The sequence below is a fragment of the Hordeum vulgare genome, chromosome 6H (assembly GCF_904849725.1).
Source record: "Hordeum vulgare subsp. vulgare chromosome 6H, MorexV3_pseudomolecules_assembly, whole genome shotgun sequence".
Lineage (NCBI taxonomy): Eukaryota > Viridiplantae > Streptophyta > Magnoliopsida > Poales > Poaceae > Hordeum > Hordeum vulgare.
Window position 1 is genome coordinate 270,385,952 of NC_058523.1, and position 72,089 is coordinate 270,458,040.

General features: G+C 49.7%; 1 protein-coding gene and 1 pseudogene across 3 annotated transcripts; one reads left to right on the plus strand and one right to left on the minus strand.

Annotated features, from left to right (window-relative positions):
- Nucleotides 1–23,006: 23,006 nt before the first annotated feature.
- Nucleotides 23,007–25,625, minus strand: LOC123405393 (annotated as a pseudogene).
- Nucleotides 25,626–40,442: 14,817 nt separating this feature from the next.
- LOC123404800 (calmodulin-binding protein 60 D-like) lies at nt 40,443–52,366 on the plus strand. 3 transcript variants are annotated; one of them, XM_045098748.1, is made up of 9 exons: nt 40,443–40,642; nt 40,732–40,939; nt 41,811–41,886; nt 41,972–42,030; nt 42,159–42,652; nt 42,732–42,892; nt 42,969–43,172; nt 43,894–44,119; nt 51,521–52,366. In XM_045098748.1, exons 2-9 carry the CDS (start codon nt 40,797–40,799, stop codon nt 52,120–52,122), a joined length of 1,965 nt encoding a protein of 654 aa, XP_044954683.1. In that variant the 5' UTR covers nt 40,443–40,642; nt 40,732–40,796; the 3' UTR covers nt 52,123–52,366. The 3 variants fall into 3 exon arrangements, with proteins under 3 accessions (XP_044954683.1, XP_044954682.1, XP_044954684.1); XM_045098747.1 differs by having other exon boundaries at nt 40,443–40,616; XM_045098749.1 differs by having other exon boundaries at nt 40,443–40,616; nt 51,524–52,366.
- Nucleotides 52,367–72,089: the final 19,723 nt, after the last annotated feature.

Here is a 72,089-nt window from a genome sequence, read left to right on the forward strand (position 1 = left end):
TGTTTATATTTTCTTCCCCTATAGATGAGGTTGTGCTGGTCATTGTGTAGTGATCTAGCCCTAGCTTTCTACTACAAAGTTGGACCTAATATGTTTTCCTAGCTCCCTGTACAATTTCATGTCATTTGGAGCCCTGTAGGTATTGTTTGGACTGCTGTCAAAAAGCTTCAGAGCAAAGACAAAAAGTCAGGTGCAGGAATTTTCACCAAGTCCGTGAGATCTGATGGTTTTGGGAAAGTTTGCAGCCTTGTATTTTCCTGTGTATAATTCCTTTTTGTGTGATTCTTGCTTGTGCTGGTAGTATTCTTAGCTAGCTACAGCCACATATATTATTTGTCATAGTTGCTTGGTTGTAGGTGCCTTGCATGTAGCTCACAAAGTGCTATGATGCAGTTTATGGCAGATTGTGTAGTTTTGTCATTTTTATTGTTTGTGAGTGATTAGTTGGTGATGTGGTGTTCTTCCTTGCTCCTATCCATTCATGTTGGGTTGTTATATGTCTTGGCAACCTGGGAATACCAGATTTGTGCCATTTGAGTTTGTGGTGTTAACTTTGACACGTAGGGCTTCATATCTTGTTTCGTTGATTCCCGTTGATCCGTTGCTCCGGTTGTAATGTTCTTTATATGGTTTTGCATCGTTTTCACGAGACGCATCGGATCATGTCATTCTCATGCATGTCAAAATATCTTAGGGTACAGTTCTGTCCAGAAACTTGTATTAGCTTCTTTTGCTTGTGCTAGCGATAGAAATAGTGATGCATGCTCATTTTTCATCTCATGCATCATGTGCTTGTTGCATCTTGAGGTGTTGTTGTTCATTGGATGTTATTCTTATGTTGGGTAGCACCGGGATCGGAGAACGAGTACGTGGATTCGGGAGAGTACGTGCAGGACGAACAAGAACCATTGCAAGGTGAGGATATCACACGCAAGATGATATGACATTGATTCCATGTCTAGACTTGTTATACTAGTTTGCGTTTACATGTCATATTGCTTGCTGTCTACCACTGAAAAATTTGCCTCTTGATATGCCATGAACCCAAACACTGATCCCTTCCTAGCAAACTTGAATGGCTAAGTAGGCTTAGCTCAGCTAATAATGTTAGCGTTGCTAGATGCAGGTGCTTTGACTCATGTGATAACATGAGCTTGATATCATTATCTTAAATTATGTTATTTAATTAAGCACCTATATACTTGGTAAATAACGGAAGGCCTAGCCTTTTGTCGGGTGCTTTGTTCCGTTATTTCCGCCATAGTTACCGGCTACCGGTGTTTGATTCCATATTGATCGCTCCTAACACGTTCGGGGTTATTATGGGGACCCCCTCGATAAATCGCGTAGTGTTAAGACTTGTCCGGCAGGACCCAACATTGGTTTTAATCTGCTAATCACATAATAATCTGCATAGGGAATAGCTACCCCGAGGAATTTAATCAACAACCCGGACTAGTGCTCCTCATGAGTGTTGGTCCCACCTGAGCGATGTCCGGGGCCCCACTGGTCACCCAGAGGTTTAGCCATCCCGGTGTCTAGCTCATCCGTCGTGTCCTGAGACTGAGATACGCGGCTCTTATCAGGGTCATCGACACGACGGGAGGTCCTGCTAGTCTTGCCTTACCTTAGCGATATATCTTGCGTATAGGAATCCCAGTGAAGCTTTGGTTTTCCCCAGAGTTGAGGTTTTCCTCTAAGGAATCCGATGGGATCACGAGATTCGTGATAGAGGATGACTTTGTGGCCTATGTACGTGTGTGATGGACTAGTTGGAGCACCCCTGCAGGGTTTAATCTTTCGGAAACCCGTGCCCGCGGTTATGTGGCAACTTGGAATATTTTGTTAACATCCGGTATTAGATAACTTAAACAAAAGCTAATAAAATTGCCAATTGTGTGTGTAACCTTGATTGTCCCCTCAAAGATCTCTCTTCGATCGGGAACACGGCGAGGTTATGAATGACGTAGGTAGGTGTTCAGGATCACTTAGTGATCAAGTATTCGCGACCGCTATTGTAGACCACCTTCATAAATGCTACGTAAGATAGCCACCAAATCAAGCTTCGGATGCTGCAACCTTAAACACTTCACCTTATCCTACCTAATAACTTGACTAGTTCTGGCACCAAGGTCTTAGATTGCTGAGTCCCCGTGGCTCACGGATTCCTCCACAATACCTACAGGTACAGGTACCCCAGAGACAGATGATCCCGACGGCACGCAGCTGGCGTGGCAGTATGACGAGGAGACAGACCGCCTATACGTGAACTATCCAGAAGATTGAGGCGTGGTCGTGATCGTGGGCCTGCAAGCATGGTAGCATAGCCTTTCTATGTTTTGTAGTCCGTAGCGGAACTACCTTGGTTGTATGTGTGTTGAACTCTGAGATATTTATGAGAAGGCAATTGAACCCCTGATTGTCTGTCTCTATTATTATGTATGTGATGTGTTACCTGTTTGCGAGACGCTTAGATACGCTCCTTTCCAATTCGGGGCCTCGATCCCCAGATCGGAAAGAACCGCATCTTGGTCGTTACACTCTCCAAGGCTGGTCAAGAAGTATTGTACCTAGTCTCCATCATTTGTTGAAATTTATCACGGAGCTCCTTGTTGGTCATACCCTCCCGGTCGATCTTGTCAGCTTGTGATCGTGACATGGTTAGAACCAATAGGAACCACAAGAATATGAACCTACAGACTACTAGGAAGTGGTGGTGGTGGTGGTGGTGGTGAGGATGTGTCACAAATCCGTCAAGCATACCTCAAATTCTTACCAGTTCTTACCCAGCAGTAGGTGGTGATCGGCAACTACTGTAGTCAAAACTCTCAAAGATTGGATAGAGCGATTGTCAGGTGGTGTCAAACACACGGCGTAGATGTATGTGGAGCTGGGAAGGCTTAGAATATGGTAGCAAAAAGGCTCAACAATAATTAGTTCAGAGATGCAAAGTTGAAAAGATGATCAACAATGGTACCGTGTTGGTCTTAGGCTAGAACGTACTAGAGACGTGAACCTAGAACAACAGCAAACTCATGACGCTACACCTAGTCAATGCAAGAGCACTCTTCGAAAAAAATATTCTCATTTTTGGCTCCTTTTTTGAGCTCTTTTTTAGAAACTCACTATAATGGTGAGTGTCTCAAAACTCTTCTCAAGGCGTATAAACAAGATAGGCAAAAAAAATAACTATTCTTTCCTCGAACGATCCGGGACCGCGACAACCAAAAAGTGCGAAAAAAAATCACTATGGTGGCAAGTGTCTCAAAACCTCTACAAAGCCTAAAAACGGGATAAGGAAAAATATTTTCATGCATCGAAATTTCGGCTTAAAACTGTCCGAGGGTCTCCAAACTTTTATTTTCCGAATCCTACTCACGCAAGGAAACACGAATCTGGAAACATGTGTATCTCGAAAACAAGCCTAATATGGGATGTATTAGAATTGGTGGTGAATATGAGGTGGTGATATATGGGAGGGGTGATTAAAATGGTGGGTATGGCAACGGTGATGATTATGATGGGTATGGCAACAATGCTGATGATGGTGGGTATGGCAAGCTGATGATGGTGGGTATGGTAGCGGTGATGATGATGATGGTGGGTATGGTAGCGTTGCTGATGATGGTGGGTATGACAACGGTGCTGATGATGATGGTGGGTATGGAAGGGGTGATGATAATGGTGGGTATGGCGGCGTGGCAACTTATGAACATAACTCGAAACTATAAAGGAGCACATGCTAAGACCAGCAACTGACACGATGATGTAACCGCAAGTTTAACAAAGCAAACACCGAACAAAATATTGCAAATCTCAAATTGGTTTGGATACGAGGATCCCTATTTTTTGTGTCTTTCTCGTGGACTGTAGGTATGAAGAACATATGCGACCTAAACTACGAAAAACTAGTAAAATCTCACCGAGCAACCTGGAAATATGATACCACTTGATAGAGGCGAAGTTGTTTGAGTCTTTCGATGAGATGGTGACTATCATTTTGGATGGAGTAGACTTTGATAATCCGACCATGAATGTGTGAGGACTTCGTGCCTTAGAAATTGTTAAACCAACTCCGAGAGGTTATTGAACACGCCGGACCACGATCAACCTGACCACAAAGGTCTATTTCCTGCATGTAAACCAAGAACAAGCAAGAAATTGATATTGCAATCTGGATATTGTGAATATAAGAGGAAATATTTATTGATGAAGTGGGGTTATGTGACGTCTTGGTCTGGTCGTAGAACACAAATGAAGAACGCAACGTTACAGCTATGGCGAACTCGTAATGTAAACAAAACTCAAGTCTAAAGAACTAACTCAATTAATATTTATCTAAGCAATCCCTAACTTCTATTTACTTGTTCTTTATTATCTTGCAAACTTATCTATTACATCATCTAAGTACTTTTAGTTTCCTTCCACAAAATAGTTGCATACTTGTTCTAGGTAAAGTAAGTGTTACCGTGCATAGAGTTGTATCGTTAGTCGATGGAACTTGAGAGAATATTAATTCTACCTTTACCTCCTCATTGGGTTTGACATTCTTACTTACTGAAAAAGGCTACACAACCCCCCTACACTTGTGGGTTATCAGCACGGGCTGGAACGGAGGTGCCGCAACGCAAGGTGGAGCAGGACGAGGACCGTAGGGCGGGCACGAAGAACAGACGACAGCAACTAGCTAGCTAGCTAGCAGAGAGGCTCGTGGCACTTGCACGACCATAGCTCGTGGCTCGAGCATCGGCGACAGCTTCCGGGGCGATAGCTAGGGTCCGATGATCGTTGGCATTGAGGCGTTACACTCAGGTCATGCATGAAAAGACATCGACGGGAGCTAAAAGTTTTCTTCCGCCAATATTTTTTTCTTTTCAGGTTTGTATATTTTTTCCCCAATCTTTCACATATCTATACCTACTAATAAAAGGAATAGGTATTCTTGGTCTGTCGTAACTTTTTACAGAAAACCCCACATGCAACTCTCCAACTTTTTATAAGACCGACCCACGGTCCCATAATAAGTGAATCTGAGAAAAAATAAATCATTGGGCTTACATGAAATTGCTTCGGCTATTCCCATTGGCCTCCATCACATATACAACTTGGAAACCAAGACGACGCGATAAGGTAACAATCCTCGGGATTTCCTTCTCATAAATCACCTCAAATTTCTCTACACATCGCACCACGTGAACAAAATCTTGTCGAATCAAAATAAATCAAAGAACACAGATGTTTGTCATTGCTCCATGGTGCCGGCAGGGGACACGTTGTTGGGGGCGCCGATCTGAGACTCGACATCGGAATGTTCGAGGAGGTGTCGGTGCACCAAAGATTGGGCCTTTGATGCATCGTACTGGTGCACGGGCGGTTGAGAGCCCCCTCTGCGGTAGGGCCACGATGGTACCCGCAAGAAGATGCCTTGAAGGCCCCCGAAGCCGCAAGCCCAAAGATCAGCAACAAGGCCCCGACAAGCCCCTTTTGCCAGGAGGAAAGCACCAGGACCCAAGCAAGCTCCTTGCCGGGGGAGTTCCCAGCGCACCAGCACACAAGCAAGTCCGATAGGGTCCCGAAGCGCAGCGTGCCAGCGCAACAGCCAGCTGCCCCCTAGCAACTTGATACGTGTCGTTCCAGTCGACGCGCGTCAAGCACAATCTGGGAGCACAGTGCCGATGGGACGCACGCTTGTTCCATCTGTGAGGCACCTGTCGAAGCTTTTAATGCGTCTGCTAAGACGCCAGAACCGCTCTAGCTTACTGTATAACTTGTGGGTGCATTGTGCACCCCGTGAAAACCCGATGTTGCCCCTGTGGGAGTCCCCTTCCACCTATAAAAGTAGGCCCTGGGCATGCATTTGGGGAGGTTAGACAATCGAAGGATTGACGTTGAGCATCCGATAATCTTCATACCATCAACATGACGTAGGAGTAGGGTTTTACGCCGCCGAGCGGCTCTAACCTAGGTAAAAAAACGACCGTTGCCCCGACCCTTAGGACTACCCTTGGTGCACCCTTCTCCCCCGTCAAACCATAAGGAGCCCGCAGGCTCCATAGGTGCTCGTGTTGTTCCACGACATCTTTGGCACGCCAGGTAGGGGGAAGAAGGTGCGCTAATCTGACCTAGCGGTCGGAGCTCCAACTTTCGACATCATCAGCGCCATGCCTCCCAAGAGAAGGGGTGCAACGGCGACCGACCCACCCGCATCCGAGGCGCCTGCAACCGTGCATGCAAACGATGGAGCAGGGATGGCCGGAGGGAGTGGTGGTCCTGAACCTCCCCTACACTCTGACGACCAGACTCGGGCCAGCGGTGCTGTCCACGGGTCCGACGGCGGACCCCTCCCCAATGCCCCTAGAGATGGAGCTGGGCGGCCCATGGGCGGTGCCATAAACTCCAGGGACGGGAGGACCGCCTCTCAGATGCCTTCCCAAGCGCCTTCTCACGAGCCCTCGCCCGCACACATGCCGCGACCATCACGGTCTACGCGTAGAGAGTGACGGCATCGAGGGAAATCTCTGGTGTGTCCCTCTCAGGATGCTCGAGGCCACGCCACACGTCCAGAAGCGGGGGGAAGTGCCACGCATGCATGGGATTATGATGGAGCTCCTTCTAACTCTGTTAGGAGTAAGAGCACCTCGCGCCCCTCGCACATCTCGCCAACGCTCACGCCGGCGGAAGCGCTGGAAAGGGCGCAAATGCTTCTCGACTATCCCCCGGAAGCAAACAAGCGCGAGTAATGGAGGGCCATGATCCAAAGCCTCATTGCTCATGCAAACGGTGATGGACTGCAACAGGGTGGGCCCTCGGGCCAACCGTCCGTCGGGCCAACCCGCACCCACGGCGAGAAAGCCGCGGATGGGACGGACACAATACACTCCCCTCATCAGCAGCAGCGACACCCGCCACCTTTGCGGTTCCATGTCTCGGACGACTCAACAGCATCGTCTGATCCGCGAACCCGTCGCGACCGACAACGAGTCCTCGAGGAAAGGCGGAAGGAAGATGCCCGTACGTGGATCGAGCGCAGTAGGAAAACACGCTACTAGTCACACAAGCACACTGGGACCGCTGGCGACGCGCCCGCGCTCGGGTACCCTGGCGACCTGCCTTACGAGGTGGGCTACCCGGCGTTTACTCGAGAGCTGCGGCGTGTCTAGTGGCCCAGCTCCCGCACATTCAAATCAGAGATCCCAGAGAAGTAGGATGGCAAAACCCATCCGTCCGAATTCCTGAGCATATACACCATCACGGTGCAGGCTGCCGGGGGTCGAGATGAGAAGATACTTGCCAACTACTTTCCGTTGGTGCTCAAGCACAACGTCAGATCGTGGTTGATGCACGTGCCCAAGAACTCCATTTCCTCTTGGGCAGAATGGTGCAAGGATTTCATCGACACCTTCACGGGTGGCCATCAAGCTCCAGGCTAGGAAAGCGACCTCCACCTCATCCCCTAGAAAGGAGGCGAAACCCTACGCAAGTATATTCAGAGGTTCAGCCGAATCCAACACAACATCCCGGACGTCCACCCTATCGCTGTCATCAGCGCGTTCCACCAGAATTTGCAGAACCGCAAGATGCGTGAGGAGACGGCGATGAACAAAATCCGGGATGTCGCCGAGCTCTAGGCTCTGGCCAAAAAATGCGCAAGGGCCGAGGAAGGGCGGAGGCTCCCCGGCGAGGAGGCATGCGCAGAAACTAACTCCGAGGAGGAAGGCGCCGCCACGCTGTCCAAATGGAGCCAACGCAGGAAGCGCAAGGGCAAAGCCGTATTTGCTATAGAGGGGTCCGACACCCCTGACACCGCCTAGAAGGACAAAGCTGACACACCCGGCAAGGATGCAGCTGGATGCGCACCTTGCCAGGCCTTGGCGGTGGCCGACAAGCCAGAAGGCTCCGGGAAGCAATACTCCAAGATCCACCGCACCAAGGGCCACGACCTCCAGGACTGCCGGCAAGTAGAGCAACTTGTCGAGAGGCAAAAGGCTGAGTATGAGAAGCGTGACAAGGAGAAGGTCCAGGGGAGCGCTGAGGGGTCCGGCAAGCATAGGGGCGTCTGTGGCGGCAGAGCCAAACCAAGAAAGGAGAAACCTGCACGTGGTCAAAACAAAGGAGAAGGCAACACTTATACAAGATCTAGAGGAGACATTCAACAACTTGCGCAAAGTCAATCTGAAGCTCAACCCCAAGAAATGCGTATTCGGTGTCCCTTCCGGCAAGCTCCTCGGGTTCTTTGTGTCCCAGCGGGGGATAGAAGCGAAGCTAGACAAGATCAAGGCTATAGAACAGATTGAGGCGCCCAAGCGCGTCAAGGACGTAAGTCGTCTTGTCGGCTGCATAGCTTCCCTGGGGAGGTTCATCTCCAGGTCTACTAAGTGCGCCCTGCCCTTCTTCAAAATTTTGAAGAAGGCGGGTCCTATGAAGTGGACTCTGGAGGCCGAGGCAGTGCTGCAAGACCTGAAGAAGTACCTATCCTCTGCGCCAACACTTGTCGCACCTAAACCCCAGGAACCGTTTCTGCTATATCTGGCGGCAACCAACGAGGTGCTTAGTGCTGCGCTGGCGGTGCAAAGAGAAGACAGTAAAGATGCAACGACTGAGGCAGCGCGACCTAGAGCAGGGCCATCAAATAGAAAAAAAGCCCAGACGAGGCAGAAGTCGGCAAAGACGGGTCTGCCCCGGCAAGCGATGAAGTGCAAAAGAAGAAAATGGTGCAGCGCCCCGTGTATTTTGTCAGCTCCCTCTTGCAGGGAGCCAATTCGAGATATTCTGTGGTACAAAAACTGCTATTCGGCCTCCTATTGGCCTCCAGAAAGCTGCACCACTACTTCCAAGCGCACGAGATCACTCTGGTCACCCGCTTCCCGTTGCAACAGATCCTACGGAACCCCAAGGCCACCGGCAGAGCTGTGGAATGGGCCATGGAGTTGTCCAGCTTCGACCTCAAGTTTGAAAGCACCACAACAATCCAGAGCAGATCCCTAGCAGAATTCATCGCGGAATGGACTCCGATGCCGGACGAAGAAACTCAAGAGACGACTCTCCCCGGCAAGGAAACAAGTCAAGAATGGGTCATGTACTTTGATGGAGCTTTCTCACTACAAGGTGTCGGGGCCAGCGAGCTGCTTGTCGCACCCACCGGAGAACACCTCAAATATGTGATCCACATGCACTTTCCCTGGGACAAGTCGACAAACAACACTGTCAAGTACGAAGGCCTGCTTGTCGGTCTTACGATCGCGACGGACCTCGGAATAAGGAAGCTCGTCGTCACAAGCGACTCGAAGCTCATTGTCCAACACATGAACAAAGATTATCAGAGTCCGTTGATGGAGGCCTATGTAGTTGAAGTGAGGAAGATGGAAGAGCGCTTTGACGGTCTGCAAACAGAGCACGTCCCACGTGCTGAGAATACCATTGCCGATGACCTATCGAAACGTGCGACACTGAAGTTACTTGTGGAACCGGGAACTTTTGTGCTCTATTTGACTCGACCATTTGTGGCCCCATCGACGAAGCCAGATAAAAGAAGAAAGCTGAGCTCCGGCCAGTACTTTCCTGCCGAGCTGCTGGAAGCAGCCAACAAGGATCTCGCTGACACGGAGGTTGCTGGGGGCAGCACTAATCTTGCCGAGGGACAAGGCACTCCGGCAGGACCTCAGGTCCTCGCCGTTGAGGCCGATGCTCCCGCAGCAGAAGACATGCCTTTAATCTTCTCCGTTGAGCCACAGGCCTCGGCAGGGGCACAACACATCGTCTAGTTCCTTCAGACAGGAGATCTTCCCGAAGAACAGGAGGAGGCCGAAAAAGTAGCCCGCCAGTCTAACCTGTACCAGTTTGTGGACAACATCCTATACAGAAGGTGATCCAACAGAGTGAAATTGAAGTGCATCCCCCGGGAAGATGGACTAAAGCTGTTGGCAGAAATACATGGAGAGATATGCGGCACTCACATAGGATCAAGGGCTCTTGTCGGCAAAGCATTCTGTCAAGGTTTCTTTTGGTCCACGGCCCTCCAGGACGCAAAGACGCTGGTAACCAAATGTAAAGCATGCCAGTTCCATTCAAAGAAAGCGCGTAAACCAGCTCAAGCTCTCCAAACAATCCCTCTCTCCTGGCCCTTTTCGGTCTGGGGGCTCGACATCCTCGGCCCCTTTCCTCGTGCTGCCGGGGGCTTTGAGTACTTGTATGTTGCAATCGAGAAGTTCACAAAGTGGGCAGAAGTAGAGCCGGTGAGAAAGGTGACGACAAAGTTAGCAGCCAAATTCTTCAAAGGGTTGGTTTGCTGCTTCGATGTTCCGAACAGGATCATCACCGACAAAGGCACCGAGTTCACGAGTCGCACATTCATGCAATATGTCCAAGACCTTGGCAGCAGAATCTATTTTGCATCCATCGCCCACCCAAGGAGCAGCGACTAACAGGAAAGAGCAAACGCTGAAATACTGCGAGGCCTCAAGATGAGGACTTTTGACAAACCGCGCAAGTGCGGAAAGCGCTCGATCGATGAGTTGAGACAGTTCTTTGGTCGATCAGAACGACACAAAATAGAGCCACCAGCCAAACACCTTTCTCCCTGGTTTACGGGGCAGAAGCAGTTATCCCCATGGAACTCATTTACGGATCACCTCGAGTGCTCACCTACGACAAGCTTGAGCAAGAGCAGTTGCGCCAAGACGACGCAAGCGCTCCTCGAGGAGGATCGTCTTCAGGCTGCTGTGAGAGCTGCTCGCTACCAGCAGGCCTTGCACCACTACCATAGCCGCAAGGTCTAGGCCCGAAGCCTTGAGGAAGGTGACCTTGTTCTTCGGCACGTTCAATCGGCCAAGAATTCAAACAAGTTGACACCAAAGTGGGGAGGCCCTTATTGGGTGGTACGAGTCACCAGGCCAGGCGCAGTCCGACTGGAGACCGAGGATGGCACTCCAGTGAGCAACTCCTGGAACATACAACATCTTCGCAAATTCTACCCATGAGAAGCGGTTGTCGGGCACCCCCAGCAACCACCTTTTGTACTAGTTTTGCCGGCAAGGCATGTCAACCTTTGTATAAAGCCAGGCGCAGAACCTGTGCGTAGTTTGAATAAACTTTAGCACAGTTCTTGTTAATTTCCATGCCTGTTATTATGCATGTTTGTCGAAGTATTGTGTTGCGCCTGTTCTAAAATTGAGATTAACGAATCGACAAGATTCATATCCTCTGTATCTCTTCTTTCTTAATAAAAAGACAGGAGGTTCCCTCGCATGCAAGTTTGCTGGGGGGTGAGGGTATGGACACCAGCAAGTCGCCGCAAGCAATGATACAAATCTGGCTGTAACAGTTCGGAGGAGAAAGGGTTACCGCGGCAAAAAGCTAAGTTGCAAATACTTTGAGTAAATTTCAAACTGTTACAAGTCGCTTTCTTTAGATGTTCTTAACTTTTATATGGAAAACCTGCACGCGAGAAACCTTGCTAAGTTGCAAATACTTTGAGTAAATTTCAAACTGTTACAAGTCGCTTTCTTTAGATGTTCTTAACTTTTATATGGAAAACCTGCACGCGAGAAACCTTGCCGCCATCGGTTGCGCCCTCGCTCTTATTTCGAGTCTTCTCAACAACGCTAGTGGCTGCGCTAGCCGCGCCAAGGCACCCTACTGGAAACCACCCCCCACGCGAGCTGATGAGGCCCCGATCCTTGGAGCGCTTGCGACAGGGCTATATGAGCCAGTCGGGCCCCAGCGTAGCATAGTGTGTGCCATATAGAAGTGAATTAGATAAAGGAAGTGACGAACATTCGTCTAAAACATAGCGAGCATATTACATAATTACTTTCCAAGATCCTAACTAGAAATAACATCGTTTCTTGCATAAAAGGTACGACAACATAAGAAGGAGGGAGAGGCTAGTCCCTCCGCTGGCCCTCGGCCCTCTTGACCCGGCTCACCCTATCAATAATGCACATGACCAACGCCTCCAGTGCTGCAAGATCGACATCCTCTGGCAAGCGTTCGAACAAGTTGGAGAAGTTGGCACCAGGGTTCTTGTAAGCTACCTTGGTGAGCACCTTGAGAAGAACGGCCCGGCATAGTTTATGGGACTCATGGGCCAAGCGGGCGGCTTCACAAGCTTGGAGCTGCTCCAGGGCCTCGACCAAACTATCAAAGAATAGCGTGATCCTCGCGCTCTAAGACGTCCTGGCATTGGAAGAAAACTAGAAGCCGGACAGTCCAATGGTAGACAGCTGCACCATGAGGCTCCCAGCGAGATCGGCAAGATGCTCGATCCAGATCCACGCGTCCACAGAGTAATCACCATGAGCAGTGGCGGCATCCTCGAGCTTGGTCCTCTCGTTGGCGAGCTCCTTACTCAAGGCCCTCTCGCGGTCCTTGCCATCCTCGGGATCCTTCTCCAGGGTGGCCAGTCTTAGCCTCAGGTCGGCAAGATAAGTGTTGGCGTCGGCAAACTGGGTAGCCTTGTCGGAGACGGCATTCTGCATCTCCGCTAGGTCGAGGAGGGCCTTCTCCTTCTCCAATCCGAGCGAAGACATCTCCTTCCCGGAGCCCGCAAGGGCCGACTCCAGTTGGGCCACCTTGTCGGCGATCTCTCTCTTGGCGAACTCGAGTTGTGCCGCCTTGGCGGCAAGCTCACTTTTGTCGGCCTCCGCGGCAGCGGCGGCGTCGACAGCAGCTTGCAGCTTGCCGGTATGATCTGCAACCTGAGCCACGAGGACCTCTTGATGCTTGCGCTCCAGCTCTTGAGTACGACGAGTGACGAGCCCCTCGACTTCTTCGTCCTTGCGGCGAAGCTTGTCGGAGAGTGCTTTCTCGCGCGCAACTAGGTCGTCCTCCTGAGCATCGAGCGCGACGCGAAGTTGTCGTAGACGACCTTCCTCTTCGGTGGCCTGCTTCGAGGCTTCCTCCTGTGCCTACTCCACATCAAATCGCTTCAGGAAGAGATCGTTCTGCTCTTCACGCAGGCGTGACCGGTCATCCTCTAGCTCCCTGTAATGCCCAAGATGCAATCCTATCCTTATTTTGGCGCGAGGGCCTTGACACTGATAGAAGCGCATCTCGTCATTTCGCAAGAATGGATATTGTTACAAGTACATGTACTGAAAAGATGAGATATATAGAATTGGCTTACACTCGCCACAAGCCACATCAGAGTCACATCAGTACAATACATAAATATCACGAAGAAGAGCAGGGTCCAACTACGCACGAAAACAAACGAGAAAAGAAAACGACGTCCATCCTTGCTATCCCAGGCTGCCGGCCTGGAACCCATCCTAGATCGATGAAGAAGAAGAAGAAGCAACTCCAAATGAACAATCAACGCGCTCGCGTCAAGTAACCCTTTACCTGTACCTGCAACTGGTATTGTAGTAATCTGTGAGCCACAGGGGACTCAGCAATCTCATTTCCAAAGGTATCAAGACTAGCAAAGCTTAATGGGTGAGGTAAGGTTAAGTGGTGAGGCTGCAGCAAGCGACTAAGCAATATATTAGGTGGCTAACTTACGAGTACAAGAATAAGAGGGGGATGATCTACGCATAGCAGACGTGAAGTATTGATGATCAAATGAATGATCCTAAACACGTACTTACGTCAAACATAACCCCATCGTGTCCTCCATCGGACAAGGAACTCGCGAAAGAGACAGTCACGATTATGCACTCAGTTGGCATATTTTAATTAAATTAACTTCAAGTTATCTAGAACCAGTGTTAAACAAAGTTTCCACGTTGCCACATAACCGCGGGCACGACTTTCCGAAAGATTTAGCCCTGCAGGGGTGCTCCAACTAGTCCATCACAAATTACCACAAGCCGCATAGAAATCCTCGATCACGAAACTCGCGATCTCGTCGGATTCCTTAGTGGAAAACCTCAACTCTGAGATTACCCAAAGCATCACCAGAATCCCGATGCAGAAGACATTCGTCAAAGGTAAAACTAATCCAGCAAGGCTGCCCGATGTGTTGACAATCCCGATAGGAGCCGTGTATCTCGTTCTCAGGACACAATCGGATGAGCGCGACGTACAGTGGCCTGATAGAAATCACCCGAGTTGCCCCGAGTTGGCCCCGCACACGACTCGGTTTTGGACCAGCACCATCAGCATTGGCCCTCCCTGTATTATGTAGAATTACTCCTCGGGTCCATGACGCCCTATGCTTTCAGTATTAACAGTATTATTATGTTGGGCAAATGTAGTACCAATGTTGGGCCTTGCCAGACCAGTTTTAATCTAAAACGAATTATCAAGGGGGTCCCCATAACAACCCCGATCGTGTTAGGAGCGCTCAATTATGGAACATAACACCGGTAGCCGAAACTAAGGGGGGCAAAGGTGGAACAAAACACCAGGCTTGAAAAGCCAAGACTTCCACATTTTACCAAGTATATAGGTGCATTAAATTAATTAGCAATAATATGGTGATATAACAAGGTACCCATGTTGTCACATGGAAGCAACTGCACCTGCTACTAGCAACGCTAACACATGGTTAAGCAAGCGATAACATAGCCAATCAGTGGTTTGCTAGGTTGTGAACAGGTTGAAGGTTTTCATGGCAATGTTGAGAGGCTGATATTTAACAGGTGGTAGGCAGCGAGACATAACGATAGAAACAGTAAAACTAGCATGACAATGATAGTAATGGTATCTCGGGAAATGGTCATCTTGCCTGAGAGCCCGCTTGGAAGAAGAATGACTCTGTGAAGCAGACGAACCGACGTAGTCGAACGGGTCCTCACATTCCGACACGCTTGTGGAGCTGTATCGAGACGAAGGAAACCAGAAACAAGAATCAACACACGATATTCACCACGGCACATGCACGACAGGATGCAATCCACATATGATGCATGAACAGTTGAATATATGCAAGACATGGCATGGCAATTCACAACAATCAAACACTACACATTAAGTGGAGTTCAATATGCAACGAGTTGCATATTGACGAAACTCCACATACGAATTATTTAGTTCTATACCGATTAGGTACACGGCAATATTAAATGTGGTTAAACATGGCAAGAGGTTAAGCGTAATAAAACTACCTATCTAGGCATTTTTAATGAGGTCGGAAATGACATATAGCATCTCCGAGATGACCTCATATGTTAATTTATAAATCTGTCCAGATCTGAACTAACATGTTTTAATATTTTTTAAGCAGCAAAATAAATAGGTTCACGTGATTCTACGTGTTGTTCTAATCAATTTACACAAAAAGAACATCTCCAACGGAGCTACGGTTCAAAAGATACGAACACCGCAAGATATGATGGCATGAATGCAATATGTGTGCAACGACAGTCACACGCCTTTCAAAACATACAACTAGCAAGATAATATGAAACTACACGAGATTCTAAGCAAGTTTCATATATGACACGATCAAAACGGAGCAACGGTTCAACAACTACGAGCTAAACAAGAAGTAGACATCATCAGCCAAAATCAGCCACATAACATTTTCTACACCCCAAAACAACAAGCTACACAAATCTAAAATGCTCAAACAAGGCATGACACAGTAGAGGTCTAGATGCACTACAACATACAGCTAATAACACCTAGCATGGAAGCATGGAACACTAGGAAAAGAACTCACAAGATGGCATCTCACAAACAATTTCAGACTTAGTGAAAATATCAGTTTATGACAGTGCAGTTTTCAATCTGAAGGCATATTGACAACAACAAAACTATATGCTACAGGGCACCAAATGGCATGAAAATTCACAGCATGCTAGAGAATCTTAAGTACTACAACTAACTCCATTGCACCAACCCCAAAATATCTATAGATCACTAGATAAACTCATGGCAAGACAACAACAAAATATAACAGATTTCAGACTTCGAAATATTTCAGCATCTCCAATTCAGCACTACTTTCTAGCATGTTGGCAACAAGCAAACAACACCTAAACATGGATTTCTATTGCAACCAAAATTACCAGAGGCTAGCATACACATCCAAGGGCATATCTCTAGTTGACAACTCCTTCCTATCATGCACAGATTAAATCCCACAAAATAAACAAAAGGGCAACATGGCAAAATATCACGCGCACTAACTTGCTCAAAATCTAAAACTAAATGCACAATTAAATTCTATGGATTTTTCTACCCCGAAAACATATATAATATGTGGGGTTACGAAATAAAAATATCCCGACACATATATGCGAGAATATGTCCTAAACATGATATAACAAACTAGCGATGGAACCTACATGCAAAAATGAAAACAACTACTCTAAAATCATGGCAAAAGGTCCCTAAAACATGAGCATTTCATCTACGGGGTTTGAGCAATATGGACACGCACGAAAATAAATACGGGACAATCCCCTATTAGGACAACACGCAAAACTAGCCATTCGGCGGGTCAAACCACTTCAAACATGCATGAAAGTTGCAAAATAATAATCTACGTGGAAAACTACACAAGTTACCTATTTAAATCGTCGCGATCCGACGCACGGTTTGGAATCTACGCTCGTTTGAAAATCCAGCATTTCTGAAATTAATATATCGACGGATAAAAGAAAATAAAAATACTGAGGCCGAATCTGGCTACTGGGCCGAAACGGGGTGAGCGCATCTTAGCTATTTCTCGCCCGGGGCGAGCAATAGCGGGCTTGGGTGGGAGCTGCTCACCATGGGCCAGCCCGGTTCGGCGGGGGGAGGCAGGTCGGCTGCCTTGGCACTAGAAGGCCGGGCGAAGGGGCGAAGCTGGGCCTGCAGAAGGCCGGGGGGTGCTGGCGCCCAGCCCGGTCGATGGCGCCGGCCCACGAGGGTGCGAGCGGGCGAGGCAGGTCATCTCCGACCTCTCCTCGAGGCTGATGCGGCTAGGAAGTTGTGCGGTGAAGCGGTCGAGGCGACGGGCAGATCTGGACAGCGTGGACCTACTCCGGCCGGATCCGGGGCGGCGGTGAGCAGCGCCATGTGACGGTCGTGGATCCTCCTGCAGGAGAGAGATGGAGAGGAGGGATTAGAGAGGGAGAGGAGAAGAGAAGGAAGGAGAGGGTCCAGCGCGGGGTCTGGCCTGGAGGTCACCGACGGTGGGGCACCGGCAGTGGGGCGGCGACCGACGAGGAGCGATGGGAACAGGGAGCACGGGGAGGCGGTCGGGAGCAGGGAGGTGCGGGGCACTCGGGCTGCTGCCTGCCTCGGGAGAGCACGCGGGCGCTACTCCCTTCGGGACCGGGCGGGCCTGGCTCAGGCCGACGGGCCCTGGCGGCGGCGCTGGTGGGAGGAGAGAGAGCGCTAGTGCGGCTAGGGTTTGGCGGCGCGGATTCCGAGGCAGAGGTGGGAGGAGGGTTTAGATTAGGCACGGAGGCATATATTTATAGGCAAGCGGGGCTAGGGTTAGCATAATTTCACCCCGGTTTCAACCGTACGATCGGAATCGAACGGTTTCGCACGCGGGGACGGGCTAAGTGGTCGTGTAGAGTAGGCTAGCCGGAGAAGAGAGGGAAAACGGCACCCGGCAACGTGATTTTAAAACACCAAAAAACGTCCGACGATAGACCGAAGATGGTGCCACTACGGACGACCAATCGGGTACCAGACGGACTCCGATTGCGATGAAATTTGGCATGCGGCCTATCTATAACTAAATAAGACCGCACGCCAAGTTCCAACCCAATCAGAGAAATTTTTATACACACTTTTAAAAATAAGGTTTTGACGAAGCCGCGGGCGCGTGCGTGTGTGGTCGGGCTCAGAACGGGCACTGACGAACACGGAGAGAACCGGCAACTAATAACGGACGCAATTTTTGAAAACTGGCGGCACCGGGATGACGATGTAATGCGGATGATGCACATGATGCGATGATGATGCGACAAATAAATAAGTCACACGACGAAAATGGAATAAAGGGGGAATCTTCTGGAACGTCGGTCTCGGGCTGTCACACTCCCGCTCGGCCTTGGAGAACCAGGCCTGCGTTTGCTCGAAACGATCCTGGAAATTCACTTTTGTCGCATCAACGACCGCGCCCCGGGCATCTAGCTTGTGCCTTCAAGCCAGGTAAAGCTCCTAGAGCTGGCAAAAGTTGTCGCCCATGGACTGGAGGAGCTGCTCTTCCTTGGACGCACTGGTCCTGGCCCCCGGGTCGCCGACGATCTTCAGCCCAGCGGCAGCAGAAACCTCACCGTCGAGGGCCTCCCCGTCGACAAACTCCATGGAGTAGACCATCCTAGGCATGCTTACAAACTGATCCGGGCCAGCGTTGAGGTACCTGGGTGGAGAAGGAGGTTCGGACGTCGAAGGGTGGTCCCCCGCGCTTCCTTCCATGCAGCTAGAAATTCCATGGCCGATGTAGCGTCTCGCGCTCCCGCGACAGGAATGTCGTTGGTACGGCCACTCGTTCCCTCGTCAGCCTTCTCCCCAACATCCTCAGCGGTCTCTTCTTGGGTAACCGTGGTGGCTTCACTGGCGGCAGCCTCACCCGCTTCAGTAGCTGTATCCCTGGCGATCTCCTCGATAACGAAGTCAACGTCCATAACCTTCGTCAAAGGCAGATCTGAAAAAAAACGGAAAAATAATGACGGGGCGAGGATAAAGCGAAAGTTCAAGAAGACAAGAGAGAGAGAGAGAGAGAGAGAACAACCACATGCGTTCTCAAGCAAGCAACTTAACTGGGCGAGGTCGCCGGGAGCTGGTCGCTCCCTCCCCAGCAATGTCAATTGCAGGAGCACGGCCGCCAGCCTTTGCGCCTGCCGGGTCTTCCTCCGCGGAGACAACCTCGTCAGTAGTAACGCTTGTCGGGGACCCATCCCTCGAAAATGAGGGAGATGGTGGTGGCGCGTCTGGAGCAACCTCCGGAGTTTGGCCTCGCTGCCGCTCCTCTCCAGCAAGACCGGCGATGTTAGTGGAGAATACTGCTACCCCAACGCTCACCAGTGGAAAATGGGTAGAGAACCCACGCTCGAGGCTGCACAGAGGGCTTCGCTGGCGTCTAGGCTCCGGGCTGGCCGAGAGCTCCCCCGGCACTCCTGAAGTGTCGGTCGGGGGCTCGACACCCATCGAAGCCCTTGCCTTCTTCGAAGACCTCGCACCAGAGGTTCCGGATCCCTGCAACAGCAAAAGCGGGACCAAATAAGCAAACCAAAGCAATAAGGAGAGAACTAAATGATATGGGGGTACGCCTTCCTCTTCCTCTTCCTCCGAGTCGAAGACGGAGAGATCAAATTGGACCCTTTTCTTCTTAGGAGTTGGGGGCTTCCTCGGAGCCTCCTCATCAACCGATTCCTCGCCAGGGGGGTCCCGCGTGGCAGTGTAGCTGTGCTCCCCGGCAGCTTCGTCTAGCCCGGCGAGTGTTTCCTCCAACAACATCGTATCTTTGCTGGACTCACCCACGAAGCCCATGTTGTCGGCCGCCTTGGCAAGGGCCGCCTCTTGGATCCTGGAAGAAATATACACCACCTCCTCGCCAACAGTGGCATGAAATATGTTGTCTTCCTCGCGGATGGCCACCTCCATCAGGTTATCGAAGAATTGCAGCACCTGCTCCGCACTTGGTTCATCCAACGATGGGTTGAGGCCGCATGCGTTGCACTCAGGCATCATGGCATTGATCGAGCTGACGGAGGAGTTGTTGCACAAGGGGACAACATTCCCCATCATCTTGAACTTCCCCTCGGGCTTGAACAGCTTCTAGCAGATGGTCGCGTGCTACATCACTGTCAGGTTGCCGTTTATTTCGGGGCGCAATCTTATGATACCCGCCGCGTTTTTATACTCCTAGGTTGGCGTCCCTCTCTTCTGCAAGGGAGCAATGCACCGATGCAGGAAGTCCGCGGCTACCATCTCAACTATGAGCCCGACAGCCCGGAGGCGCAAGATCCTGGTGGCAGCAACGGAAAGCTTCTCGTCCGCCGGGTCGAAGTCACTCCACCCCTTGCCACGCGATGTCGTGGGGTCCTCGGCTTGCAGAAAGCGTGGGGCTTATCTTTCATAACCCAGCACCACTTCCCGCGCCACTCTTCCCACTTCTCGTAGTATACCCCATCTATGTACGCCTCCCTGGTCCTGGGGATCCGGGCGAGGAAACCGGAGAGGGCATCCCCTTTTTGGATGCGAGGGTTGAAGTAATGGCAGAAGAGGGCGACGGGGACGACCCCGATGATTTTTTTCGCACACATGCGCAAACACGGCCATGTAGGTAACCGCATTTGGCGTAAAATCCAAGAGCCGGAGGCCGTAAGAGCGCATGATCTCCATGAAGAAATCAGAGTAAGGGGGACAAAGGTTGCAATAAAAATAATCCGCGAAGAAGGGATATCCGTTCGGCTCGCCGCTGACGAAACCCGGTCTCACGCGGGTCTTGGGTGCGCCTTAGTCTCCCTTGCCCACATAAGCAAGTATCGGGCCTTCAATGCCTCCGCTTACAGCCCTGGGGGGAATACGACCATCTTATGTCGCATCTTCACCATCTCCCCCTCCGTGTCGGCCTCCTTCCCCTTGCTTGCCTTGGGTGCCATGACAGAAGGGGCAGAAGGGGGTGCTAGAACTGGGGGGTGGAATAGGAGGTAGCGGGAGGCTGAGAGGAGCTCTACTTCACACTTGAAAGGAGGAAGGCAATGGCAGCGCTGGGATTTGAGCGAAAACGGGGGATAATGGGAGGCGACCTGGGCGGTTTCCTCTTTATGAGGGCAGGACGCCAGGCCGCCCCTTCGCCACCCCGAGGTAGCCCATGCACGCGCCCGAGCAATTCAACCACTCCGCCCACGACCCCCTCATTGTGCAGTTGATGTGTGTCGTGGGGAGACAAGGGCACTCTTAAACTCAACTACCCGAGCACCATTTTTGGGCCTAGCCCAACGACGTCTCGCATCCGGTATGGTCCAGGCCCGGGGGCTCCTGTCGGCGCACCAAAGATTGGGCCTTTGATGCCCCGTAATGGTGCACAGCGATTGAGAGCCCCGTCCGTGGTAGGGCCGTGATGGTACCCGCAAGAAGATGCCTTGAAGGCCCTTGAAGCCTCAAGAACGAAGATCAGCAACAAGGCCCCGGCAAGCCCCTTTTGCCGGGAGAAAAGCAGAAGGACCCCGGCAAGCTCCTTGTCGAGGGAGCTCCCAGTGCACCAGCACACAAGCAAGCCCGACACGGTCCCGAAGTGTAGCATGCCAGCGCAACAGCCAGTTGCCCGACACGGCCACGAAGCATAGCATGCTAGCGCAACAGCCAGCTACCCCCTAGCAACTTGATACGTGTCGTTCCAGTCAACGCGTGTCAAGCACAATCTGGGAGCACAGTGTCGATGGGACACGCGTTTGTCCCATCTCTGAGGCACATGTCGAAGCTTTTAATGCGTCTGCTAAGACGCCAGAACCTCTACTGTATAACTTGGGTGCACTATGCACCCCGTGAACACCCAATGTTTCCCCTGTGGGAGTCCCCTTCCACCTGTAAAAGGAGGCCATGGGCATGCATTTGGGGAGGTTAGACAATCGGAGGATTGACGCGGAGCAGCCGATAATCGACATACCATCAACACGATGGAGTAGGGTTTTATGCCCCCGAGCGGCCCGAACCTGGGTAAAAAACGACCGTTGCCCCGATCCATAGGACTGCCCTTGGTGGCCCTTATCCCCCATCGAACCATAAGGAGCCCGCAGGCTCCATAGGTGCTCGTGTTGTTCCACTACAGAAGGACACAGAGGGGCTCTTGCTTCTGGGCCTTGCGTGGCACGAGGGTGGCGTTGGACACCTGAAGCCTCCACGAGGCCATCAACTCAAAGCTTGACGTCGATGAGTTCAAGGAGGAGGACGCTCTTGTTGCCAGGCCAACGCTAGACCTGTGGTGTTTTTTCCGCACGAGGACACGCACGACATGTAGCCATCAGAAGAAGAGCTAGCATCAGGAGCACGCACGGTCGGTAGCCATCAGTCCACGGCCGAAAGAAGAAGCAGAACCCAAAGTTTTTGCGCGTGCTATCGCCTACCAGGCACCAGCATGGTGTCCTCGAGCTTGGGCATGAACTGCTCCTCGTAGGCTGCTTGATGTCGTTCATGTTCACGTACGACCCCTGCCCCATGGCCTCCTAACGGTGGTGGTGTTAACCCTCCCTCGGGACCGCTTTCATAACCCATCCTCCATGTCGATGTCCAACACTAGCGAGAAAGGCAACTTGGTGTCGGGGCGGTCAATCAAACTTCTTAGAGTAAAAGGCGCTGGCGGTCTGAGAACTTGTCGTGCGGGTGCACTTAAGTCGCACTACTTGCAAACCGGAAAAAACCCGTCACAGAACTTGCGTTGCGGTGCATTTAAGTCACAAAGACGAGTTGAATCGGTCGGATGCCCGGTTTTCTCTGTTTTGTGGTCATGCGCGCCTCAGGACTGCATCATTTTCTTGCACAAAGCTCCCTGGATCCTCAGTTAATGTTGCATAGCCCCCTCTCCTCTGTTCTTTGTCTGTCCATTTTCTTTGCCGATGGAAAAGGAGCATGCTTGCACAGATCTGGAGCTGGGACGAAGCCCGCTTTCAGGTGAAAAAGGGGGAGGATGCTTGCACAGATCTGGAGCCAAAAAGACTCATCACATCAAGAACAACAAGGCAACACATCAGCTGGGATTTCACGTGAAAAAAGACGCACAGATCTAGAGCCATAAAGATGGTTTCGTCATTTCATAAAGCTCCCCCCCCCTCGATTCTTACACTGCAATGTTACACACTCTACTACTAATACTGCTGCTAATACTAGATCTAGGATACTGATACTACTGGAGTAACACGACAGCCGGTACTACTACTAAGCGAGAAGGAACGAAGCCAAGGCTGGCACGAAGAAGAGCAGTTGCAGCTGCATCATCATATCGTTCATTCATTATTTGGACGAACTAATCAGCCAGAAAAACTAGCAGGAAAAAACAAGGGGGGGGCATGCCGCATGCATGCGTGCTTGCTAGCCAAGCAGCAAGCAAGCAAGCAAATCACACTCTGGATCTCTAGTCATCTCTCTCTCTCTTCCTCTTCCTCTTCGCTTGTTGCTGCTGCTGCTGGCTAGCGTTGGATCGGCCTGAATCAGCCGTAGATGACGCTGGAGGAGAGCGCCATGAGGAGGATGGCCGCCTTCTCCTCCTCACCGAGGCGCCGCCTGCGCCGCATCCACTGCCGCTACTTCAGCACCACCTCCTTGCCGAACCCGACCACGCGGAGCTCCACCTCGCGACCCCTCTTGGTCGTTGCCGTCTTCTTCTTGGGCTGTTGCTGCTGCTGATCCGGCTCCGCGCTCTCGCCGCCGGCCTCCGAGCACGCCGCCGCTGCTGCAGCGGATGCTGCCGCAGCAGGCTACCTCTTCTTGGGTGGCTCGTCGAGGCCCAGCACCTCCCTCCGCTTCTTCCTGTACCAGATCCCGCACGCGTTGCACAGCGACTGGATCGAGGGGAACGAGAAAAAATAGATCAGCCGCCGACGAGCTCGACGCGTCAGTAGCGCCGCCTGTCTCCTCTCCCATCGGCAAACAAAATGGACAGACAGAGAACAGAGGAGAGGGGGCTATGCAACATTAGCTGAGGATCCAGGGGGCTTTGTGCAAGAAAATGATGCAGTCCACAGGCGCGCATGACCACAAAACAGAGAAAACCGGGCATCCGACCGGTTCAACTCGTCTTTGTGACTTAAATGCACCGCCAACGCAAGTTCTGTGACGAGTTTTTCCGGTTTGCAAGTAGTGCGACTTAAGTGCACCCGCAGGACAAGTTCTTAGATCGCCAGCGCCTTTTACTCAACTTCTTACATGGTTGATGGTGAGCGACAAGGTGGAGAGGAATACTAACTTGTCCTTCATCATCGTCGACTGCACTGACCGCATCAATTTCATCAAATGAGGAGATCATCTCGGTGAATCGCGTACTTTTTAATCAAGTTTCAGATATACCAAGGGGTACAATTTTATACCTCTATCCTCTGAATGCCACTTCTGGATGTAGGTTTGTTTGTGGGATTTCTCTAATGCCAATGTTCACTAGAGTGTAAGCACAAACAGAACACAGTAATAGAAAATATGAAAGTTCTTAACTAATCATTAACTGGATAAAGTAAACAAAATGTGACAGTTACCAATAGGCTTGTTTGAACAGCAAATATAGTTAACACATGAAAAAAATGGAAGGCCATAAATTTGGCTTCTTACACGATGGTTGGGTGGTGTACACGTTAGGTTCGTGAGGATGGTTTGCAGCAAGCTAGAGTGGAACATGGACATGTCCTTCACATTCCATAATGGCAACATCATGAATCGCATACCATTGAGTTCCAGATGTATATTAGAGGTACAATTTTCAAGTTTTGCATTGTGGCCTTGTGGGTACCGTTGCTGGATGTTGACTTGGCTGTGAGATTTATCAAATGATATAAGTTTAATATTTACTAGAAATAAATAATGTAGGTTGTTACCAAAGTGTAGGCGCCAAGCAAAATTCAGTAATTAGAATTCTGTAAGATCTTAACCATTGCTGATTTATTTAAATAACTATTTGAAAGATAATAGGGGGAAATAGAGTCATACTTTTTAGTCTATAACGCTTGCTAATCATTATACTTTAATATAGTTTTTTGTATCCTACCACAGTTGAAGCAATTAAATATGAGATCCGCAATTATATAACCATCTCCGTCTAACCAACCATATGCAAAACATAATACGTCTTTCGCAAAAGTAAACAACATTATACGTAGTCCGGGAGGTACATTTAGTTATCGCTAGACATAATAATATGATACTTCACTACTCGCATTTGGCTACTGTCAAATTTCGGGGTCCGCATAACCCTGAAGATTCGGACTCAGGGGTGTGCACGAAGATCTATCATGGCCTAACCTCGCCTAGCACGCTTCGCGATGAGAACGGCCAAGAACTCACTCGATGGTGAGGGAAACACAGAACACAACAGTTTACCCAGGTTCGGGCCACTTTGAAGTGAAGAACCCTACTCCTTCTTTGGTGGATTGCCTCTCGTCGGGGTTGGTGGATGAACTAGTACAGTGTTCGCCAGCCTCCTGAGGCTAGTAGGCCTTAGTGGTGTGAAGGTGGGTGAATGAGGATGAATTTGGATTTGGCCCTACGAAGCAACCTACCCTCCCTTTATAATGGCGGCCCCAGTCCTCTTCCCTTGTTGTTTCGGCCGGAAGGGATCCCACAACGACCAATTTCGAAGGGGGATAGGGGAACATGCTTCACCTATCCAAAAGTGGTCTTCGCCTGCAAAGTAGCTGTCAACGCTGTAGGGGGTGGTTCACGGATGACGTCCGTCCTGCCGACGGGCGGCCATGGTCTTGTAGCACCAAAATGGAAACCTTTAGAAGATACCTTGGGAACCTGCGTTCGTCCTTGCCCCCTTTGCACCAAAAGGGAAATTGCCCCATCCTGTTGTCCGCTGCTCACCTGTCCTTCTTCTACGTCATCCTTGACTCCCGAGGTTGGGCCTCGCCTTGGAATATCCGCTGCTCCGGAGGGGTTCTGAGGAGGCCCCCCGTGGGTCTTGATGTTGTTCCTCCTCGTGAGGCTTGGCCCCTCACGAGGGCCTTGCCCTGAATGATGTCGAGGCCATTGGTTTGCTTGATGAAGTGGGCCAGTCCTGGGCCGTAGGCACGCAGGTCTCGGTACCCCATTCCCAGAATGCCGACAGTATCCCTGGGCCCAAGGCGCGTTTGGGTTGGCTTCTTGGCGAAGCCTTGAGGGTGGCCTGAAGTGTCGCCGGGCCTATTTGCATGCGGGCTAGGCAGCACACGTGTTCAGCAGCCATGTGGTGACGCTCTCGCTCCTCAAGGCGTCTGTGGTATGCCAGGACACGATGGCACAATCTCCAAGAACCACGCAGGCCATCATTGTTCTCACTAAATGGCAGTGGTGCAACCTGACCACACCTAACGGCCCTCACGGACGTGACCGCTGAGTGGACAGGTGAAGCGACGTGAGCGGCAACGCTCCCCTTGGCCCACCTCGCGATCCTCGTGGGCGCGCGACGCTCGCGCTCCCATGACGGTTGGTGGCAGTGGTTCGTCTATAAATCTGCCCCACCCCTGGCAAGGGGGAGGCACTGCAACCCTGAGCTCCCTCTCTGCTTCCTCTGCTTCACCACGAAAAAACCTCTTCTTCCTTTTGTTCCTCGTCCTTATGGCATCTCCCAGAGCTGATCTCAGCCGGGGGAAGCGCGGGGCACCTTCCACGCCTTCGTCCGTCCTCGAGGGCAGTGACGAAGGGCCTTCCGAGTCGCCACTGGTCCGCCACTGTTGGGCCCTGAGCGAGAGTAAGTCCCTCGTCTGCATCTCCTTTCCTTTTTTTCCTCATCTGCTGCTTGTTGGTTGATCTTTCCTTTACTCCAGAGCGCCCTCGGCTAAGAATCTCAAGCTAGGCGAGCTTCAGGAGGAGACAGAGGTGTTGTGGGCTCAGCTCGCGTGTGCTGAGGCCTCCCTCGAGGCCGTCCGCCAAGGCGAAGCAGAGGCCAAGGTCGAGCTGACATCGCTGCAGAAGCAGGTCTAGGAGGCGACCGACACCATCTTGGCCACCAAGGACGAGGCGTCGTTTGCCCGGATGATGGCGTCCCAGCGCGCCAAGCAGTTCGCGGGCATCGCCGGCCGGGCGGCTAACGCGACGCGCCAGTTTGCGAGGGAGGCCTCGGTGCTGCCCACTGTGAGGAGCGACGGGGGCTACCTCGCCTTCTTCGAGAAGGTGGTGGAGGCGCTCGAGGCCAGCTTCTCCCGGATGGAGGAGGACCACGCGTCCGACGTGCGCGAGCTTCTGGACTTGCCTTGACGCTTGTCTTCTCCAACCTACGTCGCCTCGTACCGGAGCTCAATCTCCAACGTGTCGTCGAGCCGGTGCCCGCTGAGCCCCGACGCCTTCTCCGGGACGAAGTGCGCCCGGACGTGGCCGCCCTGGTGGAGCGGTATGTCCGGGAGCCTGTCTCGAGCGAGGAGGAGGCCTCCGACGCCGAGCCCACGGGCGCAAAGGGCGGCGTCGGCGGCCCCCTAGGCATCCCCTAGCTTCTGTTTCCATCCCGTGTAACGTCAGGCCAAGAACTCTGCCATGTTGGGCGTTAAACTTTTGCTCATTACCTTCGTCGTTCTCCATTTACCTTTCGCTCGTGGGTCGATTGCTCGCTTGCTGGTAGTCGTTGCAGCTCGGCTTCTTTGTGTAAGGCTCGTTGCTACCCCAGCCATCGCTCGGGGGTAACGGCGGCCAGGGTCCTCAGGAGGTCCCATCCTCCTGAGGTACCGCCCGTGTCGCCGCACACTGGGTCGATGGCCTCCTTCCTCGCTGCAGCTGAATCCTTAGGGTTTGCATCCCTTCGTTAGTACGCATATTTTTAATTCATCGTTAGTGTGACGTGAAACTAGATGGTCCCGGTCTCGGCCTGCGGGGTACTTAGCTCGTGGGTTTGCGGCGGTCTCTTGCGTAGCCCCTCCTGAATAGCTCCTATTTTGTAGATGGCACATGGTGAAGACCCTTTCGGCACTCTATGTCTGCACGTCCTGGCCCCGCACATTTCCCTGCCTCCGTAAGGCGCAACCCGTTACCAAGGTTGTTCCTCACGGGGCAAAGCCCCGGCGCCCGAGGTGCCGACGTGGTCGACACCTGGGTGCCCGAGTGGCATTGCGACTAATAAGGCCCCTGAGGCATGCTGCTTAGGAGCCCCCCTTGATACTCAAGCTGCTCTACGTCGAAAGGCCCCGGTCCCGCACATTTCCCCACTGCCGTTAGGTTCACACTTCACACGGCGGGACCGTGCTACTCCTGATGCCGACCGGAGCTCCGGGATGGTACCAGCAGTGGCGAGTGGCGTTATGACTGGTAAGGCTCCTGAGGCAGTGCCCAGGAGCCCCCCTTTTGGTGCCCGAGCGATTCCGCACTCCGTTCCTTTGGTCATCGCCCCCACGGGGCCCTGAGGCCTCTCGAGACTCCTTGTGGTGGTATCAAGTTTCGGTCCGGACCCCCGAGCGGGGGTTGACCACTGAAAAATGTTTGCCCCTGGGGCGGCAAGTCCTTGATTTCATGCTCCTTGACTCCTAGGGGCGGTGCGGAGCATTCATCTCCAAAAATGTCATCCGAAAAAGGACGCTTTGAAGCCGGCAAAACGAAAAAGTGCAAGAGAAAGTCCCCCATTTTGGTTTTTCAAACGTCGGGTACTGAGAGTTAAAAACCAACTTTTGAAATCGGCAAGTTTAAGTTGAGCGGAAGATAGTTCAAGACCCAAAAAGAAGCAAGCAAAACGTCGCGTCCGACACCTAAGCTGGCACAGTCATTGGTGGACTGAGTTGGTTCCTGTGCCAGCTGGGGGCATAGTCATTGGTGGACTGGATTGGGTGCCCCCATCCCCGGCGCTGAGCATAGGGCTTCCACTAGGCGTGGGGTGGACCCCTTCCGCGTCCTGGGGGGCTGGGCGTATACAGCCTCGGCTCGTTATTACGTGAGAGTGCCACGGTGGGGGTGTATATGGGAGGTCGCAAGTGTTGGAAATATGCCCTAGAGGCAATAATAAAGTGGTTATTATTATATTTCCTAGTTCATGATATTTGTCTATTGTTCATGCTATAATTGTATTAACCGGAAACTGTAATACATCTGTGAATATATAGATCACAATGTGTCCCTAGTGAGCCTCTAGTTGGCTAGCTCGTTGATCAACAGATGATCATGGTTTCCTGATCATGGACATTGGATGTCATTGATAACGGGATCACATCATTGGGGAATGATGTGATGGACAAGACGCAGTCCTAAGCATAGCACTAGATCGTGTTGTTCGTGTGCTAAAGCTTTTCTAATGTCAAGTATCATTTCCTAGACCATGAGATTGTGCAACTCCCGGATACCATATGAGTGCTTTGGGTGTATCAAACGTCACAATGTAACTGGGTGATTATAAAGGTGCACTACGGGTATCTCCGAAAGTGTCTGTTGGGTTGTACGAATCGAGACTGGGATTTGTCACTCCGTGTGACGGAGAGGTATCTGTGGGCCCACTCGGTAATTCATCATCATATTGAGGTCAGTGTGACTAAGGAGTTTGCCACAGGATGATGTGCTATGGAACGAGTAAAGAGACTTGCTGGTAACGAGATTGAACAAGGTATGGGGATACCGACGATCGAATCTCGGGCAAGTATCATATCGGTAGACAAAGGGAATTGCATACAGGATTGATTGAATCCTTGACATCGTGGTTCATCCGATTAGATCATCATGGAACATTTGGGAACCAACATGCATATCCAAACCCCGTTGTTGGTTATTGACCGGAGAGGTGTATCGGTCATGTCTGCATGTCTCCCGAACCCGTAGGGTCTACACACTTAAGGTTCGATGACGCTAGGGTTATAGGGAAATAGTGTACATGGTTAGCGAAGGTAGTTCGGAGTCCCGGATGAGATCCCGGGCGTCACGAGGAGTTTCGGAATGGTCCGTAAGTAAAGATTGATATATAGGAAGTGAGGATTTGGTCACCGGAATTGTTTTGGGCGACACCCGTAATGTACCGGGACCACTGGAAGGGTTCCGGGGGTCCACCGGCAAGGGCCACCAGCCCCAAAGTGCTCCATGGGCTAAGAGTGGGAGGGAACCAGCCCATATGTGGGCTGGTGCGCCTCCACAAGAGGCCCAAGGTGCAGCAAGGGTGGAGAGGGGCAAACCCTAGGGGTGGGAGGCCAACTTGGGCCTCAAAGGCCCACCCTAGGGCACTCCACCCCTTGGCCACCGCCCTCCTTGGCCCCTAGGGCTCCGCACCCTATAGGGTGGGAAACCCTAAAGGGTGGGCACCTTCTCCCTCTCCTCCTATATGTAGTGGAGGGTTTTGTCCTTTTGAGACACACAATTGATCTCTCCACGGCGCAGCCATACTCCTCCTCCGTAGTGCTTAGCGAATCCCTGCCGGAGTAACACGTAGCTCCACCGTCACCACGCCGTCATGCTGCCGGAGCTCTCCCTCAACCTCTCATCCATCTTTGCTGGATCAAGGCGTTGGAGGCGTCACCGAGCTGCACGTGTGTTGAACGAGGAGGCGCCGACGTTCGGCGCATAGATAGGAATCCACCGCGATCTGAATCGCTGCGAGTACGACTCCATCAACCGCGTTCTAGCAACGCTTCCGCTTAGTGATCTTCAAAGGTATGAAGATGCTCTACAACCTATCTCGTTGCTGGTTTCTCCATAGATAGATCCTTCCCTGGCGTAAGAATTTTTTTGAAACTACTACGATCCCCAACAGCGTGGACGCTTTGACCTCGCGAGTGTCCCTACCCCCAAGGCATTAGGCGCCTGATTTCGTAAGTCATTGGTGGACTGTGTTGATTATCGTCGTCTTCTCCCCAGCGCGGAGCATAGGGCTACCACTAGGCGTGGGGTGGACCCCTTTCGCGTCCTCGGGGGCCCCTGGGCGTATACAGCCTCGGCTCGTTATTACGTGAGAGTGTCATGGGATGAAGTAGGTTCTGGAAGGATTGAAGGATGATGCAGAGTTGTCATGATTGGTGCAGGTCCTGAGCGCTCGTTCTCCTGAGACCGGTTGAGGGCTTTTCTATTGCTCTAGTCTGTAGGATCCAGTCCCGCACATTTCCCTGCCACCGTGAGACGCCTCACGGGGCAAGGCCCTGACCCGGGGGACAAGTGGCTTTGCGACCGGTAAGGCTCCTCAGGCGCGATGCTCAGAAGCCCCCTTAAACGTTCGAACGGCTCTGCGTCGCTAAGATCCAATCCCGCACATTTCCCAACCGTCGTTGCGTGGGACCGAGTGAACGGATATAGCTACGGGGTCAAGCCCTGCCACCCCTGATAACGACTGAATTTCCATGGACGATATCAAGGGGGGCAGGTGGCCTTATGACCGGCAAGGTCCTTGAGGCACGATGCTCAGGAGCCCCCTTTTGACGCTCAAGCGGCCCCCATCTCTTCCTGTTGGTTGTGGCCCTCGGGAGCCGCGAGGCCTCCTCAGGTCCCGTGACGGGATGTCGTGCACCGGCCGGAGCCCCCGAACGAGGGGGGGGGGTAGATCGCCCAAAGATGCAAGCAAGGCAAGATGTCAGGTCACCAAATGGAGGCATCAAAAGTTATGGAAGCTTGCGCAAATGATATGACGGGCAGAGACATGCCCTGAATATTTGAAGTTCCTGCGGTTAGAAGATGCTTCCTAATGTAGTAAACCCAAAAATTACCTCGAATGGCTTCTTCGTGCCTGAGGGCCGCCTCGCGAGGCGTGGGCCTCGGTGCCCACGCCTGCATCGTGGTTGCCGCGCGTGGACCATGCCACTTGTGTTTCGTTGCTGCATGTAACTCGTCCTCTTGAGGCCTGGGGTTCCCCCCTTCGTAGTTCCTCCGCGGGGGAGGCGGCTGGCTCCACGCCCCGCGGCTTGGGGGTGCCTTCCTGCCCGTGCCTCTTGGGCCCGGCTCAAGGAGGGGCCCCAAAGCGTTCCTCACTCCTGAGAAGATAGGCACCCGGGGGGGGGGGGCGCTTGAGGCTCTTCCTCGTCGGGAGGGTCAGGTGATGCCGCATACTCCGACACGTACGACTCCATGTAGGCATTCGATCGTCCTCCGAAGCCGTTCATCAGTGCGACGGTGGCGGTCCCTCTCGGCGGTGGAGGGGGATCCCCCCGGCCGTGCTGCTCAAAGATCTTCCTGCGATAAGCCTCCGCGCGAAGTCGCTTGTTGCTGTTGCTGCCGTTGGTTGGTCCCGGCACTGCCCGGTGCTGACTCCCCCCTTGGTGCCCCTGACACATCTCCGTTTTCGTAGTTCGCCCACGCCGACGCCTCTGCCTTCTTTTGGTTGCGCCGGAGGGAGCGCTCCTGTCTGTCCGCCCCGGAGTGTCGGGGGACGACCTGGACTTGGTGATGCGCACCGGTGTGTGCATCGATCGTTTTGCCGTTCTCTTCGGACCCATGGTGGTTGTCAGCGTGATGCACCTCAGGGCTGGCCGTTGGAACCTGGAGGAGGAGGAGGGTTGCACGAGGCGCGTCTCTCTCGGCCCCGCCCAGCATAGGAGTGGCCCTATTGCTTGCAGTCCCGGGGGCCGGCATGAGGTGCGAGCCCCCGGCGCCCGACGCTTGAGGCCTTGAAGAAGAGCGGGGTTGGATGGCCTTTTGGGCGATGTCGATCAGCTCCATGCTGTGGTCCGCCCAGGTGTCGAAGCCCCCTTGCGTCGGTCGTTGGCGGAGCATCTCGCTCGCCATCTCCAACGCATCATGCGCGCCGAGGTCCCCCAAGTTGATGTGGCGCGTCGTGGGTGCTGGGGGCGCCGCCCAGCCACCCGTGCCCCTGGGTGGCACGGGTGGTTGCGATGGTGGAGTCGACGTTGACGATCTGGTACGAGCCGCCTGGTACCACAACACCGGTATGCGTTCTTCCGGCCGCCGTGATGTGCCGGTTGGAGGCCAGCTCGATGAGGCTCGAAGAAGCTGGTTGGGCGCAGGCCATCGGAGCAGCGGGCCTAGGGAAGATGAAGCTCGGAGAAGACCTTAACACGCCCCCTGCCTGGTGCGCCAAATGCCAGATTTCGGGCTCCGCAAAACCCTAAAGATTCGAACTCAGGGGCGTGTACGAAGATATCTCACGGCCTAACGTCGCCTAGCACGCTACTTGATGGGAACGGCGAAGAACTCACTCGATGGTGAGGGGAACACAGAACACGACAGTTTACCCAGGTTCGGGCCGCTCCGAAGCATAAAACCCTACTCCTACTTTGGTGGATTGCCTCTCGTCGGGGCTGGTGGATGAACTACTAAAGTGTTCCTCGGCCTCCTGAGGCTAGGAGGCCTTAGTGGTGTGAAGGTGGGTGAATGAGGATGAATTCGGATCCGGCCCTACGAAGCAACCTACCCTCCCTTTATAGTGGCGGCCCCGGTCCTCTTCCCTTATCGTTTCGGCGGGAAGGGATTCCACAACGGCCGATTTTGAAGGGGGACAGGGGAACATGCTTCTCCTGTCCAAATGTGGTCTTCGCCTGCAAAGTAGCTGCCATCGCTGTAGGGGCTGGTTCAGGGACGACGTTCGTCCTGACGGCGGGCGGCATGTCTTGTAGCATCAGAATGGAAACCTTTAGAAGATGTCTTGGGAACCTGCGTTCGTCCTTGCCCCCTTTGCACCAAAGGGGAAACTGCCCCGTCCTCGTGTCCGCTCCTCGCGTGTCCTTCTTCTGCGTCATCCTTGACTCTTCAGGCTGGGCCTCGCCTTGGAATATCTGCTGCTCCGGAGGGGTCCTGAGGAGGACCCCTGCGGGTCTTGATGTCATTCCTCCTTGTGAGGCTTGGCCCCTCATGAGGGCCTTGCCCTGAATGATGTCGGGCCTGTTGGTTTGCTTGATGAAGTGGGGCAGTCCTGGGCCGTAGGCAAGCAGGTCTGGATACCCCCATTCCCAGAACGCCGACACCTACAACTGAGATGTTATCATAGTTTTTTGCCATCTTTTGAGAGTATAAAATTATGTAAAAGTGCATCAACTCTCATTGCTCTTGTTTGTCGTTATTGTAAAACTATCTAATTAAATTGATTTTCACTGGCAATAGTCTCCAATGTTGTCTAGGAATAATATAATATATTGATATAAGTTGGGACAATATCCATGTTTATTTATATTAAAATAAATTCAGGATTGTAATACCATTCTACTTTATACGCAAGAGCTTCGTAGCTCATCATACTTGATCCTGTTTTCTCTTACCTATAGGTCTCGCTTTCACATATTTCTCAATTCTGATATGTTTTACAGGGTGAAGGATACTGCATATTATGCTGAAGCCACCGTTATTCAGTAAGTATTAGTTCAAACATGCATTTATGCATACATTATGTTCATTGTTTCAAGGAAAGTTACCGCCTTCCTTTCTCAAGGATCAGTGCCGTTTTCTAATACTCTTTTTTGGTAATGCTTATCGAGTGTGCATGCGTAGAAGTCGGTTGGAGATCTATAAACACGAGCTATGATGTACATCCATATTCATCTTGCAGCTTTCGTAGTCCGTATAAAAGCTTGGGATTTTTTTTTTAATTTCGATGTTTCACGGAGGCAACATAAAATTTGTGTGACACATGCTTTTATAGTTTAATAAAGGAGGCAACATATTATTTTGCAACATACAAACATATTTCCTAATAAACAAAACGTCCTAAATATGCAGGATCTCGCAACAAAATTTAGCGAACGACTATTTTATAAGAGCATGGTTAATAGTATATAGCCAACTGCTAACTATAAGCCATCTTATAGCCCATCTTATAGCTAGCTTGTACAACTAGTAAGTTTGCACATGCAATGCACGTCTCGATCAATGTTCCTTCCAAACATATGCCTGCTACAAACCACATCCATATAAGTAAACCACGACAAATGTGAATTCGAAGATCCAACCAAAAACACTCACATGGCTTGAAGATAAAGCTAGGCACCATATTCGGATCGCTATCATCATGTAAGTTGACCAACAATAATACATTCGTAGTAAAATACAAAAAATAAAAGACACTTCACAAACATGTCTCATATTACAATATAATTATTGTACTTATTGTTAATGTAAGCAAATAACAACAAAAAAACAGCCAAGATTATGCTCAAATATGACACGGTACCATGTTTGCAACTTAGCTTTGCTAGCTAATAATCTGAAACAATGGATACCAATTGACATAAGATGTCTCTTGTACAAGCAATCCAAGTACGTATTCAGCCATCTTGCCACCAACCACCAAAAAGGGTACTAATCCCTGTAAAATAGGTAAACCGTTTTGTCAGTACATATATTCAACTCACATAGACAGTGCACGATAGATGATTAAATGAGCCAACCATTTCCACACAAAATAGTGTAAGCATGCAAGTAAAGATCTTACCACTTTAAATATGAGTGAAAACGATAACTCGGGTATTAAAGGGTTGTACCCAATATCCAGGTATTAGAGAATTAATGTGAGTTCTTATCTACAAAAGACATCACCGATAGTGAAACCAAAAAATACTTTGGCTTACGAGGTAGCATAGTAGTATGGAACATGTATGTATATCCGTTTTTTGATGCAAACTCAAAATATATACAAACCGTTTACGATTTTTAGAAAAGCAATTATATCATCAACAAGCTATATGAGGTAGTAGATCATCATAATGCCATACCACTCTTCTCTTGACAATCAAACTCCACTCTAAATTATAAACATATAAACCATCTAAAGTGGCCAAGAGTGCACTCATTTTCTTTCACCAAACAACCAAATTCTGGAAACCCAAAAGACATTACCATTGGTAAAGAAGCTAAAGCATAACATCACGGTTTATTCTGGAATAGCACGCCCATGATCAAAAGATTCACATGGTGATGAAACTTCTTATGTATGCCTATGTTTCTCTTAATATTAGGTGACCACCTATTTTTTTCATCCATACCAAGGCAGGAAACATGCATGCACACCTAAAAATGATTGTGTAAACCAATTTAATTTGTTTATACCGTTGAGTCAAATCAAAAGTAATTATGAGGCTGTTTGGATCGAAGCCATGGGACGCCCTACCAAACTTTTGACGTTGACCGAGCCTCCGCTACGCGTTTGGATGGGCGCGAAAGAATCGGTGCGCCCTGCCATCTTCAACTCTCCTAGTTCTATTCGACGCCAACATTTTGGCCAGCCATCTGCGGCGAAATCGACCACCAATAAATTGGCGTGCCAAATATTGGCAAGGCCAGCACATGCCAAATCCAAACAACACCTATATCTATGAATTTCGACAACTAATGTATTTTGTTTGCATGGCACTATGAAGGATAATATGAAATACATTTATTTAACATCAAAGTGGTAAATCAATTGTTATCACTATAAACATGAAAATGCTAGAGTCAACTTCAAGACCCATGCATATGGCTCCTATATCGTAGCACCATAAATCAAAACTAACACTTGCTAGTTACTCTCATAACACAAGAAGTCCTACGACTATAAAAAATCTTGTAGTTCATTCTTTCATAGTAAACGCTGACCGTTGTAGTTCATTCTTTCATAGTAAACGCTGACCGGATTATAGTTGCCAACACTAATGCATCATAGTGCCACACAGTCCTGTAAAATAGCAAGAATGTCACTATTTTTTAACATATGTAGCAGAAATACGTACAAGGAAAATAATCTAAATCCTAGGCATTTGATTTTCAGTGAAACTTGTAGCAATCACACATGGAATATTCCTACCAAAACATAATAAGTATTACAGATATAACAATTGGCCAACATGTAGAACAAAATAGTACATCATAAAACTGAAGTGAGCACACCTGAATACAGAAAGTGAGGTGTCACTCGACTTCCTTACTATCACCTTGCCATTGCAAGCATGCACAACCACCATGTTGTGGAGCAAACTGAACAAAATTCAAAACTCTCCCATATATGCATCATGACCCTGAGCGTTTGAATCTCTTATTGGTGTTGTAATGACCAATAAGAGATTGGGATTTGAGACACCTAGGCGGACAAACCAGAAGTTATACATGAGATAATATAAGGAATAAACCCTGAGAGGAGGCTAGGCCGTCCAGCGCGGTGGAGGTGAGGTCCGACGAGTCAGGCGCGGCGAGATGAGGCATTGTACGCGAGTCAGGCGCGGCGAGATGAGGCATTGTACGCACATGGCGAGGCGATGAGGAATCTAGGCCAAAACTAACGGCGTGTCGGGCGATGCAGTGGGCGACAATGTGTTAGTGCCCGGAAGAAGGCACATCTCCTCCTCAGCCCTCGCACGTCCCCGACGCCCGCTCGTATGCGTGGCAACGACGGCCGCCTCACGCGTCTCGATGGCAGCGTCTTCGATGGCAGTGGCGGGCGGCCTCCATGCTCTTGGGGACTTTCTCTCTTTTTGTGATGGATGTGATGGAGGCTTCGCACGGGATGGATTTGGTGAGATGGGCACTAATTAAGGGAGAGGTTAACCGATGACAGTTTGGATGACATCCCTTGCGTGATTGCAGGAGTTTCCAATGCAAGACGTGGGATGTTTTCCTGCACAGGTGGAGTACGGTCAGTCAACCAAAATTGCTAAATGCACATAGAAAACGGATTAGGGTAAGGCTAACCGTTGGATTGAGTTTAGTAAGCCTAATGGTGAGGTGGTAATTAGTATGTGTATATTCTATGGGGTGCGTTTAGAAAAGATTAAGTTTGCTCTTTTATAAATAGTATAGATAGTTAGCTATAAAAAAGTATTTTTTTTATCATATATGTCCCACATTTTATTCTCAAAAAGCACTTAGCAACACGTGCTAGGGCTAGCTCTTCACGAAGAACCCGTTTCCATTCTCTGTCATCCAAGTCAACAAAAATATAGTATATTAATTCTTAGGCTAGCCATAGTGGGGTATCATAGCTAGTAACATAGTCTTGGGACTAGCAAGCATGGTGATGTGACAAGTAATTAAAGAAGAGATAGAGGATTAGAGTAACATAGGTAGATACTGTAACATGTTAAATGCTATGCTACTACTCCCTCCGTTCCAAAATATAAGACCTTTTAGGAATTTCACTAGAAGACTACATACGGAGCAAAATGAGTGAATCTATACTCTAAAATATGTCTACATACATCCGTATGTAGTTAATACTCCGTAGTACAATCTCTAAAAGGTCTTATATTTAGGAACGGAGGGAGTATGTGTCATGCATGTCAATAAATGAGATCACCTATGATACTAGTTTATGATACTATGCACTATGAAGATAATATCATATAATAGTAACATATACTCCCTCCGTTCCTAAATATAAGACCTTTTAGACATTTCATTATGAACTACATACGGAGCAAAATGAGTGAATCTATACTCTAAAATGTGTCTATATACATCCGTATGTAGTTCATAGTGAAATATCTAAAATGTCTTATATTTAGGAACGGAGGGAGTACATGATACTACTATATGTTATGAGCAGCCTTACAGCATGTTAAGTGTACCTTATTGTAATTGATTTAAGATTGGAGACCGCTAGGCAGCAGACTACAGGTACTTGCATTTTCGCAGACTAGTAGAAAACCGTCCGATTAAGTGCATCAGGGTCGTCCGATTTGAATCAGGCCTCCATAAGACCGTCCGATTAAGTGCATCAGGGTCGTCCGATTTGAATCAGGCCTCCATAAGATCTGGTTTGCTAATTGATTGATTGATTGCTTCATTACTACCTCTTCCGGAACGTGCAGCTCACACATGCACCGTTTGTGGGTTTCCAAACGAGACTAGTTTGTTTTCCGTTGCTTCCTTTTAATTTTTTAATTTTTTTGCGGGTGTATTGCTTCCTTTTATGACATACCGCGTCAAACATTTGCTTCCTGTGATTTTATAATTCGGTTTTACAATAATAAATTTTATTTTCATCTAATAGATTTTTTTTCTATTTTCTATACTCTGATGTTTCTTACAAGAGGAAAACTTCTAGTACTACTATAGTTTGCTTCCACTACATATTAAACTTGATTCGATCTAACTAAAGTTTTATATCCAATTCAAAAAATTATTCTGCTTTTAGTGAAACACAAAAGGTTCCAAATTACCACTATTTTTGGTCGTGAACCATATTGTGCTTCCAGTTTTACTCGTCGTTTCTTCAACGATACCAAAGTTTGCTTCAATTTAATCGAAAAAATGCTTCCATTATAATCAGGATGTTTTTAACCAAAGTTGCTTCCAAATATATGATTCGAATATTGAGAAACTTTCTCTAATCATGTATGTTTCTATATACTTTTTCTCTTTTTTTGAGAAACGTCCCCGTCATATGATAAACATGTTTCCAACACAATAATCCATGCTTCAATTCATCGTCTCATTTTCTCCAACCACTGTCATGATCCATTTTCTGCTATGAAACACACATGGTTGTATTTCAAAGCATAATTTTATTACGATTGAAGCATGAAAATGCAGTACCAAAAATATTGATGCATTTTAGATGCTAGTGAGCCATCAAAAGCATAGGTTAATAACTATTGAAGCACGGATAAAAAAGTACCGAAGCACTACCATGGCTGCTTAAAAATGAAGCAAACATTTAGATACTTGGAAACATATTGTACCCAAGTTGAAAACATGCCACATAAGACAGAGAAGCATATATATCGTATTCAATCAAATGGAACACATGTATAGGCAGTATGAAACTTAATACAAAGGCCCGGAGAAGCATTACATCTGTAACAATGAAGCACGACCTTCGACGAACTAGTCACATCGACTAAGCGGGTGCCAACTTAAACAATGGAATCTCCGAGGAGGAGCGCAACGAGTCTAGCAGGAGTAGCATGGGCAGAGTATTGATTAGGAGCACCATGGATGCAGCGGCGCTGGAGGAGAAGCCAACATGCCAGTGAGATGAAGCACACAGGTATGAAGCTACAGAGTAAAATAGATGATGCATTATTAGTTTTAGGTGGAACCATGAAATTTTGGAAAAAGGAAACAATTGAAACAATTGTTTTTCCAGTGACTACGGATGCATATTTTTCGAAGCTCTTTATACAGGAAGCTATGAAGTGATGGTGAACCAACTCAGGGTACGAGGCGTCAGCGACCCGCATGGTGAAGGCGAGCCAGGGGCGGCCATGGCGCAGTGGCTGAGGCTGGTGGGGCGGCCAAGGCGCAGCTTCCGTCCACTGACAGGGCGGCTTGACGATGCAAATGGCCAGGCCGGGCCGGCTGCTTCCTCCCGCTTGTGGCGAGTCCCAGCTTGAGGTGAGGCCTATCATGGCGTGGGCGGCTAGACGCTCAGTGATGGAGCGAGGTGAGGCGACGTGAGCAGTACGGCAATGGAGCGGCCAAGCGAAGCGAGCGCGCGGGAGCGACCCGGCCGGCGCAGCGAAGGAACGGCTAGAGGAGCAGGGGTGCGGAGGCGTCCCGACCGGCGTGGTGAGGGGTCGGGACGGCTTGGACGCGATGTCGGCGAGTCGAGGCACGGTAGAGGCAGTGTGCGGCGGCGACGCAGCCGGCGTGGGAGGAGCGGCTGCTGCGGGAGGAGAAACTGGCTGGTGTCGAGTCCATGGTGAACAACACGACGACTTGGAGGGGAGGCCGGCTTGGGGCGAGACCGAGGAGGCGCGAGACGCGATCGCGGCGACAGGCACGGGTGGAAGGGGATTTGGGCGAGGCGAGCTTGGGCATGTCCGTGCTGTTGGCGACGAATGGATCAAGGCATTTGGGGCGAGAGATCAGAGAGAGGTTAATTTGCAGGACATTAATTCCAAGATGACGGGATTTTTTTTTCCCTTACATACCAAAAACACGTTATGAGCATCGGATTGAATCGATGGTTGTCGACTAATGTAGCGCTCTTCTCCTATCAGACTATAGGAAGGGTTTTCCTTTAAGATTTGCTTGGGGCGGAAAAAGACGAGCTCGTCCATTGCTATTTGGCCGGATGGCCTAGCTTACGGATCTGCTACCGGCCCGAAGCTGGCACCGGTCGGCCGGCGTTTAGCGTCCCCTAGTAAAAGTCGTAAAGAAAGTCGGGCAGTAGAGAGCGAGCACAAACAAACACACGAGCAGGCGCCGCGCGGCGCTCACTCACCCCCACACTACTAATAGTGCAGATCTCTTGCCCGGCCCTCTCGATCCACCTGAGTTTCCCGCCGGCCGCACCGGTACGGTATCGCGCTGCTTCGATTGGGTTCTGGTCGCTGCTTTTATTTTTTGATTTTTGTTTTCTTCACGGAATTACTATTTTTTGACCTGGATTCGTGGTGGCGGTCGGTGCAGATCTGACGGCGGCGGCGACGGCGACGGCGGCGGAGGAGGCTGCTAGGGTTAGGAGTTTTGGCGTGATGCAGCGGCCTGGGCGGGGCCTGCAGCGGTCGGGCTCGAAGCGTGTGCTCGACCCCACCAACGGCACTGGCGGCAGCGGCGGCGGCGGCGACGACGACGACGACCATGCAGCCAAACGGCCTCGCGTACCCGCCCTTGCAAGGTGCGTGTTTCTTTCTGCCTAGTACCAAATTTCCAGGGTTTGTCGGACAAGTTCAGGTTTGGGGTTTAGGCTGTCGGCTGCTTTAATTAGGAAGAAATTTAGGTCCTCCACTTACCTTCATTCTAATTCTATTACTAATGTTGCTGTTAAGCTTCCTACTGGCTGGAATAGGGGTGCTACAGCTTAACTAATTCCTGTTTTAGTTGAATCAGTTAGGTAAGAGTAGGATTGGAACCTGGACCCAAGATGATTCTGTGAGCATAACACATTTCTTAATTCTTAAAATTGTAAGCTAAAGGAAGTGAGTCCAGATGATAATTTTAGTCCAAAATGCACTGTGTCGCATACCTGTTTTTGTGCTTGGTACTCAGTTGGTACTTCAATGAGTGCTGCTCAGCTCTGTGTCAGAGCACCAGCTGACAGCACAAATCTGCGCATCCTGCTCAGTTCTGTCTGACTCCTTTTCTATGATATATGATGACACATTTTCATACCGCATTGATGCACCAGAAAGTTCCATATGTTTAATCACCAGCAACGGGTATACCTTATTGTAGAACTCTTGATAGGTTATAGAAATAAAAAATCTTTACAGTGCCAAGGTAGTTTAGTATGTTGCTTTGAATTATTTGGTTTAGATAGGGTCGATTACATGCAGTGTCGCCACTGCTTTTATAACATTAATAATGCATTGAATACAATGATGATCTGACTGTCAAATGATGCTAATAGTTTTTAAGAATACCTGTTTGAAAGAATTAGTCAATACGCTACAGTTGTGTCTGTACACTTCAAATTGAATGCAACGATGATTCTACTTGTCTGTAACATTCTGAAATTTTGATTACTAAACAAAGGACACATATTGTAGTGTCATTGTGGAAGCTCTAAAAGTTGACAGTCTGCAGAAGCTTTGTTCATCGCTGGAGCCTATTCTTCGAAGAGTTGTGAGTAGAAGCACTTATTGTATGGTTTATTGACTTATTTGATGGAGCATGTTGATCATTCTGTTTTTCCATGTTTTGCGAATAGGTAAGCGAAGAGGTAGAGCGTGCTTTGGCCAAGTTGGGTTCTGCTAGAATTGAAGGAAGGTACAAGATCATAAACTTGTTTAACGTGGTGACACTCATGGGATGGCTTTATCTGGGATTTTCAGATTTTCTGCAGATGTGGTTTGGCCACACTCGTGAGATACGATACTAATGCATAGTGAAAACAGGTCCTCTCCCAAAAGAATAGAAGGCCCTGATGGGACAAATCTTCAGCTTCAATTTAGAAGCAGGTTGTCTCTCCCACTCTTTACTGGTGGAAAAGTAGAAGGCGAGCAGGGAGCAGCTATACATGTTGTGCTGCTGGATACCAACACTGGTTGTGTTGTCACTTCGGGACCTGAATCATGTGCAAAGCTGGATGTTCTTGTGCTTGAGGGTGACTTCAATAATGAGGAAGATGAGGGTTGGACAGAAGAGGAGTTCGAAGGCCATATTGTCAAGGAGCGCGAAGGGAAAAGACCTCTCTTGACTGGTGACCTCCAAGTGACTCTTAAAGAAGGTGTTGGAACCATAGGGGAGCTTATCTTCACTGACAACTCAAGCTGGATAAGAAGCAGGAAATTCAGACTTGGGCTGAGGGTTGCCTCTGGTTTTTGTGAAGGTATTCGTGTTAGGGAGACGAAGACAGAAGCTTTTACTGTTAAGGATCATAGAGGGGAATGTATGTATCCATACATTGTTGATCTGCTCGTACTGTTAAAAGTTTCAAGCATTGAGTAGGCTGATATTGTATTTTGCAGTGTACAAAAAACACTACCCTCCTGCTTTGAAGGATGATGTTTGGAGATTAGAAAAGGTTGGCAAGGATGGTGCATTCCACAAGAAGTTAAATGGAAGCGGAATCTATACAGTTGAAGATTTTCTTCGTCTTCTTGTTAGGGATCAACAGAGGTTACGAAGTGTAAGTTCTATTATGCCTGTTATCAGACTGTAATTTATGGAGTTCTGTTTATGTTCTAACACTCTTGACTCTGTAGATTCTTGGCAGTGGCATGTCAAATAAGATGTGGGAAAGCCTTGTTGAGCATGCAAAGACTTGTGTCTTAGGTGGGAAGCATTATATATATTATGTGAATGATTCAAGAAATATCGGTGCAATATTCAATAACATATATGAGTTCACTGGCTTGATTGCTGATGATCAGTTCATTTCAGCTGAAAATCTCACGGACAACCAGAAGGTTTGCATATTTATTTATGTGTTTCCGAATAATAAGTCCAGTTACATGTCTGAGCCTGTTAAATATTTATAAATTCATTGGTGTTGTAAGGCTGAGATTTTGTATAGTGGAGTGAGTTGTTACATGAGACTGCAAACTTGTGTTCTGCCGTACGATACCAGTTTATCACTCAGATTGGCCTACGTTCAACATGTTCACCGCACATCCAGGCCCTTCCAGCAGTACACATAAACACACAGATTTCTCTAGCTAAATTTCAGTACCACACATTCAGTGGATACCGATAGACCAGTAGTATGCGTTGTATAATTTGGAGAGGTTATGTCAATTTAGAGTTCTTCAAACTCCCATCACTAGTAATTCATATTTGCATGATTATTTTGGTATCCTGGTGCAGCCAAATTATAACCATTCTCATCTCAACAGAAAAAATAAAATAAACTTCAACTTCAAAAGAGTTCTTAGCTCTAAACATTTTGCGTTGTCCATGTTAAGTTGTCAACTATAATTAAATCAAAGTAACTGCTGCTATTTGGGTGCTGTATGAGTTGAAGTTATTTGTGCTATGTGCATATGAGCTGTAGCAGTTTTGATTCTTTAATCTGCATTTTCTACCATCTTAGCTAAATTTCTTTTCCTCATGAAATATTTTTTCACTCAAGTCATTATATTTAAGCACAGATATTGTACTGAAACACAAATATGTTCAACTCAAATCCAGGTCTATGCTGACACGTTGGTAAAGAAAGCATATGAGGATTGGATGCATGCTGTAGAATATGATGGTAAGGCACTTCTTGGCTTCAAGCAGAAAAAGAGATCTGTCATGACCAGAAGTGATACCGTATCAGCTTCAACAAGTAACGCTTCGAATGGTTTCGCCAATACACAAAAACAGTTACTGTCAGGAAAAGCCGGCCAAACTTCAACAGGCACTCCGAGTGAAGGTAATAAGACATCGAACAAACAACCCTGATGTATCCTGTGAATATTAATTGCCCACCACTGTTATTTCTATAGGATTATTCATTGTTTTAAATGATTTCTGTCTTCAGTTGTTCATTGTCATCATAGTCTTCTCAGGTAGTAGTATAAGTCATAATGTGATGTAGCACATAGTAATTAGTAAAGCACAACAGGCGCCTTTTCAAGTAGGTACATTCAGATCACTAAAATTGTGACATTGGTAACTCTAGAGAAAATGGTGTTAATGCCACATTTGCATCGTGGCTGCAAACTGCTGTAACTACCTTGTCAACACTTCAATTTTGACTCATGCAGGGTGTTTCAAATGCTACTTGGTAAGGAGGCCATAAGATGGGTCCCACACCATGTGCTATAGCAAATTAAAGAGTCAAATACACTGATGGTACATGAAGTTGCATTAGATGGTCACTTTGATGCCACAGCTTAAAAAAATACACTGATTGAGTGCCAAAACATGAGTAAACGTGACAATAGGTACTTAATCCATCCGTAGTCGTCAACTCTGCCTATGTGGCTCGAGTGTATACCTGAGCATACTTCGGGCCGGGCCGAAAAAAGCCCGGTGATGATAACCCAAGCTCGATCGTCGGGCCTAAATATTGGGCCCAAGCCCGTCCTGAGCCTGAAAAAGCTTGATTGGGCCCGACCGGCCTGGCCTGACCGCTGCTTAAAATCTGCATTCCTCAAGCTTGAGCCCGGCCTGGCCCGACCGCCGGGCTCAAATTCCAGGCCTGAGCCTGGCCCGATGGCAAGTTTAGGCCCAACCCGGGATTTTTTGGGCCGGGTCGGGCCGTCCAGGCCGGGCTGCCCATGGCCAGCTATACTCGAGTGTTCCCATTTGTCAGCATACGAGAGAAATAAATCTCCATCTCTCTCACTATGACATATGGGAAAGAAATAGGAGCGTGAAATGGGAAGCGTCGGGGGATCAAACACGGGGACCTCAGGTGCCACGTGCACGAGCCAGCCAATACACGAGACGACGCTCCATGTTAGTAGGGAGATACATTGAATTTTATACTTGGTATTGGCCTTGGCGTACTATTGACCTTGAGAGATGACACTAGCACACCCACGAAGATGGAGACGTTAGATATCAGCTGGCCATGCATGTTGAGCACACCGCTCTGGCTCGAAAATGACCACGACACCTGGCTGCGCCATTTGCCAACGAGACAAGGAAGGCGGGGAGTGGTGGGCAAGCCACGAAGGTGGGGCCAACAACAGTGTGCATGGCCGGTGTGGGGCAACACGCGCCTTGTGCAGTATCAGGTGGGAAATCAATGCTAGTTTTGTGTGACTCATTGGGCGAGGCTCTGGCGTCAGCGCGTGGGCTGGAACAACAACGCCGACCCACCGGTGAGCATGTGTGTGGGCTAGAACGTCTTCGACAACACCCCCGGGCGAGGTCTTCTCAAGGCACCACCATCGACGTGCCGAACACAAACTCAAGGCACTCTAGGATCATCGGTGCCAGCGACAAACTACAGCTGTGCACAAAGCAAAGCAGCGGATAGTGCGGCTCCGAGCATGACCTGTGGCGGTCCAGGATGATTTGGTCGATGGTGGCCACGTTTGTGTACCTAGTGGCCCCTGCCTACCGCCTAGAAAGGTGGATGCTAAGAAGCGGATGGTAGCTGGGAGTGCCACGGACAAGCGGATGGTAGTTGGGAGTGCCACGGACGCGTCGGAGACCAGCATGGCCAGCAGGGGCCATGCACGTGGAACATTGGAAGCGTCAACCTGTTTCGTTGCTCTGGAAAAACCAGTACATGGCGCGGATATGTAGTCTTGGCGGAAAATGAACCTTATTGTCAAGTTTAGGCACTTGGTCGGTGTCGGTGCACTAAAGAAGGGGTCTTTAGCGCCCCTGACTTGTTCACGGGCAGTAGTACCCTCGGCAAGCCTTGCCAGGGACACCGAGGGGCAGGGGAAAACCCCACAAGAACCTCTCAAGCAGGCGGTATGACGCTAACCCCGGCAAGCCCCTTCTGTCGGGGGAGGCTGGCATAGAACCAGCAGAACCCAGGCCAGGGGCAAGCAGAGCCCCCGGCAAGACGATCTCGGCAAGGGCACTTTCCCAAAGTGCCCGCGAGAAGATACCTTGAAGGCCCCCGAAGCCTCAAGACCGAATACCAGAAGCAAGGCCCCGACAAGCCCCTTTGCCGGGAAGAAGGCAGCAAGATCCCGGTAAGCTCCTTGCCGGGGGAGCTACCAATACCTCAGTGCACGTCCAGCGCAACAGCCAGCTGCCCCTAGCCACTTGATACGTGTCGTTCCAGTCGACGCGTGTCAAGCATAATCTGGGAAGCACAGTGCCGATGGGACGCACGCTTGTCCCATCTCTGAGGCACCTGACGAAGCCATTAATGCGTCTGCTAAGACGCCAGAACCGCTGTAGCTTACTATGCAACTTGTGGGTGCACTGTGCACCTCGTGAAAACCCGATGCTGCCCCTGTGGGAGTCCCCTTCCACCTATAAAAGGAGGCCCTGGGCATGCATTTGGGAGGTTAGCCAGTTGGACGATTGACGCTAAGCAGTCGATAACCTTCATACCATTAACACGAAGCAAGAGTAGGGTTTTACGCCCCCGAGCGGCCCGAACCTGGGGAAAAAAAGATTGTTGCCCTGATCCTTAGGTCTGCCCTTCGTGCATCCTTCTCCCCCGCCGAACCGTAAGGAGCCCGTAGGCTCCATGCGCGCTCGTGTTGTTCCACGACATTTTTTGCGTGCCAGGTAGGGGGCAAGGAGGTGCGCTGATCTGGTTTTGAGGATCTAGGCATCGACTACGCCACCATATCCACCGCGGCGCCCTTTGAGGAGAGGGTGGCCGTGGTGACTCGACGATTCGCGGCTGCGTCCGCAGCAGCCTGAGCCATCGACGGCTCGGGCGAAGGCAAGAGAGGGGCAGGGCCACTTGACCTCCTCCAGGGTGTCGTGCTGCTGTCGAGCGCATGGGCCGGGAGCTCTGGTAGGATCCTCGGCACCTTCTCCGACAAGCGCATCCCTCCGGGGCGATGCGTCGTTGTCGAGGACGTGCCAGGGGCTCCGGCTAGACCCCAGGCGCTCGTTCCAGCGAGCACGCCCCTGGGAGTGTGGGCTACCGTCGGGGGCGTAACAGAGAGCACCCTCGACGAGGTGATAGCTCTTTGCCGGGGCCTATCGCTCGCAAGGAGGTCCAGCGCCACCTTGACCGCCTGCAGGCCGGCAACATCCTTGCCGGCGACCCATAAAGCTTGGATGCCGGGGGCTCCCGGCAATCTTCCCTTTGCGCAAGTCTTGTCAGCAGGGCATATGAACCTTCGCGCAGAGAGGAGCACAATATTGTGCACGACATAAATACAAAGTTAAGCGTTTCTCAGTTTGTACCGATCTTCTTATATGTTGGTATTCATAGATGTGCGTTATGCTTACCTCCGGCAAGGATTGACCAATTCCTGAGACTTGCCGCGAGGGGAACTTGGCGTAGTCGGGCGCTCCCTTGTTTTGCTTCGAGCCCCGCTCAGCAACCTAAGCGGCGACGTCCGTAATGCCGAGGAAACCTTGCCGGCGGCGGCACCTCCAGCAGGTCGCTAAGGATCCGCTCCTCTAAGCACCCTCGGCAGGGCTAGCCGCGCCGACAAAGGTCCCGACGAAGCATTTACTTTCCCTGGGAGTTTTCGACCTTTTTCGGTACCATGAACCTGCACGCGGAAAGGGGCCTTGTCGCGATACCTTGCCGGAAGCTACGCCCCCGACAAGCTGCCCAGGACCCGCTCCTTCGAGCGCTTGCGGCGGGGCTGTACGCACCGGCAAGGTCGGTAGCGCCAAGGTGGCTTGCCGGCCGCATCACCTTCTGACAGATTACAGAGGACCCGCCCTCTAAGCGTTCTCGGCAGGGATCGTTCACGCCGGCAAGTGCCTAGATTAGCGTATGGATTTGCTTTTATCGTACAGGGAGAAACGAACAGGGAAAATAGCTTATATTCTCATTCATGATAATGTGATATATTACATAAGTTGTGGTTGCCATACTAACTTAAGATGATTTCTGTCTTATGCCACGAGGAGGCACCTACAAGAAGGAAAAAGCGGCAAGGCCCGCGGCAAGAACCCAGGCTGGCTCCTCCTGGACCAGCATTGCGCAGAGGAGAACGAGACAAGGGATGACGAAGCGGAGGACCAGGCGCTGCCTGGAAAACAAGGCAGCGTTGGATCTTTCGGCGAGTCAGTCCCAACCGGATAGGAGGAGAGGCGCGGGCTGACGTTGATGGTGTAGTCGACGGCTAGTCCGAGGTCAGATCCTCGTACTCAGGCTTGACCTGCCGAGGCTCTGACCCGTCGTCGCTGTCGCAGCCATCGTTGTCCTCCTCGTTGTTCTCGCGCGAGGAAAGCTCTCTTCGCAGCAGCTGAGGCGGATACCTGAGCTCCCGTATACCTTGACGGAGAGCAGGTTAGCCGCCACCATCTTGAAGCGGAGAGTATGCCCGTCCCAGAGATTGTGGGCGTGGACGAAGCTCTTCCACCCACGACCGAGGAGCAGGAGGCGAGGCTCCGGATACTCCACGACCACCTGCACGGCGCCATTGCCGTAGCCGTGCGCTTGCAGCCACAACATCGGGAGCTTCTCTTCCTCCATCACCCTTGCAAATGCGCCAGGGAGTCGGAGGCGGGTCCTGATGCGACCTCGCAGCTTGACAAGGAACTCCAATGGCGTCCCCTCAGCATGAGTCCCCGCTGGAACAGAGTTCTGTGGGGGAGAAGGCGCGGGAGCAGCGCCCTGTCTCCCCCGTCCACGACCACCGCGGCGGCCGCGGCCCCTCGCCCCTCCGCCGCCTCGGGCGCTCAGGCCACCCTCCGCATCTGCGGCTGAAGCGGTGGCATGATCCGAGCGAGTCCCCCTGGTTGTTGAGGCAGAGAGCGGGGGCCGCCTCTTCCCCTTGCCATCATCGAGGGCCAGAACTACGCAAGCCAGAGATGGAGATGGAAGTTGGACGGAGATGCTCTCGGAAGAAGGATGAGGGTCACCTCCTGCAATCCCCCAGATTTATAGGGCGGGATGGGGGGGGGGGGGGGGCTGGCCCTTCCCCACTTCCAAGAGCCACCGCCCACTCCCACCAATCCGCTCGCCCACGATCACGGGCGAGCAGGCGGCCGCCCCACTCCTCCAATCAGGGGTGCGACGTTCGTCAGAGGCTTTAAAGCTTTAAGGCTTTAAGGCCAGGGCGCGGCGTGACTAGCCATAGCTGTGCATGCAGCATGCGTGGCGAAACGGCCAATCGTGGTAGGCCCACCCCCCGCGCGGGTTGTTCGGCCACCCCGCGCATGACTCCCACTATGCGCATTCAAGGATACGCAACGGTAAACTTGGCAAGTGAAGCTGAAGCCCTAACCAGGCCTCGAGTCTCGGCCACGCGTGCCCGTGCACTGTTTGGGCCTAGCCCAACAACGCCTCGCGCGCGTGTATGGCCCAGTCCCGGGGGCTCCTGTCGGTGCACTAAAGAAGGGGTCTTTAGCGCCCCTGACTTGTGCACGGGCAGTAGTAGCCCTCGGCAAGCCTTGCCAGGGACACCGAGGGGCAGGGGAAAACCCCACAAGAACCTCTCGGGCAGGCGGTACAGCGCTAACCCCGGCAAGCCCCTTCTGCCGGGGGAGGCTGGCAAAGAACCAGCGGAACCCAGGCCAGGGGCAAGCAGAGCCCCCGACAAGACAATCTCGGCAAGGGCACTTTCCCAAAGTTCCCGCGGGAAGATACCTTGAAGGCCCCCGAAGCCTCAAGACTGAAAACCAGAAGCAAGGCCCCGGCGAGCCCCTTTGCCGGGAAGAAGGCAGCAAGATCCCGGCAAGCTCCTTGCCGGGGGAGCTACCAATACCTCAGTGCACATCAAGCCCGACAGGGTCCCGAAGCACTGCGTGCCAGCGCAACAGCCAGCTGCCCCCTAGCCATTTGATACGTGTCGTTCCAGTCGACGCGTGTCAAGCATAATCTGGGGAGCACAGTGCCGATGGGACGCATGCTTGTCCCATCTCCGAGGCACCTGGCGAAGCCATTAATGCGTCTGCGAAGACGCCAGAACCGCTGTAGCTTACTATGCAACTTGTGGGTGCACTGTGCACCTCGTGAAAACCCGATGCTGCCCCTGTGGGAGTCCCCTTCCACCTATAAAAGGAGGCCCTGGGCATGCATTTGGGAGGTTAGCCATTTGGACGATTGACGCTAAGCAGCCGATAACCTTCATACCATCAACACGAAGCAGGAGTATGGTTTTACGCCCCCGAGCGGCCCGAACCTGGGTAAAAAAAGATCATTGCCCCGATCCTTAGGTCTGCCCTTTGTGCATCCTTCTCCCCCGCCGAACGGTAAGGAGCCCATAGGCTCCATAGGTGCTCGTGTTGTTCCACGACAGTCGGCGTATCCTTCAAGTTGTAGCACCAAAGTGACCATCCAGTGCAACTTCATGTACCACCAGTTTATTTGACTCCAAACTAAACCCTCACCATGCTTACGGATAACTAGCCCTTAAGATGGAGCCACTTGCGAGTTTTGCAAATTTCCTTCTTCAACTGTCAATTTTTTTTACCTTCGTCCGTTCCTTCATATGAGCCAGCAAATAAGTTCCCTAAATCCTCTCTATTCAGCGTCGCCCCCAACTCCAGCATCAAATTCACCATTAAGAGCGGCACTTCTTTTTGACGTGGAATCTTAGTGCATCATGTGCCATTCGCTATCCGTGATCTGCAAAGCCTTGAAACTGGCATCCACCAGATCTGTCCTTGCGGCCATGGATATTTCTTACTCTCGGCTCTTCTCTCCAGCTCTGCCCAGGACCGACTGGACGTACAGCTTGGCCTGGGCATCGTGCGCTAGGCTCCTTCACCTTGGTGTTGGTCGTGGTCGTCTGCCTGCACACAGGACTCGTTGGCTGTGGCTTGCGCTCAAGTGCTACTCATCATCTTCTTGCCATGCTTGCTTTGGTTCTGGCCTTCACTGTGTCCTATCTTCTCGCTTCAGCGGTCAGATGTTGATGGTGGCTGTCTTCCCAGCGGCAGCACATCCATGACCTTGCGGCAAGAGAAAAAAAACTACTGTGCCAATCTTCGCACTGCAGACGGTGAAGAGAGAAATAACTATTTTCTCTTGCTATGCTTGTGCACGTGTTACACAGTTAGGGGGCTTCCTCAACATATTTCTTCCTAAAGTCGACATTCACAATGTGTAAAAACGCCTAAAGTTGACTTTCATTTCCACATCGTCGATGCCCTTATATGCATAAAGAAACTGACTGCTGCTTCTGTTTATAGATGTGCGTGCCACATGACATCTGTAATTTCTATGCAGTGTTGATATACTGAGATTGCTGAATCTGTGTTCTCTGTCCAGCAGCTGGAGCAAGAAGCGCATATAATGGAAACCAGACAGCAAGATACACTGTGAGTCCTCAGAATAACGCTGCAAACATTACCATGCAATATGATAGGAGTGCACTGTCACCTGAAAGCCAGTTCAGTGGGTCCTCCCTTCAGACTCAAACTTCTGGAGGCTCCAATATTTTGGCATTGGAACCTCCACAGCAGCAGCAACAGGGTTTCGAATTCTCAGCAGTTGGTCAGTCCATGCAGCCTGCAAACCTGAACCATTTTGATCAATGGTCACATCCGCAAGAGAACCGTGGGGTTGATGACTACTTGATGGAGGAGATCAGGTTGAGGAGCCATGAGATACTCGAGAATGACGAAATGCAACAGATGCTACGGATTTTGAACATGGGTGGAGCATCTACCAACATGACCGATGATGGCTTCACTTTTCCACCCTACATGGAGTCACCTTCCCCGAACTTCAACTTTGAGGATGACCGCACTCGTCCACCTGGGAAAGCAGTTGTGGGTTGGCTTAAAATCAAGGCAGCTATGAGGTGGGGCATCTTCGTCAGGAAGAAAGCGGCCGAGAGAAGAGCTCAGCTCGTTGAGCTAGATGACTAGCAACATATCTTAAGTTCTTAACTGCTGGCCGTATAATTGTTCAAGGATCCGTGACGCACGGGCTCAGCAATGCACCATGGAAGGACTCGCAAAGTTTAGCTGTTTGTGTATAGTTGTTTCACCATTGTCTATGCATTTGTTTGTTTAGCGTGCTGTTGATAAGACCATTTTACCTACTGTATACATTTACTTGTTGCAGATCCTAGAAAGGGCATTAAAGTGTTTCTATTGGTTTCCACGTAAACAAAGTTTTTTTTAACATAGTATAGAAGCAAGCGCTTATACACACGAACATACATTCATTTCTATAAACGTACATTCTACTCTATAAGCATCTTCAAGGGATTCTACTCTATAAGCATCTTCAAGAGATTGAGTCAGTATATCATATCGAGATTTTACAAAGCCATTGTAGATGCCTTAGTCAACGGGGAAGTCTCTTTTAGTTGAATATGCATTGTTGGAAATTTTAAAATAAATACGAGCATCAAGATTTGAATTAGTCGACCGAAAGTCTCTTTTAATTGAATATGCATTGTTGAAAATTTTAAAATAAATGATTTGAATTAGTCAACGGAAAGTCTCTTTTAATTGAATATGCATTGTTGAAAATTTTAAAATAAATACGAGCATCAAGATTTGAATCTTCGTGTGTTGGAATGCCACCGTGCTCCCAAGTCCTAAACATTCAATCGCAAATTTGTTTGCAGCTAGCCATCTTTGTTACCCTGCACTGTGTTATAGATGCCACATTTACATGTAAACTAGTGGTGGGGATTAGGCGGTCCCACACACACCTATCTTGTTTATAATTCTTAATAATATTTATTTATAGTTGTTTGAATAATAAATGAATATGCTATCTTTGTTGTAGATAAAAACATTTGTTCTAAACTAATGCAACTATTTATTTAAATAAACAAATATGCTATCTTTATTGTAGATAAAAACACTTATTCTGAACTAATGCAATTATACGAGTAACCATTAAAACATACTATGCCCTTAAATATTTCATGCCAACTTTTTTATATAGCATAGAAACTTCATAGGAGAACATTTTAACTAATTTTTTTAGGGTCCATAGGCATACATACATTAATAAACATAATAAAAGAAACATTTATGTAGGTGAGGTCATCTTGACGCTCTATATAATTCCATTGCGCACCTCCTGACGCGTTCATCTACGGTGCAAGATTTGCTACCAGCCATTGAGCTAGCTCGTTTAGTCTGCATTATGACATTCACTCATTTGCTCACGAACGTGATAGTAATGCTCTTCGTATGTATCAGCAAGCCAGATGGATAAGCCCATAAATACTAAGGTTATACGAGTTGATGTCTATAAAAGTGCTTGTAGTATTTGTTAGAAAAACAAGCATGTATGTAAACACAAAGGCAGCAGAGAAATTATGAGCTCAGATCCATTACACCGGTTGTAGATGTAAGGAGGGCCATCACTGGCGGAGCTACGTTAAGGTCGAGGGGGCCCGCTGGCCCCCCAACCTTGGACCAAACTCTGAAGATTTTTTTTAAGGGAGGGCTTAGATATTTTTTAGCAATTTACACCCCAAAATACTCATGTTTTTCATTAGCCCCCCCAACAATTTGTACCAAGCTCCGCCACTGAGGGCCACCCATTACAATTTATCCAAAAATAGTGTACCACGTTTTGTATTTATAGTACAGGAAAGAAGAAGTACTGATAACTCTTATTGCTATCATAACATTAAATTGATCAGCCGCTGCTCAAGAGCTTTGCATGGAAGATGAGTTATAGCGGCGAGACGGTCTTAGCCCTCGGTTCATACCGAAGTGTCAACAAGTGGGCTTCATCAGTACTGCATGCTTGCTTCCTTTAAGACAGTTCAGAAAATTTATGAAAAACAAATCAATGTATTTATCTTAATATAATAAATTTACTTTAATCTAATTTATTTCATATGTCCGATCATTTGAAGGTAAACCCACTAAATTTCTCTAGGTAGAAATCTCACTCCCCTTTGACGTGTGTGGTCTCATGGAGAAGATGACAAGAGGAGGACGTTGATGTGCGTGGGCAGTTTCCTTCATAGCCAAGGAAAGAGTCGCTTGAAAACATCGTTTCATTTTTTCTCTCGCTATCCAAATCAATGCACTGTTCCTAGGCTGCTGACCCAACCAACGCTGTGCCCTTCACTATTTTTTGGAACAAAGCACAACAGCTGACTGTAATAAATATGCCTCAGAGTCTTGTGAGGCATATGCAGACTGCCACATTGTTTGTTATTAATTAAGCGATGTCAGGCGGGCAGCCGAGGTGGCTCGCTAAAAATATTTGCTTCCACTTTGGCGTCCGACAGACAGCCGCATCTTGCCCGCTTACAACCTGAGTTAGTGTGAATGTACTCGACATCGATAATAGTTTTGTGTGAGACATATGGACTAAATTCTACGCATACCTGAATCAAAATGATAGTAAGAAAATAACTGAACGTAGATGCTCACCTGAATGTACAAATCATTGTAGTGTACCATCGCACATATCAGATGGCATCGAATTATTATTTAGGATAAGGCTTCGATATGGAACAGAGTGAGGATGGACTGCTCCCAAGCCCTCTCGGGCGACCCCCGCCATCCTTCCCGCCGGCGCGCGCACCATTGGCTTCTGTGCCCTCCGTCGCGTCCTCCGCCTCCAACGCCCTCATGCCCGATGACCCCTTCGCCGACCTCCGCCCCTCACGCGTCCCCGTTGGGCCGAGTTGGCCGAGGCTGCTGACCTCACAGCGAGCGTCCCCATCGTGCGGCGCACCATCTCGCCCCTTCATCCCCCGCAGCCTCTTGGAGAGGTCCAGCGTGGACGGCGGCTCCATCGCCGTCTCGCGTTCCCGCCGGAGTTCTCGGCCACCGAGCTCCGGCGACATGCCCTGGTTGCGACGGCAACGACGCCCATCTCCTCGAGGATGAAAACCCTCCCCAGTGTCGCCCCGCTCCTGGGTCGCGACTTGCTAGGATGCCCCCCTCGCCCCCACTTGGGCCTGCCGCCTGCTGGGGCCCAGCCCAACACGTGGTGCGGGACGGCTCGTGCTGGGATGATATGGCTGCCGCGAGGGTTTCCTCTCCCTCCCGTTCACCCCCTAGCGCACGTTGCGCCTCCTCCCCAGCCGACTCGCGCTGCCACCCCCGCATCTCGCCTCGCTGTCCACTACCACCGACGACTTTCCCGGCCATGCCCCACGCGTGGGACGACGACGACGACCACCCCAAGCGGCGCAGTGAGGACGCCTGCGCCCTCCCGCGGCCCTCTCCCAACGCCATCCGCCACACGGAGGACCTGTACCGGCATCTCTTTGCTCGCGATGGCCGTCGCTCCCCGGCCCGCTCCAGCTCTCGCCGCTCTCCAGTCCGACGGTCTCCGGCCTCTGACCGTCGGGGCCGGTCCCGTTCCCTCCTACACCCAGACGACCGTCGTCGGAGAGACCACAGTCTTTCACCGAGGCGGGCCGGCTAGACCCCACCTTCGCGCCCCTTCAGCAACCTCTCTCTGCGCTGATAGCCCCGGACCGCTACCTGTCTCCCTGCTCCAACCAGCAGTTCCCTTCGTCGGGACCGAGAAACGGCAATGGTGCGCAGCGGGGACGCCAAGTTCCGGCGGCTAAGATGAAGAAGCGTCGGGGCCAGGGGCGCACTGCTGGCAACGGCACCACGCCGGGCACCTCTTCCGCTGCCCCGAGCGCTCCGGTTCCGGGTATGCGTGCCCCCGTGATGGACCATGTCGAGTGCTTCAAATGCGGCCTCTTTGGCCATGCACAAGTCTCCTGCATCTACCCGCCGTGCTGCTACATCTGCAAGGACCCCATCCATCCCGCGATTCTCTGTTCGGATCATCCAGTGACTGACAACTCATGATGTACGACCATGGCGTCGAAGGCCTTGGCTTCTTCCACATCACGGTCCCGAATCTTCCTCTTGCGGAGCCCTCCCTTCACACGATCGTTTCGGTGATCAGTAAGGACGTGACTACCCTGGAGATGCTGGAGTCTGAGCTCAACCACTTGTACCGGCGTTAGAGGGACTGACGGGTGACTCCGACTGTGGCCAATGAATTCACTATGGTCTTCCCTAATGCGGTCAGCCACGGCTACACCACACGGAGTGGTGACCTAACTCTCGCTCTGAACAAGCTCGTGGTGGACATCTCAGAGCCTATCCATGACGCTAGGGCGGTTGCGGTTCTCGACATAGTGAGGATTCTTCTCTCGGGCCTGCCTGACATTGCCCGCTGCGAGCCGATGATTCGCAGCATGTCCAAGTTTCTAGGCGTGGTAGTTGTGGTCGATGGGCTCTCGCTACGCAAGGAGGAGAAGGTATGGGTCAAGGTCAAATCCCTTGACTCTACAAGCTTCGCGTCATGGTCAGGATCTTCTTCAACGATGAGAGATTTGACATCAAGATCACCCCTAAGCCACCCAACCATGTTAGCCGCCTCCGCTTCTCTGATGATGGCTCCGTTAGCAGTGTCCAGGGGGGAAATGATGACTACCGCGGGCGCCACAGATGCTCGCGCCACTCCGTCGACGACCCCGATAGCTCCGAGGACAGCTGCTCCCCTCTCCTGCCCCGACCCTACGGCGACCTCCACATCTCAGGGTGGGGTGCAGGAGGGCTGAGCCGTTGGGCGGCAGCTCCCTCTGCTGGATGCTGCTCCCACCCCTCCACCACCGCTGGAGAATGTCATCGTTGAGCACCTTCCTCCGGTGGATGAGAGCTCCCCTGACCGCGCGCCGAGCGGAAGCGACGTCTCGAGTGTGGGATTCTTGGTACTCCCGGCATTGTTCCCGCGCTCCCCCACCTCGGCCCCGGCACCATCCCTCTTCCTAGAGCCCGTGGCTGCTCTTGTGACACCGATGGTGCCTCCAGATCTGACCGGCCCACCACGACCATCGACAACGTGACTACCTTCGACTCGACGCCAGGAGGTCTGGCGTCGGTTGTAGAGGAGGGACCCCGTTCTCCTCTGAGTCAGTCGACCTCCCGAGGGTGCCCCCTCGTCGCCTACTCTGGGCCTCCCCTCGAGCTGCTCTGGGCCTGCCTGCCTCTCCTCCCCGCCTACTGCCGGTGTGATGGTCCCCTCGGTGGTGACCACTCCGCTGACGGCCCACCCGCACCTGCCATGGACGGCTGCATATTCTAGGAGGGGTAGGTCGATGTCAACTCCAATGACTTCATCCCGCCGCAGTTCTCAGATCGATGCGGCCTGGCCTCCTGTGAGCCCTGCCTTGCCCATCCCAGCGCGGGCAGAGCTTCGGGCTGCGGCCCGCAATCTCGAGCGAGGTACGTTAGTCATCCCTGCTAGCCCATCCACATGCTCGTTTTTCTGCTCTCGAGTCCACCCTGCTTGGCCGCCTCACGCGGGTCGTGGTGGACTTATCGATCATCTTCACGGGGGAGGTAGTCCCTCCTTAGTTCAGATTGAAGCAATCCACGCGTGGGAAATCCTGGACGGGCGTCTGGCCAAGACTCGCGCTCGCCTAGCCGCATCACCGACCCCACGACGCCGCCACCCCTCCCCTCGCGGCACCGCCACTTCCCTTGCGGCGAGTTGGCCTCACCTCATTGGCGGTCAATGAGATTCGGGGCCGCACGCGCCCTCGCACCGCGATACTCCGTGCACAAAGTGCCTCTCGTGTCTTGGGGTCAAGCTATTGGAAATATGACCTATAGGCAATGATAAATAGTTATTATTATATTTTCTGTTTAAAGATAATCGTTTATTATCCATGCTATAATTGTATTGAATGAAAACATAGATACATGTATGGATAAATAGACAAAACAATGTACCTAGCAAGCCTCTAGTTGGCTAGCCAGTTGATCAATGATAGTCAAGGTTTTCTGACTATATGCAAGTGTTGTCACTTGATAACTGGATCACATCATTAGGAGAATCATGTGATGGACTAGACCCAAACTATGAACATAGCATTTTGATCGTGTCGTTTTATTGCTATTGTTTTCTGCGTGTCAAGTATTTGTTCCTATGACCATGAGATCGTATAAGCACCGGAGGAATACCTTGTATGCATCAAACGTCGCAACGTAACTGGGTGACTATAATGGTGCTCTACAGGTATCTCCGAAGGTGTCCGTTGAGTTAGTATGGATCAAGACTGGGATTTGTCACTCCGTGTGATGGAGATGTATCCCGAGGCCCATTCGGTAATACAACATCACACACAAGCCTTGTAAGCAATGTGACTAAGTGTAAGTCACGGGATCTTGTATTACAGAAAAAGTAAAGAGACTTGCTGGTAACGAGATTGAAATAGGTATGCGGATGCCGACGATCGAATCTCGGACAAGTAACATACCGAAGGACAAAGGGAATGACATACGGGATTATATGAATCGTTAACACTGAGGTTCAACCGATAAGATCTTCGGAGAATATGTAGGATCCAATATGGGCATCCAGGTCCCGCTATTGGATATTGACTGAGGAGTGCCTCGGGGCCTGTCTACATAGTTATCGAACCCGCAGGGTCTGCACACTTAAGGTTCAATGATGTTTTAGTATAGTTGAGTTATATGTGTGGTTACCCAATGTTGTTCGGAGTCCCAGATGAGATCACGGACGTCACGAGGGTTTCCGGAATGGTCCGAAAACGAAGATAGATATATAGGATGGTTTCATTTGGTCACCGGAAAGTTTCGGGCAATTCCGGCAGTGTACCGGGAGTTCACCGGGAGGGCCCACCCACCCGGGAGTGAGCCCAAGGCACTAGGGTGGCGCCACAAGTCCTTAGTGGGATGGTGGAGTCATCCCAAGGGGCCCATGGCGCCACATAAGAAAATACCAAAAGAAAATAAAAGAAAAAAGGAAAGAGGGAGGTGGGAAGGAAGAGGAGGACTCCTCCTTCCCAAATCGAATTGGAGGAGTCCTCCTCTTCCTCCCTTGGCCGGCGCACCTTGAGGCCTTGTGCCTCAAGGCTATCCCTCCCTCTCCCTCCTATATATATTGGTGGTTTAGGGCTGATTTGAGACACAACTTTGCCACGTGCAACTCAAACCTATATCACATAGTTTTACCTGTAGATCGGATTTTTGTGGAGCTCGGGCGGAGCCCTGCAGGAGTAGATCATCACCACCACCGGAGCGCCGTCACGCTGCCGGAGAACTTATCTACTTCTCCGTCTTGCTTTCTCGATCAAGAAGGCAGAGATCATCGTCGATCTATACGTGTGGTGAACGCGGAGGTGCCGTCCGTTCGGCGCTAGATCGGAACGGATCGTGGGACGGTTCGAGGGACGTGAAGACGTTCCATTACATCAACCGCATTTCTTAACGATTCCTGCTGTGCGATCTACAAGAGTACGTAGATTCAAATCTCCACTCGTAGATGGACATCACCATGATATGTCTTCATGTGCGTAAGAAATTTTTTGTTTCCCATGCAACGTTCCCCAACACAAGCACCCCCCGATGGTTTCTTGATGCAGACACTCTTTTGGAACATTCATGGCTTCGGCCAAGATGGCCGCCGCCGCCAACTCATTGAGTACATGCGAGAGAATGAATTGACATTATGGCCATTCACGAAACCCTGCGCTTAGAATTCTCCCTGCCGGAACTCGACCAGCTGAGCACCCACCTGTTTGCGTGGCATTGGCTCCATTATAGTGGGATTGCTGGCCACTCGAGCGACATCCTTGTAGGCGTAAGGGATGCCACTTTCAAGGTGGGTAGCATGGACCTTGGCGAGTTCTTTGTTAGTATGGAGCTCTTCGAGAGGGCTCTCAACTTCAAGTGGGAGATCATCATCGTATATGCCCCATCTGACCACCGGCACTCCGCGACCTTCCTCGACGAGCTGAGGAGGAAGGTCTCGGTCGCCCCTCTCCCGGTGGTGGTGGGCGGCGACTTCAACCTGCCCTGCTTTGCGAAAGATAAGAATAATGACTTATTGAACTTCCCTTGGATGCAGATGTTCAACGACTGCATTACTGATCTCGGCCTCTGAGAATTAGATAGGGTTGGTGCGAGATATACTTGGACCAACTAGCAGGCCGACCCGGCCGATCCGTCTTAGATCAGGTCCTCGTCTCTCCCGAGTAGGATTTGCGGGACCCCTCGCTTCCCTCCGGGCGATCACCCGGATTCGGTTGGATCACGTCCCGCTGCTACTGTACTTGGAAGATTATCGCCCCCTCCACGAGGTTCCGCTTTGAGAGTTTTTGGGTCAACCATCTCGGTTTCGTCAACGTCATCTATGCTTCATGCTGGAGGCCCGTACTGCTCCCCACCGCTCCATTTTGGCTCTCGAGAATTGGCATTTCTGTGCCGAGCGCGTGAGATAGTTCATGAAGGGCTGGGGCACAAACCTGGGTCGGGATCTGCAGGAATGCAAGAAATCCATTCTTGTCTCCATTCAGGCTCTTGACTTCCACGCAGACTCGGTGGGCCTGTCCCCGAACGAGTGGATGCTTAGGTACGACCTGTAGGACCAGTTATCGACCATTTACTCTCACGAGGAAGCCTATTGGCACCTCCGCGGGACCCAAAAGTGGGTTCTTAAGGGGGACGCAAATATGACATATTTTGTCACACCCTTTTTAACTATCACTTGTGCTGTAATTCAAAAATCTGAGTTTATTAAAACTCCTTCAAAACTAATGTTGTGAGTGCCATGATTGTTATTGTATGCTTGTATGCTTGATTGTGTGATATCAAAAACCATATTTCTCCTATCCTATTTATTTTAAAAACCTTTTTCTTATTTTTGATAAATGCAAAACCCTCCTTTGGGTTGCACTACAAGTCCTTGATGGCAAGAAGTGCTCTTAACCAAAGTTGGTGATTTGGTTCTAAAACCATTATAGCTCACCAAAACCATAAAATAATTATTTTATGAAATATTTTCCTATTTTAATTGCAAGTCCATTTCTGAGGCCAGAAATGATATTCCTATATGGAAAAGTACTTTTCTGCCTTAGAAAAATCTGAGAAAATTTGGAGATACTTAGAAGGACATATATTTTCCATACATAATATTTTCAACCCCTATTTATATTATAGCTATTTGAGTAAAACCCTGAAAACCTTTTCTGTCTGTTTTGACCTTTTGAAATATTTCCAAAGGAAATATTCTCAATAAATTCATAGAAAATTCCAGTGGTCTCCCTAAGCCATATTTGGTGCCCATACAAAGTTTCACCTTGATCCAAGGTGGTTAAGGTCACCAAATAATTGCAAAACCCCTTTTGTCCATTATGAAGTTAGAGCAGCTCTACATAGAAAAGTTTATCCAATGGAGCTGAAACTTTGCAGGAGTGCCTAATACCTCAAAAGAGGACTCCATGCCAAAAATGGGATTTGTGGGACTTGATTTGCCCACACTCCCTTTGGAAGGAACATATCTGGTCATTTAGGGATATTTTCAAGTTTACAATGCTAAACTTGTCCAATAGAGCTCAAACTTGGTGTAGCCCCATGTTTTAGCACCAAACCCAATCCTCTTAAGTTGCATAGCCAGTGGTGGGGTGCAACCACCCCAAACCACTGTCGAGCACCTTCCGTCAGTTGGGTAAAACCCCTCCAAACCCCAGCTAAACCCAATACCTTTCTCTCAAACTCATAGATTAGGTGGCTGACATCAGTGCCTAACTCCAGTCAAGTGGTCGCTCTCTGGTTCAAAGTAGATAAACCAAAATCTTCAATTTGAGCTTCAGCCCAAGACTGACATCACCTGTTTCCATGTCTTCCTTTGACCATCCGAGGCTCCCACGGGACTCCAGCGGCTAGGCATCTCCAAGCCAGTGCCCAGGACACGCTAGACACGTCCAAGGCACCCTAGAGCGCGCCAACATCCCGTGGCATGCCAAAGCTGTGCTCTGGGCGCGCTACAGAGAGCAACCGAGGTGAGGGTGACTCCCTCGACCAGTTCCAACCTCCCCACGGTGTCTCTCCTCTACCCCGACAGCCTCTCTGCATCAGGCAGCCCTCAGGGCCCCTCCTTTCCCACGCTAAGAGCTGATGCGACGTGTGCCCGCGTGCACCAGAAGCGCTAGAGGAGCGCGACCACGATAGCTCGCCTCTCCTCCCTCCCTCTCTCTCGCAGTGAGTCCTGGAGGTCCAAAACAACATCCTGAGACCGTGGTTTCGACCCCAGCCTCTCTCTGTACCCCCATGCACGCCATGGTGGATCACCCGCGCTCCCAAGTCGGCTCACTGTCGCGAGCCTATAAATAGCCCCTCCCCTCGCTCTAGAACCCCTGACTCCACCTCATCGAGACCTCAATAACCTCCCTAGCCACCCCATTGAGCAAGCAGAGCCCCGGTGCTCGAGATCGATCGAGGCCCCTCCGCCTCGGAGCTCCGGTCGATCTCCGGCTACACGTCGACTCTCGCGTCCCTCTGCCCACCAAAACACTCCCCGTGACCCCAGGAAGCTTTCCCCTCTCTTCCCCAAGCGAATCCGTGCCCGTAGCTGCCACCTCCACCTTCACACGAAACCCCTCCGCCGCGGCGACCTCGTCGCCGGTGAACCAGAACCCCTCCGTCGTCGACTCGACCACCAACAGGTAGGCGACTATGAGCCGGACCCATTCCTATCATCGTTAGGGCCCGAGGACATTGGTAGCCACGTCGGCGTGCTCCTCCTCTCTCGCCAGAGGTAGGAGACGACCCCTACAGGTGTGCTCCACCTGTTGGTGGCCCATCTCTCTCTCCCTCGCAGCCTGCAGCCACTGACCGCAGGGGCCCGTGCGTCAGGTTCAAACCTGACGACGCGCGCGCCTGGCAGGCTGTTTGGCTGGCCACTCGGCCAGCCTAGTCCTAGGCCAAGCCAGGCCGGGGCTGTAGCCGTTTTTCTTTTTATTTAAAACTTGATTTTAGATGATCTTTGTTAAAAGTTTTAACTAGTGAAAAATTATGATTCTTCCACTGTTACTTTTCTAAAAATGAATAGTATTTAACATAACCCTTGGATGAATTTTTGCAACAACTATTCTGTTTTATAATAATAAAAGGGTTAATTTGGAATAGTTTTGCTTCTGTTATATTGTTTAAAAAAATATTCTTTCACTAATACCAGAAACAAATATTTTTAAAATAATAATATGGATACGAGAAATAAACAACATTTTTAAAGTGACTTTATGATCTGTTTTGGAGTGGGCCAGTTATTGTTCTTTTTATTTATTACGATGATAGAAAACCTGTGTGACGAAGGAGTTGGACTTGAAGACCTCGAAGACCCCAGATACCTAGCTGACCAAGGCAAGCAACCCTTTGACCATGTCTGAGCATATGTTATATTGCATGCTAGTGTAGCAAGTATTTCCGTTGCATGTGATAATAAGTATTGGTAAATCATTGAAGTGATGTTACCTATGGCTCCTCTGGAGCACTTGCATTTTGAGCATGATCCTACCACCTATGAGGGTCACGCTGATACCATGTTGACAAGTAGAGCTAAGCATAAGTAGCATGAGCATAAATCGAAGGTTTATGAAAACCCCGTCGGGTGCCACTAATGTCCGAGGGTGATGATGAGTTAGGTGGCCACTTTTGGTGAAGTGGTGCACCGGGTATTTTGTGTGTGTATGGTTCCGGAAATGGGAATAGATTTATGATGTTTCGACTATCCCAACCTTACATGTACGACCACCTTACCCCTTTATGGGACGGGGCTTTGTTAATTACTCTGGTCGGTGCTAGCAAAGAGCCACATTACTTGTGGCGGGAGTGATGTGTGGTCACTCTCGTGATGGGGTCGTGCCAGGTAGGGCGACTATGCTTTTTTTTATGTGTTCCAGGCATACTGTTGGTCCCCGCATGGATGATACTGTCCAGAGTCGGTGCTCGTAAGACATACATCATGTGGGCTGGGTACCAATCGAGTGGACCTGTCACACCCCAATTTGTGGCTTTGCTGACTAACTAACTTATTTCAAAATTTAGGACCAATTAATTTTTTTTGTGAATGCTTATGATGCTTGGAGTGACTATTGTCTGTCTGTTTGTTTAATTGCATGTGATTGATCCCCATTAATTCTTGCCATTCTCCTAATCACCTCCTCACTCCATGATCTCCTACCTAATGATCATACCATGTGTTTAGGACAAATATCTATTTTTACCAAATATTATTTTCACCAAAAAGCTTTTCTTTGAATTAAACTTTCAAACCCCTGAGATGAGGTTTGTACTACAAGTCCTCAAATTAGGGAATTTATTTTGCATCAATTATTTTATTTAAAATACATTATCAAAATGACTTTCAAAAACCACCATATTATTATTTTAAAAGTTATTTTATTATTTTATTTAAAATCCCTTCTGTGAGGCCAGAAATGGTGTCCTATGAAGGAAAGTTTTTTTTATTGCTTTCAAAATATTTAAGAAAATTTAGGGAAACTCAGTGGATATATTTACTCCATATTTATGAGTTTCAACACATGGTCATGTTCAAAATATTGGGCAAACCCTGTCAAAACCATTCCTGCCTATTTCAAGCTTGTGGAATATTTCTATAAGAAATATTCTCAATAAATTCTAGTAAAATTCTAGCATGTCATCTATGATATTCTTGATGATCTTGCCAAGTTTCATTTCAATCCAAGTTGAGTTGGCTCCCCTAATCACTCTAAAACCCTATCTGTCCAGAATCAAATTTGAGCAACTCTACATTGTGAAGTGTCTCCAATTGTGCTCAAATTTGGTGGACATGTTCCAGTTCTCCAATGAGGCATCCACACCACGTGGTACACCAAGGAGAATAGAGGAACTTGTCCTAAAACCCTCAAAACCCTCTCTGTTGATTTCTGACTTTGACAAACTTTACATTATAAAGTTTGTCCAATTATCCTCAAACTTTTTGTGCATGCCTTAATGCTCAAATAATGCCCCTACACCAAATATTGGATTTGTGGGAATTTATTTGAATAGGGTTCTAAGCAGAAACTCATTTCTGCCCATTTCTAGGGTTTTTCAAGTCTACATTTGAAAACTTCTCCAGCAAATCCCAAATTTGGTGTGCAAGCCTATTTTCATCTATTATTGGGTTCTGTTAAGTTTCATAGCCATTGGAATCCATCGGGTAGCCCTACCACAAATCAAACACCTTGTGTGCACTCACTAATTTGGCTTCTATAGCCCCTTCTACTTTTACCCTTTAGCTCAACTTTCTACCACAGCCTCACATAGTTACATTACACCTCGAGTAATATTCCCATGGCCACTGGTCAATTATTGGAGAAGGTCCCTTTGTAACTCTCTCTCATTTTTACCCTTGGCAGCACTGTTTTACCCTTCTTCCCATTCTTCTGCTTAAGCTATCACCCCCAATTCTTTCCAGAGCCTCTCTAGTGTGTCAATGCTTCATTTCAAACCAATAGATGGCCTGCTCATGTAGGAAAAATGAGCAACACTTCTTCAAATACATTTCTGGCTGAATCATGGCTTTGAACAACAAGTAGTATCTACCCTCATTTGTTTGATCTAAAACTTTGCAGTATTAAAGTCCTTCCATTCCTAGCACTGCCAGACATAATTTCTCCCCAAGGCTTCCCTCCTAAGACCCATTTTTGTCAGCTCTAAGTTTGCTGTTAGAAACTTGGCAACAGTCAAAACTAGTTCAAATCAACTCCGCAAGCCACCAAATTCCAGAGTACCCTTCCAGATAGCATGCCCCACCTCCCGGACAACTTTTGCTGGTTTTGCAAACCTGTGGGCGTGGATGGCCGTGGTGACCACGCTGTCAGCCTGCACTAATGGTGCTCTGCACCATTTCCTTGTTCCCTAGCTCATGTCCCGCAGCTACACCATGTCTCAGAGCGTCAGAGCATCCCCTTTTGACCGTTCAAGCCATTCCCCTCCATTAGCTAGTCTCCAAGACGTCCCTGCGAAGCGTGTCTACCCTGTGCTCTCAGAGCTCCAGAGAGTCCCTAGCTCTCTCGGCCTCTTCCTCCCTATCTCCCTCTTCCTCTATCATTACCTCCTCCCCCTTGAACATTAGCAGCAGAGGGCAGCTCTCCTTCTCCCCCTGAGCTCCCCCTTAGAGCCCCCATCTCCTTCTCAAGTTCTCCTTTCCTCCTCTCTTCCCATGGCCGCCATGGCCAGCTTCGGCCATGCCTGCGCCCGGGCTCTCCAGCCCCTCTCTTCTCCTCTTCCGGCTACGTAGGGGTGCCCCGGAGGCCCTGCAACCCTCCGCATTCTCCCCCTCATTTCTCTCCCCTCCCGGTGGCCGGGGCACTGCTCCCCACAACCATCGTCGCTGCTCTCCTCCGCGGCTAGAGGCGCGCAGGCCCTGGACCTCCCGAGGCTCCTGGGAGCAGCCAGGCGGTGCGGCGCATCACCCCGAGCCCGCCAACGGGTGGAGCACCATCGGGGGCTGGCAAGTGCCGCCGGGGGAAGCGCTCGAGCTGGCCGGCTCCCGTGCCCGTGCTCCCTCTGGGTCCAGCGAAGGAGGAAGACAAGCCTGGTCCGCAGGCCCCACGGGTCGGTGACACGCGAGCTAGGTCTCCTGGTAAGTGGAGACGGCCTAGCCGAAAGTCGTTTCCCCGCCAAGGAGGCGTACCTGGGAGAATACACCTTCGGCATGGTCAGTCCACTGGCCACACCGAGCCACTGGGCAGGCCCATCTCTATCCAACGCCGAGTGCGCAGCCCAACTCCGGAGGCCCTCTTTCCTTTTTTGTTTTATCAGAAAATTTCATAAATCCATCCAAAAATCACACTAACTCCAATTTCATTGATTCAAATTTCTGCAGGTTCCGAAAATCAAGCTCTATCCACCCATGTGCTTTGCACATTTTTCCAAGGCATGTTTTTGTGGTGTTTTATTTAAAATCCAAATCTGGATATCATTAACACCACCTTTCAAAAATCCCATAGGCTTCATTTCAACTCCAAATGGAGTGATTCAAACTCCCAGAGCCTTCCAAAAATCATTCTCCATTTTTAGAACCCTTGTCAACATTTTTGTGTGACTTACTTGTGTTGCAATAAATAAATAGCTCCTATTGCTATTTATTCCACCTTGTAAAATCTCTAGCATATTCATACCATCTCCAAATCCAGTGATACCACTTCCTAAATATTTCTAAAATTATTCTCTGTTAAATGGGTGCCTCCACCATTTTTAACAGAAAGATTTCTGTTGGCTTATTCGATGGCCACCTATTGCTCTTTCCATCCATTGAAAAATCCTTGATGACCCAAATATCCTATATCAAGCTTCAGATATTTTTCTTATGACCAGAGAGGTCCAAGAAAAAGAAAACTTCTAATTATAGAACAATTTTTTTTCTGCTTGATGTGTGGCTTACTATGGTTATTTCCGACGATAGTTGACGGTAGACGGAGTATTCGGGGACGGAGCGGAAGACCTCGAAGACCCCGAGAACTTACTTGAGCAAGGCAAGCAATCCTTTGACCATGACTTAAGCATATGAAATGATGCACGCTAGTATAGCAAGTACTTTCGTTGCATGAGATCACAGTGCCGGTTCATCATTGATGTGATGGTAACGAAGGCTTCATCGAAGCACTTGCATGATAGTAATGATATTCACATGGCTCCTCTGAGCACAAACATGATGAGCTGACCCTACTGTCTATGAGGATCGTGCTACTCTCATGTTGATTAGTAAAGTTATAAGTTCATTACACTGAGTTGACCCTACCCCGTGAGGGTCATGTTATTACCATGTTGACAAGTAATGATAGAGCATATAATCATGAACATGATGATGAGTTAAATAAAGAGTTTATGAAAACCCCGTCGGGTGCCACTAATGCCCGAGGGTGATGATGAGTTGGTGATCACTTTTGGTGAAGTGATGCACCGGTGTTTTTGTGTGAGTATGGTTTCGGAAATGGGATTAGATTTATGATGTGTCGACCGTCCCAACCTTACCAGTACGACCACGATACCTCTTTATGGGATGGGGCTTTGTTGATTACTCTGGTCGGTACTACCAAAGAGCCACATTACTAGTGGCGGGAGTGATCGGTGTCACTCTCGTGATGGGGTCGTGCCAGGTAGGACGACTATGCCATTATTATGAGTTTCAGGCACACCGTTGGTCCCTACATGGTTGATACGGTCTAGAGTCGGTGCTCGTAAGACGTACAACATGTGCGCTGGGTACCAATCGAGTGGACCTCTTTGTCTAGTATCGTCAGGGGAAAGATGATGATCGGGTACTTACCTCGGGTATATGTGATATACCGCAAGTCGTGGATGACACGGAAGTTTCCCGTTTCTCGTGGGTCCAGCGTACTACCTCTACAGAGTGTAAACTATTCGAATAGCCGTGTCCACGGTCAAGGACAGTTGGGTGGTGCTGCTTAAACTACGTCCAGCGTTTCCGCATAAACCAAGTGTGTGTGTGTGGTGTTTAAAAAGGTGTTGTTATGATAATCACAATAATATGACCAAGTTCGGTGACTTGGCATATAGGGTAAACCCGGATGGTTTAGCCCTCATTAATACATTGAGGTTATGACAAGTCCGATGACTTGGCATATAGGGTGAACCCGGATGGTTCAACCCTTAGCAGATATGTTGATATCTGTAACCTGTTCTTCAAAAGTAATTTTTTAACTTGTTGCATATACATGATCATTCCACCCAGATGAGTTACACTAAAGATGCATGATACTGTTATCCTTCACTTTCATTGTTCGTATCATGGGCTGTTTGCGAGTACATTCAAAGTACTCATTGGCTTTCCACTGGTTATTTCGTTGACCAGGTGTGAAAGACATGATATGGTGAAGATTAACTCGGTGACATTCTTGCGAGCTAGGACGCTTTCCAGTCAGAATGCCTGTAGGTTAAGGCTGATGGCATGGGTTCACGCTTTCAACCAATAATTCCGCTATTGGTCTAGTTTGGTGCTTTGGCCTTTAAGGCCCTATGTATGTAAGACTTGACCGAAGTGGTCATTTATTGTATCAAACGGTATGTATGGATGTAAGACTTTATTATTCAATATCTGTGTTCAGTGAGCATTGATCCTTGGGATCACTGGGCACGGCGATCTCGACTTACCAGTCGGGGTCCCCACAGAGCTGGTATCAGATCCATCCTGACTGTAGGAAGCCCATAGTTAACATGGACGTTAGTTAGGATAAAACTGCTTTCTAGATCTTTCAAAAATACTTACAAAACTTATATATTTTCTCAACTCTCCTAAAACTTCAAAGAAATTGAAGGTTATGCTCTAGCCTTCCACTCTTATCTTCTCGACACCCCTCGTCTACTTTTTCAAAACTTGCTACTGGTCGCTAGAACCTTATGCCCTTCTGACCTAGGGATAAATTGAAATCCTCGTGGGCAGCCCGGAAGGAAGTAACCTTTCCACGCAAACACCTGTGCTGAAGGACAAAGAAGACAACTCTACGACCAGACGACACCAACAGTAGTACCTCTAAGAGGAACGAGAACATCGAGGCTTAGAAGATGGTGAAACCCTGGGCACTGTTCCAGAGTGATGCCACTTTCGCCTACGATAATATGGACATAATATATGAAAACCTTGATGTGCAGCACTAGTAGAGAGAACTTGTCAGTTATAAGTAATTGTGTCGACCACCACCGTGGATGAGAATCTTGCCATTTGGTCCGCCTCACCTTAGTGAGCAGGAAAACGGTTCTCTTCATCCCCCGCTCTAGGTGTCAATATCACAATTAGTATGATTGACAGATCAGAACACTATCATGTCTTGCAAATATCGGTGCATGAAGATGTCCCCCTTGAGACCCTCGAAGCCTCAGAAGACAAGAAGACGCTGACAAGATCATGAAGACAACATAAGACCCTGTCAGTGACAGCTATGTAGAACCACCTTCGTCAGCAATTTCCCAGACGAGAAGACAACCAAAGTTCCTTACAGCTCAAGCGAATTGCTTCAGCAAGCGACAACAAGAGGCGTGACAACACCATAAGAAGGTCCAGAAGACTTAGCAGAGTCCTCTCCGGAGCAAGAAGCAAGCACGACTGTCGAGTCCCAGAACCTAGGATAGGATGAGTCGTGAATCCCCTATGCGAAGTCGAGTCCGTGAAATGGTTCGGATGGACCATGTTGTGTGTCGTTTGTGCTTTGATATGAGTCGCGCTTTTTCTTAGGCAACAAGCATGCGGTTATATCACTTGCCTTATTTTGATGTTCAAAATAATTTTAACACTTGTTTGAGTTCATTTTTCAACGCTTGTTTGATTGCACTAAGACCCTTAGACCTTCCCCTTGGTGCTCTCTCTCTCTCTCACCCCTCTCGACAACTGAAGACGGCAAGGCAGATGCGCCAAGGATCCGCTTCGAAGGATGGCTGACGTTGAAGACACTGACTGTGCTATGCTTAACCACACGCAACCGCAGGAGTGCGTTTTTCCCTCAAGATTGGAAAACCACACTAGACCAGACTAACCTCCACAAGCTTTCCGGCTCAAATTTTTTGGTCACGTGTCTAGTACACGGACTTGCGAGAACTCGTGTAGGTCCCCGATAAACCCCGCTGAGCACCAGGTTCTCAATGGAACAAGTGGTCACCGTGAACAAGTATCCTTCCATCTCAAGATAGCACTGTAACCTTGATGCCATAAGAGGACCGATCTCCGATATGAGAGCATTAGACTGTCAGGGTGATGATAATAGTTGTCTTGAGGATATAGCTAGACTAATTTTGGTGGATCGTGATACCCTTATAAAGGTAGGTGGATTTGGTGGAACGAGTTGATACAGTAGTATAACCTGCATAATCTGGAGTAAGATTGGATTTAGTAGGATGATTATGATCGTGAACCTTATTCTTGGTGGTATACATGACTTTAACTAGTAGTTGGCATGATTTGATGCGTTTGCCAAGATAACTTGGAGTATTAAGTAGACTTCTTATTGGATTTGAGTCTTGGATTTAAATAGGTAATCTTAATAGAATATAGAGGATGACAAGGACCACATGGTTCGGAGTAAATTGGATTTAGCTCGTTAATCTCGATCATGATGCCATGTTTCTCGGTGGATATAGAGTGCGTATACTTGGAGTTGTCAAATTGATTCACAACCTATGTAGTTGGCCTTGGAGATTAGATGGCCATGTTTATTGAAGTTGGTGGATATACTATGACATAATTCTTGCAGTATTATGTGAATTATGGGGACTCTAAGAGGTTATGTAGAATCCCATCCGTGTTGGATTTGTAAGAGTGATAGGTCTAGTAATGATTGATCAGATTGATGGATCACTTGATCGGATTCATAGGAAGGAAACAAGATATTGGATTGGTCTACTACGTGTTTCCTTAATATAGTAGTGCAGTACCCTGTCCATTGGATGACTTAGGTGGACAATTGGATTTGTTGTGCCTCAGATTCAATCGTGGCAGCTGTATGTCTCCCCAAGGTCCTTGCATAGTAATGCATGTACAGTTGGGGCTACGCCATACTTGTAAGTGTTTGGGTTTAGTTCTTCCCTCAACCCGGAGTTGACTAGCTTGAGCGGTGTGGAGTTGACTCACGTAGGATGATATCCTTGATGAGATGAGGTGATGTTGTCTCAAGTTAGCGGTCGAACTATTGGCATCTAAGGAATGTGCTTAGAGATAAGATGATAACTGTTCGCCCACATCCTAAGTTCCTTAAGACCCTAAAGCTTCACTGAGCCACAAGATGGACGGATTACGACCATAGAAGACGACTCTAAGTCGTTGAAATGTGGCCAGTACCCGCCCATAGCAGGTCCCCATTCTCTTCGCCTGACCCATGAGCACTGTGCTCATGTCGTGTTTGGGAAGGTAGGTTGTCATCCTCACTGATGACATACTTACTCACCCAGTAAGAGGAAGAACACCTTAGTCCTGTTTGGACGAACCCTAGGAACGCCGATTGTTATACCTCTCGAGGGTAGACTTCTTGAAGCAATCCCAAGACAACGGAAGACTATCCTACGCAAGTCAAGACGAAGAACCACCGTGA

What these genes read in the sequence shown, in the direction of transcription:
- LOC123404800 (XM_045098748.1), top strand. Translation starts at nt 40,797, where the DNA reads ATGCAGCGGCCTGGGCGGGGCCTGCAGCGGTCGGGCTCGAAGCGTGTG. An exon ending in CGCGTACCCGCCCTTGCAAG is followed by an intron (nt 40,940 to 41,810) that starts GTGCGTGTTTCT and finishes CACATATTGTAG; the next exon opens with TGTCATTGTGGAAGCTCTAA. An exon ending in ATCTCACGGACAACCAGAAG is followed by an intron (nt 43,173 to 43,893) that starts GTTTGCATATTT and finishes ACTCAAATCCAG; the next exon opens with GTCTATGCTGACACGTTGGT.